At 43.3% G+C, this 61,404-nt stretch overlaps 1 protein-coding gene across 3 annotated transcripts; it reads right to left on the bottom strand.

Annotated features, from left to right (window-relative positions):
- Positions 1-2,192: 2,192 nt before the first annotated feature.
- Positions 2,193-29,258, bottom strand: LOC122939806. 3 transcript variants are annotated; one of them, XM_044295969.1, is made up of 15 exons: positions 29,001-29,258; positions 22,892-23,023; positions 22,322-22,507; positions 22,113-22,236; positions 21,639-21,748; positions 18,479-18,581; positions 18,285-18,373; positions 17,827-17,964; positions 17,529-17,717; positions 17,354-17,456; positions 6,400-6,446; positions 5,044-5,106; positions 4,851-4,943; positions 4,555-4,651; positions 2,193-2,450 (listed from the first exon to the last, which is right to left on the bottom strand). In XM_044295969.1, exons 2-15 carry the CDS (start codon positions 22,967-22,969, stop codon positions 2,443-2,445), a joined length of 1,428 nt encoding a protein of 475 aa, XP_044151904.1. In that variant the 5' UTR covers positions 22,970-23,023; positions 29,001-29,258; the 3' UTR covers positions 2,193-2,442. The 3 variants fall into 3 exon arrangements, with proteins under 3 accessions (XP_044151904.1, XP_044151905.1, XP_044151903.1); XM_044295970.1 differs by having other exon boundaries at positions 29,063-29,258; XM_044295968.1 differs by having other exon boundaries at positions 29,105-29,258.
- Positions 29,259-61,404: the final 32,146 nt, after the last annotated feature.

Below are 61,404 nucleotides of genomic sequence, written 5' to 3'. Positions count from 1 at the left end.
GTCAGGCCGGGTGCCTCTCTGAGAGTCCGCAGCGAGACACTCGCTTGTCTTAAAGGGGCCTAAGGCTAACTAAACCAGAACTTTACCCTTTTAGGGGTGGTGCTTGATCTGATCCACAGCAGTTAATATCTTCCTCAAATTCATCACCACAGCCCCCCCCCCCCCCCCCCTGTATAAATCCTACTTAAGATTTACTCACTAAAGCCGGCATATAAGGCCTCTTTCACAGGGGCGTCATATTTTTTTGCCCTGATAAGAAGCAGGTGTGTTGCGGGAAAATGCATGATTTTTCCGCGCAAGTGCAAAACATTGTAATGGTACCCAAACATGGTTATAAGGGAAAATAATAGCATTCAGATTTTTTTTAACTCCCCTTAATTCACTTGCTCAGTGCAGCCCGGCATCTCTTCTGTCTTCTTCTTTGCTGATTGCAGAAAAAAGGACCTGTGGTGAAGTCACTCCGGTCATCACATGATCTTTTACCATGGTGATGGATCATGTGATGACTGGAGTGACATCACCACAGGTCCTTTTCCTGCACACAGCAAAAAAGACGACAGAAGAGAAGCCGGGCTGCACGAGCAAGTGGATTAAGGCGAATTAATTATTTTTTTAACCTCTCCAGCGCTATTATACTATGCATTCTGTATTCAGAATGCTATTATTTTCCCTTATAACCATGTTATAAGGGAAAATAATACTGATCGTGTCTCCATCCCGATCGTCTCCTAGCAACCGTACGTGAAAATCACACCGAATCTGCACTTGCTTGCGATTTTCACGCAGCCCCGTTCACTTCAATGGGGCCTGCGTTACGTGAAAAAAACGAACAATATAGAGCATGCTGCGATTTTCACGCAACGCACAAGTGATGCGTGAAAATCACTGCTCATCTGCACAGCCCCATAGAAATGAATGGGTCTGGATTCAGTGCGGGTGCAATGCGTTCACTTCACGCATTGCGCCCGTGTGAAAGGGGCCTAAGTCGCTAGACAATCTGCCGTTATGTTGTATATCAATTTGACATCCTGACTTATTGAATATCAGGGTACACAAGACCCAGAATTTAATGTGTCCTTTTGAGGTTCCGGTAAAACTTTGATATATGCTAATTTTCCTGTTGGAGGAACTCTGTTCTTAAAGCAGCGTTCAAACATTGTACCAACGTTAGGGATACCTCCTCCACTAAGGCCTTGCAGAGTTCCCGTTTATTAATCCAGTCCTGGTGCCTTATTGTTGTGTAGGTTTTAAATTGCAGTTTGAACCTCATCAATAAAGATATCTCCATTAAAAATGTTTAATTTCTCCTGGGTTAAAGAAGGCAGAGGCAGAAACTGTAAATTCCCCCCCCATTAGAATCATTATACAATTTGCTCTAATAGCATTTTAAAACGTATAGTATCTTCTGCGGATTGGTCTGGATAACACCCTCAGGATCACTGAAAGGATGCGAGACTGTGGGAAACAACCATTGGCTTGCCTCACCAAATGCCTGCTTGGGTTGCCTCAAATTGAGACCGATAAAAGCGGTCCCTCCTGTCTAACCATTGTTCATATGAGGTCTGGGTCCCAATTCAAAACGGGGTCCAATCTATGTTGAAATCGTTCTCCCACTAACTTCTAGCCAAATGTTAGCCAATTTTCCCTCTGTGTTCGAATCCTTGTACAGTAATTGGAAAAAGAGTGTTTTTATGGATGAAAATGCACGCCCCAGCTTTACCTTCTCTAGCTGCTGAGTAATCTGTTTTTACTTAGTCTTAGGGCTCGTTCACACGAACGTTTTTTGCGTTCCGTATACGGAACCATTTTTTTCAATGGTTCAGAAAAAAAAAAAAAAAAAACTACAACTGAATGTACTCTGTATGCATTCCGTATTTCTGTTCTGTTGAAAGATAGAACATGTCCTATTATTGCCCGCAAATTACGTTCTGTGGCTCAATTCAAGTCAAGGATTCGTGTGAACGAGCCCTTAACAACAGAGCAATAATATGGGGGACTTAGCAAGAATTAACTCCCATATAAACAGATGTGATTGTATTCATCCAGAATCTCTTCCTGATCCAACGTTCAAGAAATGGCGCCACTCCTGTCTATGAGCCTGTCCAGTGGGATGAAGTTGATTAGTAATACCAACCCCCCCCCCCCCCCCCCCCCCATAGTATTACTGTAGCATACACACTCAATCAACCATAAACTGTTTTGTTTTTTTAATTTTTTGTTTTCATCATAAAATACAATTTTTACAAATCTTAAAAAAAACAAAAAAAAAAAACGCTGAGCACTTCTTTTATGACAAGTCATAAGCAAAGTAATCATCCTTTCAGTAAAATCCATTGCATTTTCCATGAGAGTTAGGCCGCTTAATTACAGGTACTGTGGTGCATGATTGTGGACACTGTTATTTAGTTCAAATATGTCACGTTATAAAGTAGGCAGCATTCCTCAAAATCCTAAAAGAGAAAAAGAGGGGGGAAAGTTAATATACATATATGCATACTACATTGTGTAGTATAACATTACAGCGCATGCACATGGCTGTATTACATTATGCATGCGCTGTTTATCTAGTAGCAGGGATAGGTTTGGATGCATCCTGGGAGATCAGAAAAGTCAAGATGCAAATGAACTCTGGAAGTGGACCTAGTCTACTGATCCAATTTTATTTCAGATGAACTAATCAACACTGCAATTACCTGTATCACTTCACTTCTACCTGGACTGATGAAACTAAACTTAGGACTCCCCCACAAAATGTATCCTTAAGGCCCCTTTCACACGGGCGAGTATTCCGTGCGGATGAGATGCGCGAGTTGAACGCATTGCACCCGCACTGAATCCGGACCCATTCATTTCTACGGGGCTGTGCACATGAGTGGCGATTTTCACGCATCACTTATGCATTGAGTGAAAATCGCAGCATGCTCTATATTGTCAGATTTTCACGCGACGCAGGCCCCATAGAAGTGAATGGGAAGCGTGAAAATCGCATAGCATCCGCAAGCAAGTGCGGATGCGGTGCGATTTTCACGCACGGTTGCTAGGAGACGATCGGGATGGAGACCCGATCATTATTATTTTCCCTTATAACATGGTTATAAGGGAAAATAATAGCATTCGGAATAGAGAATGCATAGTAAAAGAGCGCTAGAAGGGTTTAAATTTTTTTAAAAAAAATTAACTTACCTTAGTCCACTTGATCGCGAAGCCCGGCATCTCCTTGTGTCTCCTTTGTTGAATAAGACCTGGGGTGAGCATTAAATACAGGTAAAGGACCTTTCATGACGTCACTCCGGTCATCACATGGTACGTCACATGATCTTTTACCATGGTGATTCACCATGGTAAAAGACCATGTGATGACCGGAGTGACGTCATCAAAGGACCTTTACCTGTATTTAATGCTCACCTCAGGTCCTATTCAACAAAGGAGACACAAGGAGATGCCGGGCTTCAGTATTAAAGTCATGGAAAACCCCTTTAACCTCATAAGTCACGTTTACAATTGGAAAAACCCTCCCAAAAATGTCACTCTTTTTAATGTGTGTCTGCAGTAAATTTTGTTGGCGTACAACTCAGAGGACACTTAACCCCTGGGTGATATCATTATAGCCTTTTTTTTTCCTTTCCTTTCAGCTCTGCAGCTGCTCCCTCATTCTCCTCCAGACTGAAGAGGGGGGGCTGCTTTAACTGCTCATATCTCTGGTTTGGTACCTTTTTGGCATTCCAAGCTTTCAGACAATACCAGAATGACAGCAATACATTCAGTACAGGGGAAGATATCACTGATAGAAATCGGCATGCTGTAAAAGTAAAAGCTGATTTTACTGGCAGTTATTCCTGACTCAATATGTAACAGTGATTTCTCCTCTGTTGCTTGGGCTAATGCATTTTGGCCTGGAATGTCAGCTTTCAAACAAGACCAGTTGCATGTTTCTAGCTGCTACCATTCAGAAGATAACAGCATCTAAAGCAGCCCTCCCCCCTCCACTTTCTGCTCAAGGAAAAGCCCCTTTCACACAAGCGTGACGGATTAGGTCTGGATGCGTTCAGTGAAACTCGCACTATTTTGCAAGCAAGTTCAGTCAGTTTTGTCTGCGATTGTGTTCAGTTTTTATCTCGCGGGTGCAATGCGTTTTGATGCATTTTTCACGCGCGTGATAAAAAAACTGAACGTTTACAAACAACATCGCTTAGCAACCATCAGTGAAAAACACATTGTATCCATACTTGCTTCCGGATCCAATGCGGTTTTTATTGAAGCCCCACTCACTTCTATGGGGGCCAGGGCTGCGTGAAAAAACGCTGAATATAGAACATGCTGCATTTTTCCCCAGCGCAGAACTGATGTGTGAAAAAAAACATGTACACAGCCCCATTGAAATTAATGGGTCAGGACTCAGTGCGGGTGCTATGCGTTCACGTCACGCATTGCACCCGAGCAGAAAACCTGCGCGTGTGAAAGGGGCCTTAGGTGGTTAAAAGTGTTAGCCAGAGGGGGTGCAATTATAACATCTACATTTGAAATAATCCATGGTGATCAGCAGATGATCTCACCTGGCCCCCATTCTGGATCATTCTGGAAGCACAGTGGGTTGTAATCTTCAGACTCCTTAACCATTTTCCGTAACCTATTCAAGAGAACTTGCAGGTCCTAGATAAAAAATAAATAAATACATGTTTTATTAATTTCTTTTGTTTAAATAAGCATGCAGCCATGTAGGTGGGCTTACATGTAAATAAAAAAATAATAATAATAATTGAGGCCACGAATGGTGGCTCCTATGGGGTTTAATATTATGCTACCATTTTAGTTCTCCTTTTAATTTCTTTAATAAGACATACTATATTACCGGATCATTTATTTTTGATAAGGGAACTTCATCTTCTGTTTCAGTATCTGACTGGCTTTCGTCGTCTTCATAGTCTTCACTGTCAGACACCGTCTGATTAATAAAAAATAATTATACTGTAACCAACAACAACCTTACATCTGAGCAAAACAGAATTGTACAGAATTGTAAGAGGTAAGTAAAGAATACTTGCCTCTTCAGAGTCAGAATAATCTGTATCTCCCTGAATTGTATTCTGTTGTCCATAGGGTGTTGGCTAGAAAAATCAGACTGAGGGTTAGATAACAGCTTTTCCAAGTTTGGTGACGGTAACCGAGAATTAATTCCTTTTTTTTAATTGATTCATATTCTAATAAATTTTAAACACAAAGCCTAGTTCTGACCAATATGTGTCCTCAAGGGGGTTTATTACAACAACAAATTATCTGACCAATATCTGTCCAATCAGACCAATAGTTGGTGTGTATAATAAAATATCTGTCATTGGTGAGCCATCTCACCAATGATTGGTCAGAAATCAGTCAGATAATCTTTTGGTGTAATACAGCCCTTAGGCATGTTAACATCTATATAGACAAAATATAGGGGCACACTACAGATGGGAGCACTAACTCCAAGTATGGATGTAATTTATTAAAACTCACATTAAAAACTATACACATAAATATATGCAATAGGCAGTATCAATGGAGCCACGTAGTATGATGCAGTACAAAAAAAAAACTCCTCTAAGAACTATATTGTCTCTAATCTAGGCCTAAGGGTGGGCCGCTCTAGGTGAGCACCTCTTCCATATAGGCGAGGGGTTGAGCCGCTGGTGATCGTTTATTCATGTTAACATCTATCTGCCACAGAGTACAAGAAAGGTCACGTGACACATGAATGATAAGTTCTGGTGAGATTGTCTTCTTACAGACTCCAATTCAGTGATCCCCACCCTATGATGTGTTGCTCTACACTACCACAATGATATATGCATGTATTGTATTTAAGCCCTCACTTCCATTTTGTAAGAATTTCCATCATTTTCTTTTATCTTATTGGCATTTTCATAGCACAAATTGTTTAAACAACAGGGCATATTTACAGATAGACGTTTTGTATGACGTGCCAATGTCAAAGGTCTGTAAAAGTAAGATGTGCCAAGTTTATTGAGGAGCAGGCCTCTTAATATAGTTGTCACATTTTGGACTGTCCTTGCGCCATAAACTGAGATCCATGCCCGCAATGGGCTGAGGTAGATCTCGGCTATAATTTATGTCATATTATGATAAAAGTGTTGGGTCAGAAAGGCCCCATCCCCTTCTACTAAGCCCCGGCCACTGTTTGAAAGTGCTGTGTGAACTGCAAAAAAAGTGTAAAAAGTCACAATTTTTGTTGCACAAAATGACACTTGTGCAAAAGATTGCAACTACTGTAAGCCAGAAGACTGGTGTACAGCACTAATAAGTTCCTTCAAATGTGTAAAGAATCTGGACAGCAAACAGGCCATCAATCCTAATCTACACAATTTAGGACTGTATTTCAAGTAATCTGAAGAAGTACTGACATTTCTGCAAGGTGCTGTTTTCATGAAACCTTGACTGGCGCGATGACCTGAGGGTTCAAAAGGAAAGAAATTCATGAGTTAAATAAACTACGGACCATTCCTCTCTGAAGGACCCTCACAGGAGAGCTGCAGAAATCAGAGGCCACCTGAGTATCTACAGTTTTCTAATACTAAGAATTTATTACCACAGAAAGATAATCATTTCCACATAGACAAAACAACAGATTACAACCACAATGGGTTAAAGGGGACCTATCACCACAAAGTGCAGTCTACAGGCAGCAAGATATATATTCTTAGGTCAAAAGATCCAGTAAAACCTGTAATTAATGCATTTATATATTTTCAGCTAGGATGCGGGAGTTACCAGAGACTGGCAGCCATATCTGTATACACACAATTCTATCACTGATAACCCCTCCTCCCTGTACGATAGCTGCGATATAAAATGTAGAAATTACAGGTTTTACTGAATCTTTTCCCATAAAAATATCTTAATCTGCTCTGCTCTATAACATGGTGCTTTCAGATTGCACTGGATTTTGTGGCGACAGGCCAGCAAACACATACGATCTGCCATCTTAACTGACAAGTCCAGCGAGGCACAGGTAAGTCCTTACCTGTGCGCGAGCTGGTCTGAAATGAAATGCGGTCTCCGGGAGCAGGCATTTCCGAGAACATCCTCCGGGGGCCATTCTCAGAACTGCCTGCCTCCGGGAGACCTATTTCATTTCAGACCGGCTTGCGCACAGCTGGACTTGTCAGTTAAGATGGCAGATCGCATGTGTTCGCTGGCCATCTCTAGTAACAGGTCCTCTTTGAACAGCTCGGATTAAAAGGCTGTATAAACAGAAGGACAACTGTGAGTCAATGAGACAAAAAAGCAATTGTCATTTTTTTTTTTTTTTTTAACAGCTCATGTGTGGGATAAATAATAGCCCACATTTACAAACGTGAATCTAGTTTTAGAGAAGTTTTCGGTTTATGGGTCTAAGATGTGGTATTGTGAACTAAAATTGCGCCACCATTCTGGCATAAAATTGTGTCACAAAGTAAGCCAAACAACTTATCTACATAGTCTGAGTTTACACCATCAGCAGGAATGCACAACATTCTCTGGTCTGAGGGCCACATTGTCAGAATGAACCAGTTCAAAGGGCCGCAATAAAACTTAAAGGGGTATCAACAGCCGAGACATTTATGGTGTCTGACAGGTGGGGGTCTCCTTCTTCCCTGTTCCAGAAAGGAACCATGCATGCAGCTCTTTCCATTGTAGCGCATGTCAGCTGCTGAAACAATCAAGTGTTACAATAAAGATAGCAGAATTTATTATGCATGGTCTGTGTCACCACATCTGCTCCTTTCTGGAGACCACCATGATCTAAGGGAGAAAGTTGCAGGGCTGCATTTGTAATCCAACATTACATGACACTACTCTTCTCTGCCATAGAAAATCCATGTGAGTAGCTACCAGTCATAGAAAAGTATGTCTGTGACAAAATGGTTGGGGGGGCCACACAGAATGGTATCGCCAGCCATATGTGGTCCTTAGGCCACAGGTTGTGCGTCTGATCTACAAGATTTGTAAATCTGCCCCAGTGTGTTTAACATATCGGTTGTTACAGATGCAGAAATGATCTAAGTAAGGGCCCATTCACACGACCGTATATTATTGTCCGCATCCATCTCATTTCAATGGGGCCTGCAAAAGATGCAGACAGCATACTGTGTGCTGTCTGCATCCGTATTTGCATTCCTTAGCCCGCAAAAAAAGATAGAACATGTCCTATTAACCATAATTGCAGACAAGAATAGGCATTTCTACACAGGAAAAAGACGATCCAAAATGTGTTTGCAATTCCATACCGCAAAAACGGATACGGTCGTGTATATGATCCTCAATGGCAATTTTTTACTTTTTCCCAAATAAAAACAACTTTGGAAGGAAAACTTTACTTTGCTTCTTTTTGTCCCACTAGTGAACTTGAATGTCCGATCTCCTAATCACTACTGATAAAACCGCATTACTTCTGTAGTGCAGTGTTTAACCCCTTAAGGACCAGGCTCATTTTCACCTTAAGGACCAGGCCATTTTTTTGCAAATCTGACCAGTGTCACTTTAAGTGCTGATAACTTTAAAACACTTTGACTTATCCAGGCCATTCCGAGATTGTTTTTTCGTCACATATTGCACTTCATGACACTGGTAAAAGAAAGTAAAAAAATTTTTTTTTGCATAATAAAATACCTAATTTACCCAAAATTTTGAAAAATTAGCAAATTTCAAAGTTTCAGTTTCTCTACTTCTGTAATACATAGTAATACCCCCAAAAATTGTGATGAGTTAACATTCCCCATATGTCTACTTCATGTTTGAATTATTTTGGGAATGATATTTTATTTTTTGGGGATGTTACAAGGCTTAGAAGTTTAGAAGCAAATCTTGAAATTTTTCAGAAATTTACAAAAACCCAATTTTTAGGGACCACTACAGCTCTGAAGTCACTTTGCGAGGCTTACATAATAGAAACCGCCCAAAAATGACCCCATTCTATATACTACACCCGTCAAGGTATTCAAAACTGATTTTACAAACTTTGTTAACCCTTTAGGTGTTGCACAAGAGTTATTGGTAAATGGGGATGAAATTTGAGAATTTCATTTTTTGCCTAATTTTCCATTTTAACCCATTTTTTCCACTAACAAAGCAAGGGTTAACAGCCAAACAAGACTGTATCTTTATTGCCCCGACTCTGCTGTTTACAGAAACACCCCATATGTGGCCCTAAACTACTGTACGGCCACACAGCGGGCGTAGAGTGAAATGTGCGCCGTATGGTTTTTGGAAGCCAGATTTTGCTGGACAGTTTTTTTTTACACCATGTCCCATTTGAAACCCCCTGATGCACCCCTAGAGTAGAAACTCCATAAACCCCATCTAAGAAACTACACCCCTCAAGGTATTCAAAACTGATTTTACAAACTTTGTTAACCCTTTAGGTGTTGCACAAGATTTAATGGAAAATTGTATCTCTATTTCAAAATTTCACTTTTTTGGCAGATTTTCCATTTTAATATTTTTTTTCCAGTTACAAAGCAAGGGTTAACAGCCAAACAAAACTCATTATTTATGGCCCTGATTCTGTAGTTTACAGAAACACCCCAATGTGGTCGTAAACTGCTGTACGGGCACACGGCAGGATGCAGAAGGAAAGGAATGCCATACGGTTTTTGGAAGGCAGATTTTGCTGGACAGTTTTTTTGACACCATGTCCCATTTGAAGCCCCCCTGATGCACCCCTAGAGTAGAAACTCCAAAAAAGTGACCCCATTTTAGAAAGTACGGAATAGGGTGGCAGTATTGTTGGTACTAGTTTAGGGTCCATATGATTTTTGGTTGCTCTATATTACACTATTTGTGCGGCAAGGTAACAAGAAATAGCTTTTTTGGCATTTTTTTTTGTTATTTACAACATTCATCTGACAGGTTAGATCGTATGGTAATTTTATAGAGCAGGTTGTCACGGACGCGGCGATACCCAATATGTATACAATTTTTTTTTATTTATGTAAGTTTTATACAATAACTTCATTTTTAAAACCAAAAAATTGTTTAGTGTCTCCATAGTCTAAGAGCCATAGTTTTTTCAGTTTTTGGGCGATTATCTTGAGTAGGGTCTAATTTTTTGCGGGATGAGATGACGGTTTGATTAGCACTATTTTGGGGTGCATATGACTTTTTGATCACCTGCTATTACACTTTTTGTGACGTAAGATGGCAAAAAAGCTTTTTTTACACTTTTTTTTTTTTTTTTTACGGTGGTCATCTGAGGGGTTAGGTCATGTGATATTTCTATAGAGCCGGTCAATACGGACGCGGCGATACCCAATATGTATACTTTATTTTTATTTATGTAAGTTTTACACAATGATTTTATTTTTTGAAACAAAAAAAAATCATGTTTTAGTGTTTCCATAATCTAAGAGCCATAGTTTTTTCAGTTTTTGGGCGATTATCTTGAGTAGGGTCTCATTTTTTGCGGGATGAGATGACGGTTTGATTGGTACTATTTTGGCGTACATGCAACTTTTTTGATCACTTTTATTACCTTTTTTGGGAAGTAAGGTGGGCAAAATTTCAATTTTCTCATAGTTTTTATTTTTTTATTTTTATGGCGTTATGGCGTTCACCGTGCGGGGAAAGTAACATGACAGTTTTATAGATCAGGTCGTTACGGACGCAGCGATACCTAATATGTGTAGTGTATTTTTTTTTTTTTTTTTTTTTTTTTATTCAGTGGGGAAAAAAATTATCCTAACTTTTTTCACTTTTTTTTACATTTTTTTGACCCAGACCCACTTGGTTCTTGAAGATCCAGTGGGTCTGATGTCTGTAAAATACAGTACAGAACCCTATAGGGTTCTGTACTGTATTTTACTTACACTGAACAGATCTATGCTTTTAGCATAGATCTGTTCAGCACCATGGACAGCAGGATGCCTGAGCAGGCGTCCTGTTGCCATGGGAACCTTCCCCGTCTGCCACAACTTCGCAGACGGGGAAGGGTGAGGACGGGGCTTCGGGGGGCTCTCTCCCTCTCCATCGGGGGGGCTGCAAAGGCATAGCAGCCCCCCGATAGGAGAGGGAGGGAGCTCCCTGCGCTGTTAACCTTTTCCATACAGCGGTCCGTACGGTCACATGACCCCCCCCCCCCCCCCCCCCCGGCGTTGTGACAGGATGCCGGCTGAATGATTTCAGCCGGCATCCTGTTCAGATTAACCCCTGGGGCGCCGGAATCCCGATTTAAAGTTAGGACGTACCGGTACGTCCTGGGTCCTTAAGGACTCGGGAAATAGGACGTACCGGTACGCCCTATGTCCTTAAGGGGTTAAGGCCTGTCAGTGTTTGGGCCTAATAGGTACATGCAGACTTAGGAGCCATTGCCAACCCCTAGAAGCCATAGCAATCTGTCACTGGATGACGACGTCTGTCCGCCTAACCACTACAACATTATAAGGGTTGTCTCACTTCAGTAAGTTGCATTTATCATGCAGAGGAAGTTAATATAAGTCACTTACTAATGTATTATTATCCATATTGCTTCCTTTGCTGGCTGGATTCATTTTTCCATCACATTATACACTGCTCGTTTTCATGGTTACAGACCACCTGCAATCCATCAGTGGTGGTCATGCTTGCACACTATAGGAAAAAGTGTCAGCCTCTCTGGTGGCTGGGACTATGGGAGCGCACATAGGCTAGTGCTTTTTCCTATAGTGTGCAAGCACGACCACCACTCATGGATTGCAGGGTGGTCTGTAACCATGGAAATGAGCAGTGTATAATGTGATAGAAAAATGAATCCAGCCAGCAAAAGAAGCAATATGGATAATAACAATACATTAGTAAGTGCCTTGTATTAACTTTCTCTACATGATAAATGCCACTTACTGAAGTGAAACAACCCCTTTAATCAGGGCATCTAAAAGATTTAAAGGGGGTCTCCACTTTTCCTATAACGATTACCTGTCCTAAGGATAGGTCATCAATATCAGACTGGCGGAGGCCTGAATGCCGGCACCCTCGACGATCAGCTGAACGAGAGTTACATTCTTTTCATTGTTTATCTGCTCGCTGTCATCATTACAATGGTGAGCAGTGTAATTACATCTCCTTTGTCCCATTCACTTCAATGGGTGCCCCCTTTAAAATGCCAGAATCTGGGTTACCACCTGCGATTGTGATTAGGGAACTGCAAATGGTAATAGATTGGCTTTTTTTCCAGATTTCTCAAAAGACATACAAGAAAAGAGACGCTTATTTATGACTGTCAAAAAGAGAAAGGGATATTAAATATTCTCTTATGTTCCCAGCAAAATTGCGGATTATTTTCAATGACAAAATCTTATTTTTTGACACCTCGGAAGAAACCGCGGACTGGCTTGAACGAAATAATCTATGATTTAATTGTTTTAGGATGTGGTGGGAACAATAATGGTTATAAGGGGCTTATACCCCTAAATTTCTTTCTCTTCGCTTCCTAATAGGGGTGGCTGAGCGGGGTGGAGTGTGGGAGGGATGGTCATAGGAGAGAAATCTACCACAATGTGGTGGATTATCTGTATGGGGGGCTGGGGGGTGGGGATTGGGGTTGGGCTGTGGTGCGTAAAAAAAAAATAAAAAAAAAAATATATATATATATATATATATATATATATATATATATATATATATATATATTTATTTATTTTTTTCTTCTTCTTCTCTTTTTCCCACTTAACCGCTGTTAATAATGTTGACTAGAATTGTTGCCTGGAATATACGCGGTTTGGGGGATAGAGGCAAAAGACAAGCGGTTTTTGACTTGACTCAGGTCCACTTACCAGCAATAGTATGCTTGTTAGAGACCCATCTCACTGAAGAGACCTCTAGGGTGGTCGACAGGGGATGGGCTGCGCACACGTATCATTCTACTTTCTCCAACTACTCAAGAGGTGTTACTGTTTTGATACATAGACTTATTGATTTAGTTTGCGAGGCATCCTCTGTCGACCATCAGGGGAGATTTATTTTTCTATATTGTAGGTTAAGGGGGAAGATATGCATTTTGGCCTTTGTCTATATTCCACCGCCATTTTCCTTTTCGGTTCTTAATTCTTTGGTACTATTTATGGATAAATGGCCAGAGTGTCCAACACTGATTATTGGTGATTTCAACTGTGTCATTGATCCTCTACGTGATAGGGTCTCTACGAGTGTCAGGAGTGATAGTCTGGTTCAGGGGTCTCCCCTGGCACGGTTTTGTCTGGAGGCTGGTTTTGAAGATGTTTGGGAATATCTGGGACAGGGGAAAAGGGCTTTTTCATGTTTTAGTAAAGCAGGTAAATCGATGTCCAGAATAGATCTTGCACTGATAAGTAGTAAACATGTGAAATTGGTAAAGCGAATGAAATATGAAACGAGGTCAATATCGGATCACTCTCCGTTACTACTTGAACTCTGCTTATCTCAGGAAAGATACATACAAAAACCTCCCTTTAGACTAAATCCTTATTGGCTATCAGTTATAAAGACACATGAAATAATCCAAAATGAAATTGGTCGATTTTGGGATAATAACTATGGCTCAGCAAAAATTCAAGTGGTGTGGGACACTTTTAAGGCGTATATGAGGGGATTGATGGTTAGTAACATCGCGAACCTCAGAAAGGAGTATGGGAAAAAACAGAAAAATCTAGAAGAACGTGCATCACTGGCGACAGAATCCTTTTATATGAATAGGACAGAGGAGAATAGGGAAAATATGCAAAGAGCAACACAAATATACTCTAATTTTTTATTGGACAAGGCCCAACAGAGCCTCTTTTTTAAAGGGCAAAAATACTTCACGGAGGCAGGTCGACCCGGTAGGTTTCTGTCCAGAGTAATCTCAAACCAACATTCCAAAAAATATATAGATAAGGTTCGACTGACTGATGGCAGGACGGTCACTAGACAGGGTCCGGTAGAGAAGGCCTTTGTTGACTATTTCCTTGATTTATATAAAGCCGAATCTAAGATTACAGATGATAAGATAGATTTCTATCTTGATGGGATCGTCTTTCCAACTATTACTGAGGCGCAAAAGAAAACACTTGAACTGGAGGTCTCAATTCAGGAGCTTGAGGGAGCTATTAAATTATGCTCAGCCAACTCCACTCCTGGTTCAGATGGACTCCCATATGAATTCTATAGGAAATATGGGGACTATATTCTCCCTAGATTGTTGGAAGTCTTTTCTGAATCAATGGAGGAAGGGAAGCTGCCAGATTCAATGATGGAAGCTGTAATAACATTAATTCCAAAAAAAGGCAAGGACCCCTTAGACCTAGAATCCTATAGACCAATCTCACTGCTTAATGCAGATGTAAAGCTTCTTGCGAGGGTCCTGGCTACAAGGCTTTCTAGGGTTATTTCCTCTATTGTCCATCCGGATCAGAGTGGCTTTATTCAAAACAAGGGTACACATCATAATCTACATCGACTTTTTTCTAATATTCAGGCCCCTGGGGGGACCGCTCGCTCCATCCTGTCATTGGATGCCTCCAAGGCCTTTGACAGGGTGGAGTGGCGCTTCTGGCAAAGATGGGCTTTGGGGAAAGGTTTATAGGTACTCTCAAGCTGTTGTATAGATCTCCAAGGGCAAAATTGAGTCTTAATGGAATCCTGAGTAGTAGTATTGATTTATATAGAGGCACGCGGCAGGGCTGTCCATTATCTCCCTTGTTATTCGATATTTATATCGAACCCCTTGCGATGGCTATCAGGCAGGATGATCAGGTTAAAGGATTTGGTACGCTAGGATCACAAGACCGTATCTCCTTATATGCGGATGATGTTCTTTTTTTTTATAGACCATACGGAAATTACTCTTCCTAGGATTATTCAAATGGTTAAAGCATTTGGTGAGGTGTCCGGTCTTCTTATAAATTGGGCCAAGACCAGTTTGATGCCAATAGACCCCCTGCCACAGAAAGAGGTTCTTGTGACACAGTTGGACATTGTTGACACCTTTCAATACTTGGGTTTGACTATATCACCTCGGGTTGAAAATTTTGTACAACTTAACCTGATTCCCATAATGGTAAGGAGTAGAGCTAAAATAGGGATTTGGCTGAGACTTCCCCTATCCAGAGCCGACCGAGTTTCACTGGTTAAAATGGTGATACTACCACAATTTCTCTATGTGCTCAGGAATACACCTATTTGGATACACGATAAGTATTTTAAACTCATGGAAAGAATAATTAATGATTTGATATGGGGAAGAAAGCGAGTTCGAATAAAGTTGGAATATTTGTACAAATCAGTGGAGTGTGGGGGCCTAAATCTCCCTTACTTCAAAGGGTATTTTATTGCAGCCCAGTTATTGAGGTGTTATGAATCAGAGAACAGTGCACTCCTGGGGAAGTTGGTATCTAGTCACGCCCATAATAATATTTTTACCCTGTTGGAATCCGGGCTATTGAAGAGCTATGAGCGAGGCTATAGAGAGACTATAAAATTACTCCTGAAAGCGTGGGCCACAACTAAGACATGGGTGAAGGTGAAGGGCTCACTTACATTTACGCCTCTTTGGCATAATATGCATTTACAAAGGCTAGATGATATTGCAGCCGATACATTTTGGCAGAAGAATAAAATTTTGTATATTTCACAGGTAGTTAAGGATAGAGATATTAAACCATTTATAGAGATGACACATAATATAGAAAACCTTTCATGGTTTAGGTATTTTCAATTGCGCTCAGTACTATCCAGTCTGGACGATAAACTGGTGTTGGATATAGATAATTTATCCTTTTTGAATGATTGGGTAGGGGGTACACTGTCTAGAATAAAGATTTCAAATATATATAAGTTATTACTTAAGGCACGGTTTAGTGATACACAGTCACCAGGAAAAAGAACGTGGGAGGCGGATTGTCCAAATTTACAATTAGAAGGGTGGGAGAATATTTTTGGGAACTTAGGCTCACTGTCCCAGAACTTTAACCATGTTTTAGTACAATTCTATATTTGCCATAGATTATATATCACTCCTTTATGGATGAATAAGTGTGGATTAAGAGACACGTCTAACTGCCCTAAATGCGACACTGCAGGAGCGGATTTTCTTCATATGATATGGACTTGTCCAGAACTCCTAAAATATTGGAATGCTATAAATAATTGTATTATGTATAAACTAAAAATTCGAATCCCCTTTGAATTACAAGTACTTGTGCTTAATGATCTTTCCAAACTAAATAATCATAACTATCAAAAGATCCTCCTGAGTAGGATACTGATGTTGGCCAGAGTGCTGATCAGTCGGACCTGGTTTGCTCGATATACTCCAGATATAATTACATGGATAAATTTAATTAATAAGGTAAAAAATTATGAGAAAATCATGTATAGACAGAGGGAAGCTGAGGAGAAGTGGATTAAGATATGGGCTGGTTGGAGGACCTGATTAGTTGTGATATTATTCTTTTTTTTTTTTTTTTGACGCACCACAGGTAGGAGGGGAGGGGTTAGGGAATCGGGGCTGGGGGGGAATTGTATCCTTCTTTCTATTTGTAATTGTAGTGCTTTTGATATATTAACTAATAAAGATAATCAATCTAAAAAAAAAGGGAACTGCAAAGCTCCCGTGAAGTAGGTTTTACAGCAGGAAAGTGTTAAGGCCCTGCTGTTGTTCAGACAGGGAATGCCCCCCTTCTTGTGGTCCAGTTCTGTCATGCAGAAAACAGGACTGTTGCCATCTGTGTGTCACGATCAGGGTGGGGGGAAAAACTCCACACTGAACACAGGAGGGAAGGGAAACAATAACTGGGCCTGGAAACTAGGGAAGAAACAGGTCACCCCCTAAACCACCCTAATCTGGGCCCTAACTTCCTATCAATATGAATAGACCTTGAAGGTAGGAATTTTCATATGCTGGATACCTAGGCCCTTATATCCCTATAAGGCCCTGGAATGAGGTTAGGACCAGAGACAACCCATTACTCCCCAGATGGACGAATGGAAGTCTCTGTCCCAGGCCCAGATACAAACAACAGGGAATATAACAAACACAAAACAATAAGAAAAGACAAGACTTATGTGAAAGTAGAAAACTGGCAACTCCAGAAGCACCACAGGGTACAACCGACCAGCTAGTTAGAAGGCAGGAATCTATAAACCGCACCTCCAAGAGTGAGAAGCGGCTACTTATGGGAAAGGTAATTTACCAACAAGCAACACTTGAAGCAAGGGGTGTGGCATTCACCAAAACACAGACACAGTAAGATCAACAGTGAACTTGTCAATTTAACCCACGAGTTGCCAGTCGCGCCGATCTCCTGGTACCTGCCATGGGAATGTCCATGACACTATGCAAGCAACCACTGATCTATATGACATTCAGCATTTTGGTTCTCCTCCTACCTGGCGATGTAAGGCGCTTCATGTAGAGTTCCTTGTGTTGTTCAAAATACTCCCACTCCTCCAAGGAGAAATAGACCGTGACATCCTGGCACCTCATAGAAACCTAACATACACAATCATACAGTCATCATCCTGACACTGTCGGTGTAACTGTATAATGTTCTAGCATTCTTACCTCTCCAGTCAGCAGCTCAATAAGCTTGTTTGTGACTTCTAGGATCTTCTGGTCATTGTGTAGCTCATGGGTCAAGGAATTAGGGGTAGGGAGCATGAGGGAGCTCTGGGTACTGCTCTGATTTGTCAAACCATGGATGGAACCACTGGGTATCACATGCTCACCAGATGACTTTAGGATTACATATTCCTATGGGTAGACAGAAGTAATAAAGTTGTGTTTTAATTACTACTAGCATTGTACACTCCACAGAGTGCATCTCAGCCATAAATGTTATACAATTCCCACAATCCCTTACCCCTCTAGAAAGCAAGTAGATGATCTCCATTGTAAGCTCCAATATCCTCTTATTCATGGGATTCCTTTCTGTATACATCATCAGGTCTCTGAAAATAGACTCTGACCTAGGTGGGAGGTGATGACTTTGAGGGGACCTCTAAAACAAGACAAGTATTAAACCAACCACTGAATAGCTTTAAAAAGTTTCTTGTCCTATTCCACTACTTCCAAAGATGACCAAGTCTAACCCAATTGTAAACAGGGCCTAAAAAAAAAAACTGTAAAAAATACAAAATTTATGATATTCTTACATGTTTTATATTAACTTTATATTATTTTGTTTTATTTTTGTGCTGTCTAATAAATTGCTTGTCTCAGAACATTAGGAGATAGGCAATACTGTCATAGCAATAGAGCTTTCTACAACCCATAGATGATTGTTAACAAGGTTGCTAAGTCCTGGAAATACTGGAATACCTGGAAAAAGTCGGTATCCTCCTCAGTCTTACATGTTAAATATGGATTACTGGGCCATCCCTCCAATGTATTTCTGATGCTGGACGCTTCTGCAAGATACACACAATGTAACCAGGTGCAATGACTACAAGTCCAACAGAGCCAAAATGACCTACATACAGTTAATCGGTCTGTACCGAGTGGCTCTTACTCACCTGGGCAAATAGCTGTAGGAACGTCTTCCTCCTTACACGGAGGAGGGAAACTGGTCTGATATGTGTCTTCTACTTCAACTTTAATACGTTTTAAGACTCCATCCTAAATGTAAAAAGGTGGTTAGAACCAATGGCACCCACATCAACCCCCAACAGGCCCCCATGAGGTCACTTCCTGAGGAACAGTCATAGTCTACAGTAACATATCTCATGAGCAGAGTATCTTCTGTCACGTTCAGATTTGTACCCTTAAAACAAATGTTGCAAGTGTTGACTATTGGATGCCTTTCCTAAGTGTCTTTACAACTCAGTTGGTTTAACAGGACCTAACAGAAAAGCATATTTTTGGTGCCTTAAGAGTGAGTCAATATTTGGCTAGATTTAAAATGAATGTCCACATTTTAACATCATGTAGCTTTGACGACCAAAATGTTGTGCTGATTAAAGGGGTTATGAATATCATAAACTGACCCCCATGTGCCAGGCCCCTCACAGGGAATAAACTTACCCCACTCCTGGTCCCCTCACCACCGCTGCTGCTTCTTCTCGAGCACCGATAAAAAACATCTGGTGTCGGAGAGGAAGGGGGGGGGGGGTCGAGCAGCCAGGGGCGAGCCTCCCTAGCACCGCGGGTGTAATATATCTTTATTATGATCACGTCTGCAGCCGCTGGCACGCCGCTTTTTCTACTTTATAACTTTCTATCTAGCCATGCTGCTCTATTTTTTCTTATCTTCTCTTCATAGGAAGATCAATAGTGTCAGTTTCCCTTTAAGAATTTTGGTATTTACTCACAGCCTTCCAAGACCTTTAACTTAAAAAAAAAAAAAAAAAAAAAAGTGTGAGCTGTAGTTTTTATTGATATTAAACACAATAAAAAAAAAACTATATAAAATGTGGCATCATTGCAATTGTACTGAACCAGGATACTTGCAGAGGGAAAGCTGTAAAAACAAAATCCATAAAAATTATGGCAGAATTGTTTTCTTTTCCCAATGTCACCCCATTTTCAGCTTCCCACTACATTGTATGCAATATTAAATAGTGCCATTAGAATTTGTCCCACAAACAATGCCACTATACAGCTATGTGAACGGAGAAATAAATGGCTCTGGGAAGACTGGGAATAAAAAAAAAAAAAAAAAAAAAAAAAAAAAATTATTGTTCAAAGGTGGGCATTCACTTTTTAAAACAAGTATGTACAGCCTTTTCTTGTCCAAGAGTGCAATAAAACTTAGAGGTATTACCATCTGAGATACTAATGGCATGTCTCATAGCTGGCAGCTCCAGGACTCCCACCTATGGGCTCCTTTTCTCCCCCGGTTCCCCCTCCGATAAACTACAATAAAGATAGCCACACTGAAGCACGGCCTCCTCTGCACTTCATCCACTCCTTACTGAAAGGCTACAAAGGATAAGAAGACCTCCTTACTGCCCATATATGTGGGTCCCAGAGATGTCCACATATCATTAGGGCTCACCTGTCCCTGTTCCACACTACGTGACGGTCTACTTCTATCTGACATAGAAAATACATGTCACCAGTGCACCTACACAAACAAGCATGTTTGTGACCAGATAGTTGGGGGATGAACAGAATGACATCACGGGCCGCATGTGGCCCCTAAGACGCAGGTTGTGCACCCCTGCTTTGATTTCATTTATGAGCTCCACTGGACACTTTATGCACAAAAAGGTCACTTTTCATGGCCAGAAAACTTCAGTACAGCTTCAGTAAGCTTTTTTGAATTATGGATAAAGTGTAGACAAAAGCATAACGTAGATATCCAGTCTATTGTACTTCAACATAGTGGTCTTTATTGTGGTAGTTGTATTACCAGCAGAGTCACTAACGGGGCAAAAATTATCTGCGGGGATCCAACTCACCCCGGCCACAGCCTTTTCACTACCCTACCCTCTGGTAGGCGTCTTAGAGCCCTACATGCCCGCACCACTAGGCTGAAGAACAGCTTTTACCCCAAAGCAGTCTCCTAAATGCTCGGAGATTATTGCCCCTTCCTAGGATAGAAACTACCACAGACTGAAAGTGACTGCTGCATTCATGAACCCATGATGACCTCTTGTCTGCAGTGGTGTCTGAATCAGTGTGTGTATATACCAGGGCTGGCCAACCTGTGGCTCTCCAGGTGTTGTAAAACTACAACTCCCACCATGCTTTGCTGTAGGCTGATACCTGTAGGCAGTCTGGGCATGCTGGGAGTTGTAGTTTTGCAACAGCTGGAGAGCCACAGGTTGGCCATCCCTGATATATACTCACAAGCACTTCCTACTTTGCTCTTGCTATATATATATGCTGTAAACTGTGAATAGTAATGCCTTCTAGTGCAATTTTTTGTTTTTTTTCTAGTGTAATGCTTTAGTTTAAATGTCAGTTCTTGTTCCTCTGTCCATGGCATCTAGGATTGCTCCAAACAACATTTCATTGTATTGTACAGTGACAATAAAGGCATCTTATCTCACTAGTCTGATGCATATGCTTGGGGGGAGTCTGCTTTAGCTGTAGTTTTTCTTTAAAGAGGTTGTTTTCTTTCAGGAGGAAACTGGACAACACAGGGAATTGGCCTGCAATAAAGAAGTGATCATTACCTCCATCCCAGATGCAGCCGGGTAAACAAAGCAGGGAGACCTGGAGCAGGATCTGCTTCTTTATTGCAGGTGGATTCCCTGGGTTGTTATTATCTTCATTAAAGGGAACGTTCAAGAACGAGGTCATCAATATCACATCAATGTGAGTCCGACTCAAGACACCCTGGCAATCAACTGCTTTTACTAGCTATGGTGCCAGACTCAGGCACCTGAACTACAGCTTCGTGACTGTGCCTACCTAGCGCAGCGCTGCTCCCATTCAAGTGAATGGGAGCAGTGTTTCAGAAATCAGTCACCCCCACAGGTATTATATTTATGACCTATCCTAAAGATAGGCCATCAGACGCAAGTCCTGGAAACCCCTTTAGTTTAGAACATCAAAATGACTTTATACGGCAGGGGTAGGTAACCTTCGGCACTCCAGCTGTTGTGAAACGACAACTCCCAGCATGCAAACATGCTCGGCTGTTCTCACAGCTCCCATAGAAGTGCCAAAAGTTGCTGATCCCTGCTATACGGCATACAATAAAGACTGGTCTTGTGAAATACTCACCACTAATACCAGCTGTGGATCACGTGAGCCATTGTAATCTTTTTTTACTTCCTGATAATGAGGAACCCTACAATTTGTCTCGGGTTCTGTGTTTCTTCTGCTGGAACCCCCTATAGGTGACAGTGACAAGATGATCAGATGATGGCTTAGTTGCCCATAGCAACCAATCATATTCCACCTTTAATTTTCTCAAGGCATTCTGATTTTGTTGCCCATAGCAACCAGTCGGTTTTCCTTTTCACCAGTTTAGATAAATCTTCTCCATAATGTTCAAAGCAGAAAGCCCACTACACTGAAAATGTAGAGACCCCCTTCAGGGTACTGTGGTCATTATGCTGGGGGAGGAAAATTTAAATTTCTCAATCATGCAACCTGCATGAACATCAATCTACCCGATTCTGCACAGCTCTCCCTGGGCCACTTTGAGTGCTCAAAACTGCTGCAAGACTTTCATTAAAAAAAAGCTCCTCTTACCCACACATGTGAGGGTCTGGTGAGTTTCCATCATAATGTCCTTGTAGAGATCCTTGTGTCCTTCTAAATATTCCCACTCCTCCATGGAGAAATAGACGGTGACATCCTGACTCCTCATAGGAACCTGACATATACAAGGATACAGTCATCATCCAGACACCTCCCTTGGAGCTACAATTTAATGTCCGAGTATTCCCAGCAGCACTCACCTCTCTAGTTAGCAGTGCAATTATTTTTTTGGTGAGCTCTAGGACCTTCTCATCAGTGTTCTTCTCATGCATTACTGAATGAAGTGAAGGCACCATAAGTGTGTTCTCGGCCAAGCTCCATCCTTCTGACACATGGGGAAAACCGCCTGCCGCACCTTCCCCAAGCTTTCTAATGATGACATAAACCTATGTAGTAAAAGAACGCAACCTATGTATTATATTTATATAGCATAAAACTGCTATATGCTATTCAGATGTGCCTTCTATTGAAGCCTTAAAAGGTTGAGATCTTATTCCTAGCTCCCACAAGGAATGATGTGCAAGTACTAGGGGCCACAGTGCCCTGACTACATGAAGTGATATACACAAGAATGACACACCTGAAATGAGGTAAGAGAGGAGAGAGAAAGGCAGGAAACTGTAATTATATATTACTATACAGGTGAAAGTTCTCTATGATCTCCAAAATGTCTAAATAGATATCCCAGTTATGGTAAGAAGAGCAGCTCTGAAGTACAAATGAGGCTGTAAACCAGTGCCCGAAGATGCCATGTTTCTTGATTTCCTCACCTCTCCCGTCAGCAGGTACATAATCTCCAGGGCAAGCTTTAATGCGCTTTCATTCAAAGGCCTGCTGTCCACATCCATCCTGCAGACCCTGAGTGTGGACTATGGTCCTGGTGGTCAGGGGTGAAGTCGCCTCTGTATGAACAAATATAAATCAAACCAATCATAAGACTTCTAAATATACAGTAAAGACCTTGTAGCTGTAGGAAAGGTAGTGATACATCTTGTATGACCAGATGCCTTACCTTCATATCAATAAAGTCCACTTTTCCCTACTAGATTACCCTAAAATACACCTCTTGAATCAAGAATCCCTTCTAACTCCCCCCTTCAGGTTCTTCATACTGGAATTTTACTGTGAAGCTTTAATTAAAGCACCTAACAGCCCCATCTTCCCTGACACCATAGAGAGCCATGCCGTCAAGCTGCAGCCAGTCTGCAGGGAGTTGAACACCGAGAGAAAAGAAAGACCTCTGTATGAGAAATTCACACAGGCGAGTATTCCGCGCGGGTGCGATGCGCGAGTTGAACGCATTGCACCCGCACTGAATCCGGACCCATTCATTTCTATGGGGCTGTGCACATGAGCTGTGATTTTCACGCATCACTTATGCGTTGCGTGAGAAATCGCAGCATGTTCTATATTCTGCGTTTTTCACGTAACGCAGGCCCCATAGAAATGAATGGGTCTGCGTGAAAATTGCATAGCATCCGCAAGCAAGTGCGGATGCGGTGTGATTTTCACGCATGGTTTCTAGGTGACAGTCTATTCACTGTATTATTTTCCCTTATAACATGGTTAGTGGGCTAAAGGACCTGTGGTGACGTCAGATCACATGCTCCATCACCACGGTGATGGAGCATGTGATCTGACGTCACCACAGGTCATTTAGCCCACAGCTAGTAAAGAAGAGAACGGGAACTACGCGATCAAGAGGAGAAGGCGAGTTCATTTTTTATTTTTTTCTAACCCCTCCAGCAAGCACTATTATACTATGCATTCTGTATCAGAATGCTATTAATTTCCCTTATAACCATGTTATAAGGGAAAATAATACAATCTTCAGAACATCAATCCCAAGCCCGAACTTCTGTAAAGAAGTTCGGGTTTGGGTACCAAACATGCGCGATTTTTCTCACGCAAGTGCAAAACGCATTACAATGTTTTGCAATCGCGCGTGTTCCCGCAACGCACCCGCCTCTTATCCAGGCCAAAAATATGACGCCCATGTGAAAGAGGCCTAAGAGTATCTGCACAGGAGGCAGGCTACGTGTGGTTTTTCCACATGGTTGTCTGTGAGGAAGAAACACAGCATAATGAAGTACCAGCAAAGTGAACGAGATCTGACTAATCTCATGGACACACTGCATATTTATTTTCTGTGCAGAAACCGATCTGCTGTGCGGATTTTGGAATCTGCAGCATGTCAATTCTTTCAGCAGATTTTCAGGGTACCTGTACACGTTGCAGATTACTTGAGGGTTTTCCTTGTGGATTCTCTTGGAGAAAAAAAACGCAGCGCAATACCGTACCAACAAAGTGTATACTTTGCTTTTTTGTTCCATGGGGAAATTGTCTTGCAGTGTGGATTTAGAAATCCGCATGTCAATTATATTTACAATTTTTCATTGGAAGGATGAGATCTGCAGTGAAACCACAAGTAACACAACGCTTTTGGTGCAGAAACGCACCTCTATGCAGGTACTCCGAGGGTCGGCTCACACGGCGGGTTTTACCACGGGATTTTGGGCCGGACAGCCGTACCAAAATTCTGCCTAAAAGCCTGCCTGCGGGAGCATCCTTTCCACCTCAATTATACATAAAAAAAAAAAAAGAAATAGAAATCATATTTTCAATTGGCCTTTATTAAAAATATTGTGCCAGCCATCTAATAACCGTTATCGCTAAGCTACTAAGAGGTCATAAATACTTATTTAAGACACATTGTTATCAGTAAGATAAGGACTGTTTATAATGTCAGAGAGCAGAGATAAGGAGTCTGTTAGCTCCCTGTATGACGGAAAAGACAAAAAATCCACAGGCAGCTAGTAGAGTATGTCAGCTCTGTACAGAAAAAAGGATTCCATATTGTTAATAAAGATCAATTGAAAATATGATTTTAGCTCACATAAGTACAATGCAATAATAAAATTAAAAAAAATTGCCACCAAAAGGTGTACATAGCCTTTGACCTATGTGACCAACGTCACATCATAGGTCTATGACCTATGATGTGACGTTTAGTGCCAAGGGTTAGCACTCTTACTCACTCGTTATATACATCCAGCTTGACCTAATATACTCTGCCCTAACCATCTAGGGTGGTGGGTGTCGAGAGTACTCTGTATTCTTAAACAGGCCTGTTATTTGGGTGTCACCGCTTTTAAAGGGATTCTGTCACCTGGATTTTGCCTATAGAGCTGCGGCCATGTGCTGCTAGATCGCCGCTAGCACGTCCGCAATATACATTCCCCATAACTCTGAGTGATTTTATTTAGGGGAAAAAAAAAAACACACACACACACACACACACACACACACACTTGTTCCAAAAAACGAGGCAGCACTTCCAGATTTCGGTGAAAGGGTGAAGACCCCAAACTTTATTCCCCAGCAACGTTTCAGCCTGCTCAATGAGGCCTTTGTCAAGCTTGACAAAGGCCTCATTGAGCAGGCCGAAACGTTGCTGGGGAATAAAGTTTGGGGTCTTCACCCTTTCACCGAAATCTGGAAGTGCTGCCTCGTTTTTTGGAACAAATATATCGTGGAGGAGAAGCCAGCCTCCAGGAGAAATTGCACTCAGTGCACACTGTGACTGTGCTGCTGTGGTGTTTGCTAATATATATTATATACACATACACACACTTAAAGAATTATTAGAAACACCATACTAATACGGTGTTGGACCCCCTCTTGCCTTCAGAACTGCCTTAATTCTCCGTGGCATTGATTCAACAAGGTGCTGATAGCATTCTTTTGAAATGTTGGCCCATATTGATAGGATAGCATCTTGCAGTTGATGGAGATTTGAGGGATGCACATCCAGAGCACGAAGCTCCCGTTCCACCACATCCCAAAGATGCTCTATTGGGTTGAGATCTGGTGACTGTGGGGGCCATTTTAGTACAGTGAACTCATTGTCATGTTCAAGAAACCAATTTGAAATGATTTGAGCTTTGTGACATGGTGCATTATCCTGCTGGAAGTAGCCATCAGAGGATGGGTACATGGTGGTCATGAAGGGATGGACATGGTCAGAAATAATGCTCAGGTAGCCCGTGGCATTTAAACGATGGCCAATTGGCACTAAGGGGCCTACAGTGTGCCCAGAAAACATCCCCCACACCATTACACCACCACTGCCAGCGTGCACAGTGGTAACAAGGCATGATGGATACATGTTCTCATTCTGTTTACGCCAAATTCAGACTCTACCATTTGAATGTCTCAACAGAAATCGAGACTCATCAGACCAGGCAACATTTTTCCAGTCTTCAACAGTCCAATTTTGGTGAGCTTGTGCACATTGTAGCCTCTTTTTCCTATTTGTGGAGATGAGTGATACCCGGTGGGGTCTTCTGCTGTTGTAGCCCATCCGCTTCAAGGTTGTGCGTGTTGTGGCTTCACAAATGCTTTGCTGCATACCTCGGTTGTAACGAGTGGTTATTTCAGTCAACGTTGCTCTTCTATCAGCTTGAATCAGTCGGACCATTCTCCTCTGACCTCTAGCATCAACAAGGCATTTTCGCCCACAGGACTGCCGCATACTGGATGTTTTTCCCTTTTCACACCATTCTTTGTAAACCCTAGAAATGGTTGTGCGTGAAAATCCCAGTAACTGAGCAGATTGTGAAATACTCAGACCGGCCCGTCTGGCACCAACAACCATGCCACGCTCAAAATTGCTTAAATCACCTTTCTTTCCCATTCTGACATTCAGTTTGAACTTCAGGAGATTGTCTTGACCAGGACCACAACCCTACATGCATTGAAGCAACTGCCATGTGATTGGTTGACTAGATAATCGCATTAATGAGAAATAGAACAGGTGATCCCACTTATTAAACCTGACAGGGCACACCTGTGAAGTGAAAACCATTTCAGGTGACGACCTCTTGAAGCTCATCAAGAGAATGCAAAGAGTGTGCAAAGCAGTAATCAAAGCAAAAAGGTGGCTACTTTGAAGAACCTAGAATATGACATATTTTCAGTTGTTTCACACTTTTTTTGTTATGTATATAATTCCACATGTGTTAATTCATAGTTTTGATGCCTTTAGTGTGAATCTACAATTTTCATAGTCATGAAAATAAAGAAAACTCTTTGAATGAGAAGGTGTGTCCAAACTTTTTGTCATTACTGTATATCTCAAGTAAGGAGCCCAAGGGGCTGTTACCAATGGTTCAGGAGCCCAGCACCGCCCCGCATCCTCCGAATCTCCTCCTTGCTCCCAGAGGTCACCAAGTTGGAGAGTCGTAATCTCGCGCATGCGCAAGTAGGCGGGATGTCAGTGCCGGCATGGTGTTCCTTCCCTGTGCTGGCATCAGCCTCAGGGAACGAACTGCGCATGCGCTAGCTGCGAGATTACGGCGCTTTAACTTTGTGGCGTCCGTGAGCAAGGAGGAGATTCGGAGGAAGCGGGACAGTGCTGGGCTCCTTCACAGGGGGTGTGGCTGGGCTCCTGAACCGTTAGTAACAGCCCTTTTTTGCCTAAATAAAAGCACTCAGAGCTATGGGGAATGTATATTGCGGACGTGCTAGCGGCAATCTAGCAGCGCATGTCCGCAGCTCTATAGGCAAAATCCAGGTGACAGAATCCCTTTAACCTTACTTAAACAAAGATTCATTTTGTTTTCTTTTTAGCGTCTAGTACAGGCAGTGATTAGTTTTTACAATAGATGCACACCCTTTTACATAATTTCTGTGAATTGCTTCCCTTGCAACACAAGTTACGACTGTGCAAGCATCAAGACACAGAGCCACAGTGCAATCCCCACTGAATTAAGATGTCTAGCCCTGTCAATCCAGGGGAAGAGGGCATTGCCATAACAGAAGGGTGTTACAAGACTGATGCTCCAAGGGCTCTGGCCAGCTCCTAGTTGTATAATCTAATTTGCAAAATTAAAAAAAAATATTTCTATACAACAGGACAATGTAGAAACATAATGAAGGCAGCATTTGAATTAGCATGATCAACCCTACCAGCCAATATGCCTGGTCTAACAGGGTTGATCATGCTGACAGAGTAGTAACATCCGCAAGCTAATGAGGTCCATATACAGGCTTGAAGGAGGATGGCAAGTGATACACATTAGTGGGGTTGTCCACATAGAACATGTGATGGCTTCTCATCATTTCTACACAATTCTCATCTACATGGTTTAACGTAAGAGGACATTGGCTTCACTGCCGTGACCTTTATTAATTGCTTGTGTCCTCGGGCTCTATCTGACAAGCAGAGCTAGCAGTCCCTCCCAGGCCTAAAGACCCTTGAGCCATATAAGACACCAGTATTACAGAATGCACGTGCCGGCCGGGGGCCCATCACAGAATTTGCTGTGGATTTTCAGGCTGCACCTCTGCTGACAGCCTGATAAAAGGTTGCACAAGTAGGAAAACATGTAGCAGAGCTGAGTTAGTCTTGGGACATAACATAAGGGGGTGGAGAGGGCATACTACCATAAGCTATTGTTTTCTGTAGGAATCCAAGAACATGCACAGTGTTTATGGAGAATCCTTAGCCTCTCAGCCAATCAGAAGTGTAGAAAGGACTCCCCCAGGGGAATTTCTAATTAAAGGGGTTGCAGAAAGGAGTGGACATTTCACCTTTGTGGGGGCTTCATCATAATGGATGGAAAAATGTTTCCGAGAAGTCATTACAAGATGCACCCACTGGCACCTGTCTTCAAGGGGGTGTTCAGTCTATGCCCGTCCCTTTCAGTGCCCCGCCCCCAAATTAACTCTGAAAGTTCCTGTAAAATCAGACTAGCAGGGGGCCATCCAGGCACAAGAGCCAGCAAAGCTATTGAACTCTACCTATATAGCGATTCGTTTAATGCCGCTCTACTGCCCCCTGCTGAGAGAGCTAAACCTGTAAATACATATACACACCAGCAGGTAAGACCCATTCAATCAGAACCTCTGAAGACCGGCCAGGCTCTGCTATCTCTCACCCCCCTCCCGCAGACAAACGTGCAGAAAATCACTACACGAACCGCCGCGATTACTTCCGGGCGCTGCGTTCCAGGTCGTTCGCTGTTTTGTGTTCCATTCCGCTTCCTTTGTCTAGGCGGCGGCGGCAGACTCCGGGTCACGTGTCCAGCTGCACCGGTCTGCTATCCGTTTCACAAAGCACTTCCGGTTTCTGGAGTACCAATGTCACGTGGTCGTGTCATGTGATTAAAAGTATCTTCCCTCACTCGTTTTACGGAAGTGTGCTGTAAGGACCTTGGGAGATCACATGATAAAGTCACGTGGGTTTGCAGCAGCCGGTGATTGTACCAGTAGGATGGTATCTACATCCCATGCGCTGTGTAGTAAAGATTAGTAATATCAAATATTCAAACCTAATCATGGCGGGGATTTATCAAAACTGGTGTGGAGAAAAACTGGCTTAGCTGCCCATAGTAACCAATTAAATTCCACCTTTCATTTTTCAGAGCTCCTTTAGAAAATATATGTCGGGATCTGATTGGCTGGTATGGGCAAATAAACCTGTTTGCCTTTACACTAGTTTTGGTAACTCAGGGCTATGGTGAGTTTGGTGGAGAGTTCAAACATCATGTGCCCCTGTGACTTCACAAGGCGCATAAGATTGATCCTAATTATTATATCCCTGCTGCTATAGGAGATATGGTTTCATAATAACATTCAAGATGAAACCAAACTGTACTCCTCTGCTCCTGCTGAAGGGGCGGGGTGCTTGTGCCAGCGCTGCGGCCTCTCATTGTTTATACTCCGTATTGCACACCTCCATACTCTACATAGTGGCTGTGCTTCGTAGAGCTGCAATTACGGATGCCAACTTTTCCAACAAAAAATAAACACTGATTTACCTGAGTAAAAAGGGCTGTGGTTTGGGGTGTGGCTTAGTGGTTTTAATTGACACAAATTTTGAGTTATGCACTTTTTTTGTAAACCCTTTACTGACATGGCAATTTAGCATTTTTGTTTTTTACCCCCTGCTTTCCTGGAGCATCTACTTTTTCAGTTCACATAGCGGCATTAGAGCTTGTGTTTTAGGGACAAGTTCTACTTTCTAATTACAGCATTTAATATTGCATATTAGTAGTGGGATGCTGGAATTGAAAAAAAAAAAAACATTTGCAATTACGCCACAGTTTTATGGGTTTTGTTCTTATGGCATCCCCTATGTGTTAAACTTGACTTGTTCTTTTTATTCTTTGGGTCAGTATGATTACAATGATACCAAATTTATATAGTTTTTCTTGTGTTCTAATATAAAAAAAAAAAAAGACTTTGGCCAAATTGTAATGCCATATTCTAATCCCCATAACTTGTTTATAGTTACATCTACAGAGCTATGTAAGGGGAAAATATGTCGTTTTTATTGGTACAATTTTGGGGTGAGTATGACTGTTTGATAATTTTTTTAATTTTTTTGGGATGAGGTGAAGCAACGAAAAAAAGAGAAAAGTCATTTAGATTTTTTTCAATTACACCATTCACTGTATGAGATAAATATTTTTATATTTTAATAAGGCATTTTCAGAGGCAGCAATGCATACAATGTTTATTTTTGTGCTTATTCTTTTGGAAAGAGGGATAATTTGAATTTTTTAATAAAAAAATATGTTTTTATTTTTAACTTTTTTGGACATTTCTATTCAGTAATGGGATTTTATTATGCAGGCCTGCATTAGAATATATCTGTAATAGCCCTTATAGACTATTAATAATAAGGAACGCCTTTATCAACTGGAAGGCGTTCTGGCCCCGGGAGTGCACTGCTCCCAGGTTTTTCACTCTCAGATTCCATGGTCAAATTTGACCACGGCATCTGAGGAATTAAATGTCTGTGATTGTCATTATCGGCAAACGCAGACATTAGCTTCGGGTGTCTGCTGTGTGAAACAGCAGGCATCTGGTGGCTATGGCACTTTCTCTGCTCTGGAGCAGGCGACATGTTTGAAGACCCGCATCTACTGTACATCTACAGCAGATGTTGGGAAGAAGTTAAATTAAACTAATTTTTTTTTTCAATTGTTTAAATGCGGTAAAAAATGCTGTGTCAGCCTAATTTGTAAACAGGTGTAATGATGTACAGTCAGGTCCATTAATATTGGGACATCTACACAATTCTAACATTTTTGGCTCTATACACCACCACAATGGATTTGAGATGAAACGAACAAGATTTGCTTTAACTGCAGACTGTCAGCTTTAATTTGAGGGTATTTACATCCAAATCAGGTGAACGGTGTAGGAATTACAACAGTTTGCATATGTGCCTCCCACTTGTTAAAGGGAGTCTGTCACCTCCATATGGCCATATACAGTGCTTACATGGCTCTGTTATTATATTTACATTTAGTCATAGACTACTAACTATACAATAAATAATCAACAACAGCCCCAGCTAAAAAATTAATAATAAACTAAAGGTATATCATGTAAAGACTAACCCAATTCATCAGTCTGGTAGACAGATGTAGAATCCCTAATCATGTCAAACCAATTTATACATGTATAGAATTTATAATCATGTTTCATAAATACACATACCGGCAAAAAATAGTCACAATTAAATTGGATTATGTAATCAGTAATGAACCCCCTATTTAGTTAATACACTATTTATAAAATCACAGTCCAATGCATATCCACAGTGTAATTGTAAGTCCTTCAGAATGGCAATAAGTAAAGTCACAGACAAAGAGCAGGATCACGGATCCAAGTCCTAAGACATGCGCGTGACTAGAAGCAACATCGCGAGAAGACACACGTCAGGACAAGCCGGACTAACCAGCCAATCAGAGCTAAGGTGACAAGGATCCACTATACTACGAGGTCAGCGATTGGTTAGCACACCAATACGTCATGAAATAGGAGGCTATAAATAACCTAGCCACGTCCGAACGCCGCGCAGACTGCCCGATCCCCTGAAGACACCATGTATATGGCGAAACATGTCGGGGGGCAGCATCTAGGGTTTTAGACTCCAGCGCATCTAAGTGAGCAATTCCATCTGGCTATTCAAAAGGCAGTTAGGGTGCCATAACAATGAATAATATTGGCTCATAGCAAGCGCAGTGCTGACCGAACAAGGCAGACAGCACAGCAGATGAATTGCTACCAGTTATAGCCAGAAGAAATGGCAACAGTGTTACAGCAATAGTGACAGCTAATGCACTACAAACAGGAAGCAGACAAAAGTAGTGCAGAGCTACAAAGTAGCAGCATATACACAAATACATGTAACCATATAACTACTGGTAATTAAGTGTTGCAAATATATGGCCATAGCCAAAGAAGCCTGATAAGCTGTAACAAGCAGGCAGCTGAATGAGGAATTGAAATTGCCTCAGATCTGTAACATCTGTTCTACAATAAATAAAAGCTTACAGCAATAAGGTCACCTATGCAGCACTTATATAACCATTAAAAATAGTTATTTATGGTCAGTTATAAGAGAATATCCGCAAGCAATACACGGCTACTGTCATAGAATTGTGAACAGCTTTACAATGATTAAAAGAATTGCACACACTGGAGCACTGGAGATAGTTTTAATCAAGTAGGTTAGATAGTAGGGATGAGCGAACTCGAACTGTATAGTTCGGGTTCGTACCGAATTTTGGGGTGTCCGTGACACGGACCCGAACCCGGACATTTTCGTAAAAGTCCGGGTTCGGGTTCGGTGTTCGTCGCTTTCTTGGCGCTTTTGTGACGCTTTCTTGGCGCTTTTTGAAAGGCTGCAAAGCAGCCAATCAACAAGCGTCATACTACTTGCCCCAAGAGGCCATCACAGCCATGCCTACTATTGGCATGGCTGTGATTGGCCAGAGCACCATGTGACCCAGCCTCTATTTAAGCTGGAGTCACATAGCGCCGCCCGTCACTCTGCTCTGATTAGCGTAGGGAGAGGTTGCGGCTGCGACAGTAGGGCGAGATTAGGCAGATTAACTCCTCCAAAGGACTTGATTAACTGATCGATCTGCAGCTGTGGATCATTGAGCTGCTGATCCTCAATTGCTCACTGTTTTTAGGCTGCCCAGACCGTTTGTCAGTCACATTTTTCTGGGGTGATCGGCGGCCATTTTGTGTCTTGTGGTGCGCCAGCACAAGCTGCGACCAAGTGCATTTAACCCTCAATGGTGTGGTTGTTTTTTGGCTAAAGCCTACATCAGGGTGAAGCTGTCACACCAAGTGCATTTAACCAGCAATAGTCTGTTCATTTTTTGGCCATATACAAAATCAGGGGCAAGCTGCGCCTGTCACCAAGTGCATTTAACCCTCAATGGTGTGGTTGTTTTTTGGCTAAAGCCTACATCAGGGTGAAGCTGTCACACCAAGTGCATTTAACCAGCAATAGTCTGTTCATTTTTTGGCCATATACAAAATCAGGGGCAAGCTGCGCCTGTCACCAAGTGCATTTAACCCTCAATGGTGTGGTTGTTTTTTGGCTAAAGCCTACATCAGGGTGAAGCTGTCACACCAAGTGCATTTAACCAGCAATAGTCTGTTCATTTTTTGGCCATATACAAAATCAGGGGCAAGCTGCGCCTGTCACCAAGTGCATTTAACCCTCAATGGTGTGGTTGTTTTTTGGCTAAAGCCTACATCAGGGTGAAGCTGTCACACCAAGTGCATTTAACCAGCAATAGTCTGTTCATTTTTTGGCCATATACAAAATCAGGGGCAAGCTGCGCCTGTCACCAAGTGCATTTAACCCTCAATGGTGTGGTTGTTTTCTGGCTAAAGCCTACATCAGGGTGAAGCTGTCACACCAAGTGCATTTAACCAGCAATAGTCTGTTTATTTTTTGGCCATATACTACATCAGGGGCAAGCTGCGCCCGTCACCAAGTGCATTTAACCCTCAGTAGTGTGGTTGGTCAAGCTGTGACACCAAGTGCATTTAACCAGCAATAGTCTGTTCATTTTTTGGCCATATACTACATCAGGGGCAAGCTGCGCCCGTCACCAAGTGCATTTAACCAGCAATAGTGTGGTTATTTTTTGGCCATATCCCAGTCTAATTCTGTCACTAAATCCATACCGGTCACCCAGCGCCTAAATACTAGGCCTCAAATTTATATCCCGCTAAATCTCTCGTTACCGCTGTCCTGTTGTAGCTGGGAAAGTTATTTAGTGTCCGTCAAAGCACATTTTTTGTTCTGGGTTGAAGTACAATTCCCAATTTAGCAATTTCATAATTTAGTGGTTTCTGCTATATCAGAGCTATTTGAAATCTATCCCTAAAAGGGTATATAATATTCAAGGTGCACATTGGGTCATTCAGAATAACTTCACACACACCCGCTACTGTGTATTTTCAAGTCTAATTCTGTCACTAAACCCATACCTGTCACCCAGCGCCTAAATACTAGGCCTCAAATTTATATCCTGCTAAATCTCTCGTTACCGCTGTCCTGTTGTAGCTGGGAAAGTTATTTAGTGTCCTGTCAAAGCACATTTTTTGTTCTGGGTTGAAGTACAATTCCCAATTTAGCAATTTCATAATTTAGTGGTTTCTGCTATATCAGAGCTATTTGAAATCTATCCCTAAAAGGGTATATAATATTCAAGGTGCACATTGGGTCATTCAGAATAACTTCACACACACCCGCTACTGTGTATTTTCAAGTCTAATTCTGTCACTAAACCCATACCTGTCACCCAGCGCCTAAATACTAGGCCTCAAATTTATATCCTGCTAAATCTCTCGTTACCGCTGTCCTGTTGTAGCTGGGAAAGTTATTTAGTGTCCGTCAAAGCACATTTTTTCTTCTGGGTTGAAATACAATTCCCAATTTAGCAATTTCATAATTTAGTGGTTTCTGCTATATCAGAGCTATTTGAAATCTATCCCTAAAAGGGTAGATCATATTGAAGGTGCACATAGGGTCATTCAGAATAACTTCACACACACCCGCTACTGTGTATTTCCAAGTCTAATTCTGTCACTAAACCCATACCTGTCACCCAGCGCCTAAATACTAGGCCTCAAATTTATATCCCGCTAAATCTCTCGTTACCGCTGTCCTGTTGTAGCTGGGAAAGTTATTTAGTGTCCGTCAAAGCACATTTTTTGTTCTGGGTTGAAGTACAATTCCCAATTTAGCAATTTCATAATTTAGTGGTTTCTGCTATATCAGAGCTATTTGAAATCTATCCCTAAAAGGGTATATAATATTCAAGGTGCACATTGGGTCATTCAGAATAACTTCACACACACCCGCTACTGTGTATTTCCAAGTCTAATTCTGTCACTAAACCCATACCTGTCACCCAGCGCCTAAATACTAGGCCTCAAATTTATATCCTGCTAAATCTCTCGTTACCGCTGTACTGTTGTTGCTTGGAAAGATATTTAGTGTCCGTCAAAGCACATTTTTTGTTCTGGGTTGAAGTACAATTCCCAATTTAGCAATTTCATAATTTAGTGGTTTCTGCTATATCAGAGCTATTTGAAATCTATCCCAAAAAGGGTATATAATATTCAAGGTGCACATAGGGTCATTCAGAATAACTTCACACACACGCTTCTGTGCATTTCCAAGTCTAATTCTGTCACTAAATCCATACCGGTCACCCAGCGCCTAAATACTAGGCCTCAAATTTATATCCCGCTGAATTTGAATACAATACATTGGGCCAAATAATATATTTGTTGTTGTGGTGAACCATAACAATGAGAAAAACATCTAGTAAGGGACGCGGACGTGGACATGGTCGTGGTGGTGTTAGTGGACCCTCTGGTGCTGGGAGAGGACGTGGCCGTTCTGCCACATCCACACGTCCTAGTGTACCAACTACCTCAGGTCCCAGTAGCCGCCAGAATTTACAGCGATATATGGTGGGGCCCAATGCCGTTCTAAGGATGGTAAGGCCTGAGCAGGTACAGGCATTAGTCAATTGGGTGGCCGACAGTGGATCCAGCACGTTCACATTATCTCCCACCCAGTCTTCTGCAGAAAGCGCACAGATGGCGCCTGAAAACCAACCCCATCAGTCTGTCACATCACCCCCATGCATACCAGGGAAACTGTCTCAGCCTCAAGTTATGCAGCAGTCTCTTATGCTGTTTGAAGACTCCGCTGGCAGGGTTTCCCAAGGGCATCCACCTAGCCCTTCCCCAGCGGTGAAAGACATAGAATGCACTGACGCACAACCACTTATGTTTCCTGATGATGAGGACATGGGAATACCACCTCAGCATGTCTCTGATGATGACGAAACACAGGTGCCAACTGCTGCGTCTTTCTGCAGTGTGCAGACTGAACAGGAGGTCAGGGATCAAGACTGGGTGGAAGACGATGCAGGGGACGATGAGGTCCTAGACCCCACATGGAATGAAGGTCGTGCCACTGACTTTCACAGTTCGGAGGAAGAGGCAGTGGTGAGACCGAGCCAACAGCGTAGCAAAAGAGGGAGCAGTGGGCAAAAGCAGAACACCCGCCGCCAAGAGACTCCGCCTGCTACTGACCGCCGCCATCTGGGACCGAGCACCCCAAAGGCAGCTTCAAGGAGTTCCCTGGCATGGCACTTCTTCAAACAATGTGCTGACGACAAGACCCGAGTGGTTTGCACGCTGTGCCATCAGAGCCTGAAGCGAGGCATTAACGTTCTGAACCTGAGCACAACCTGCATGACCAGGCACCTGCATGCAAAGCATGAACTGCAGTGGAGTAAACACCTTAAAACCAAGGAAGTCACTCAGGCTCCCCCTGCTACCTCTTCTGCTGCTGCCGCCTCGGCCTATTCTGCTGCTGCCGCCTCGGCCTCTTCCTCCGCCTCTGGAGGAACGTTGGCACCTGCCGCCCAGCAAACAGGGGATGTACCACCAACACCACCACCACCACCTCCGTCACCAAGCGTCTCAACCATGTCACACGCCAGCGTTCAGCTCTCCATCTCACAAACATTTGATAGAAAGCGTAGATTCCCACCTAGCCACCCTCGATCCCTGGCCCTGAATGCCAGCATTTCTAAACTACTGGCCTATGAAATGCTGTCATTTAGGCTGGTGGACACAGACAGCTTCAAACAGCTCATGTCGCTTGCTGTCCCACAGTATGTTGTTCCCAGCCGGCACTACTTCTCCAAGAGAGCCGTGCCTTCCCTGCACAACCAAGTATCCGATAAAATCAAGTGTGCACTGCGCAACGCCATCTGTAGCAAGGTCCACCTAACCACAGATACGTGGACCAGTAAGCACGGCCAGGGACGCTATATCTCCCTAACTGCACACTGGGTAAATGTAGTGGCAGCTGGGCCCCAGGCGGAGAGCTGTTTGGCGCACGTCCTTCCGCCGCCAAGGATCGCAGGGCAACATTCTTTGCCTCCTGTTGCCACCTCCTCCTTCTCGGCTTCCTCCTCCTCTTCTTCCACCTGCTCATCCAGTCAGCCACACACCTTCACCACCAACTTCAGCACAGCCCGGGGTAAACGTCAGCAGGCCATTCTGAAACTCATATGTTTGGGGGACAGGCCCCACACCGCACAGGAGTTGTGGCGGGGTATTGAACAACAGACCGACGAGTGGTTGCTGCCGGTGAGCCTCAAGCCCGGCCTGGTGGTGTGTGATAATGGGCGAAATCTCGTTGCAGCTCTGGGACTAGCCAATTTGACGCACATCCCTTGCTTGGCGCATGTGCTGAATTTGGTGGTGCAGAAGTTCATTCACAACTACCCCGACATGTCAGAGCTGCTGCATAAAGTGCGGGCCGTCTGTTCGCGCTTCCGGCGTTCACATCCTGCAGCTGCTCGCCTGTCTGCGCTACAGCGTAACTTCGGCCTTCCCGCTCACCGCCTCATATGCGACGTGCCCACCAGGTGGAACTCCACCTTGCACATGCTGGACAGACTGTGCGAGCAGCAGCAGGCCATAGTGGAGTTTCAGCTGCAGCACGCACGGGTCAGTCGCACTACAGAACAGCACCACTTCACCACCAATGACTGGGCCTCCATGCGAGACCTGTGTGCCCTGTTGCGCTGTTTCGAGTACTCCACCAACATGGCCAGTGGCGATGACACCGTTATCAGCGTTACAATACCACTTCTATGTCTCCTTGAGAAAACACTTAGGGCGATGATGGAAGAGGAGGTGGCCCAGGAGGAGGAGGAGGAGGAGGAGGAAGAGGGGTCATTTTTAGCACTTTCAGGCCAGTCTCTTCGAAGTGACTCAGAGGGAGGTTTTTGGCAACAGCAGAGGCCAGGTACAAATGTGGCCAGCCAGGGCCCACTACTGGAGGACGAGGAGGACGAGGATGAGGAGGAGGTGGAGGAGGATGAGGATGAAGCATGGTCACAGCGGGGTGGCACCCAACGCAGCTCGGGTCCATCACTGGTGCGTGGCTGGGGGGAAAGGCAGGACGATGACGATACGCCTCCCACAGAGGACAGCTTGTCCTTACCCCTGGGCAGCCTGGCACACATGAGCGACTACATGCTGCAGTGCCTGCGCAACGACAGCAGAGTTGCCCACATTTTAACCTGTGCGGACTACTGGGTTGCCACCCTGCTGGATCCACGCTACAAAGACAATGTGCCCACCTTACTTCCTGCACTGGAGCGTGATAGGAAGATGCGCGAGTACAAGCGCACGTTGGTAGACGCGCTACTGAGAGCATTCCCAAATGTCACAGGGGAACAAGTGGAAGCCCAAGGCCAAGGCAGAGGAGGAGCAAGAGGTCGCCAAGGCAGCTGTGTCACGGCCAGCTCCTCTGAGGGCAGGGTTAGCATGGCAGAGATGTGGAAAACTTTTGTCAACACGCCACAGCTAACTGCACCACCACCTGATACGCAACGTGTTAGCAGGAGGCAACATTTCACTAACATGGTGGAACAGTACGTGTGCACACCCCTCCACGTACTGACTGATGGTTCGGCCCCATTCAACTTCTGGGTCTCTAAATTGTCCACGTGGCCAGAGCTAGCCTTTTATGCCTTGGAGGTGCTGGCCTGCCCGGCAGCCAGCGTTTTGTCTGAACGTGTATTCAGCACGGCAGGGGGCGTCATTACAGACAAACGCAGCCGCCTGTCTACAGCCAATGTGGACAAGCTGACGTTCATAAAAATGAACCAGGCATGGATCCCACAGGACCTGTCCGTCCCTTGTCCAGATTAGACATTAACTACCTCCCCATAACCATATATTATTGGACTCCAGGGCACTTCCTCATTCAATCCTATTTTTATTTTCATTTTACCATTATATTGCAAGGCTACCCAAAGTTGAATGAACCTCTCCTCTGCCTGTGTGCTAGGCCTAAATATATGCCAATGGATTGTTGCAGTGGTGGCTGACGTGAAGCCTCATTCTCTGCTATGACATGCAGACTGATTCTCTGGTGACATGAAGCCAGATTGTCTGTTACGGGACCTCTCTCCTCTGCCTGGGTGCTGGGCCTGAATTTATGACAATGGACTGTTGCAGTGGTGGCTGACGTGAAGCCTGATTCTCTGCTATGACATGCAGACTGATTCTCTGCTGACATGAAGCCAGATCCTCTGTTGCGGGACCTCTCTCCTCTGCCTGGGTGCTGGGCCTAAATTTATGAAAATGGACTGTTGCAGTGGTGGGTGACGTGAAGCCTCATTCTCTGCTATGACATGCAGACTGATTCTCTGCTGACATGAAGCCAGATCGTCTGTTACGGGACCTCTCTCCTCTGCCTGGGTGCTGGGCCTAAATTTATGAAAATGGACTCTTACAGTGGTGGGTGACGTGAAGCCTGATTCTCTGCTATGACATGAAGACTGATTCTCTGCTGACATGAAGCCAGATCCTCTGTTACGGGACCTCTCTCCTCTGCCTGGGTGCTGGGCCTAAATATCTGACAATGGACTGTTGCATTGGTGGCTGACGTGAAGCCTGATTCTCTGCTATGATATGAAGACTGATTCTCTGCTGACATGAAGCCAGATTGTCTGTTACGGGACCTCTCTCCTCTGCCTGTGTGCTAGGCCTAAATATATGCCAATGGATTGTTGCAGTGGTGGCTGACGTGAAGCCTGATTCTCTGCTATGACATGCAGACTGATTCTCTGGTGACATGAAGCCAGATCCTCTGTTACGGGACCTCTCTCCTCTGCCTGGGTGCTGGGCCTAAATTTATGAAAATGGACTGTTGCAGTGGTGGGTGACGTGAAGCCTGATTCTCTGCTATGACATGCAGACTGATTCTCTGGTGACATGAAGCCAGATCCTCTGTTACGGGACCTCTCTCCTCTGCCTGGGTGCTGGGCCTAAATTTATGAAAATGGACTGTTGCAGTGGTGGGTGACGTGAAGCCTCATTCTCTGCTATGACATGCAGACTGATTCTCTGCTGACATGAAGCCAGATTGTCTGTTACGGGACCTCTCTCCTCTGCCTGGGTGCTGGGCCTGAATTTATGACAATGGACTGTTGCAGTGGTGGCTGACGTGAAGCCTGATTCTCTGCTATGATATGAAGACTGATTCTCTGCTGACATGAAGCCAGATTGTCTGTTACGGGACCTCTCTCCTCTGCCTGGGTGCCGGGGCCTAAATATCTGAGAATGGACTGTTCCAGTGGTGGGTAACGGGAAGCCAGATTCTCTGCTATGATATGAAGACTGATTCTCTGCTGACATGAAGCCAGATTGTCTGTTACGGGACCTCTCTCCTCTGCCTGGGTGCTGGGCCTAAATTTATGAAAATGGACTCTTACAGTGGTGGGTGACGTGAAGCCTGATTCTCTGCTATGACATGAAGACTGATTCTCTGCTGACATGAAGCCAGATTGTCTGTTACGGGACCTCTCTCCTCTGCCTGGGTGCCGGGGCCTAAATATCTGAGAATGGACTGTTCCAGTGGTGGGTGACGGGAAGCCAGATTCTCTGCTATGGAACCTCTCTCCAATTGATTTTGGTTAATTTTTATTTATTTAATTTTTATTTTAATTAATTTCCCTATCCACATTTGTTTGCAGGGGATTTACCTACATGTTGCTGCCTTTTGCAGCCCTCTAGCCCTTTCCTGGGCTGTTTTACAGCCGTTTTAGTGCCGAAAAGTTCGGGTCCCCATTGACTTCAATGGGGTTCGGGTTCGGGACGAAGTTCGGATCGGGTTCGGATCCCGAACCCGAACATTTCCGGGATGTTCGGCCGAACTTCTCGAACCCGAACATCCAGGTGTTCGCTCAACTCTATTAGATAGAAGTAAAACGTCCACTATTTATTATATAAAAAGCAATAAAAGTTAAATTTTACATAAATAAAAACACACCAAATGCACTTGTCAAGAGTAGGCAATTAGTAGTCTATGACTAAATGTAAATATAATAAAAGTGCCTCTACATGTGCAGGGTATATATGAATGTAATATATACATGGCTCTGTAGCACACCTATACAGGATTGTAATGGTACCTTTGTTCTTTTCTTTAGACTTGCACCAGCAGGAAAAACAAAGTTTAATTCATATGCAAATGAGCACTCACAAGTGCCCAGGGGCGGCGTTCAGTGTAGATGCCCAGGCTGCCCTGCCTTCTTTTCACTTTACTCCTCCCCAGTCTCTGCCTTTCCCGCCCTCCAAGTCTCTTGATTCATCGATAGGTCCGGACTTGGAGGGCAGGCAACGGCAGACACTGGGGAGGAGTAAAGTGAAAAGAAGGCAGAGCAGCCTGGGCACTTACACACTGCGGGTGCTCATTTGCACATGAATTAAACTTAGTTTTTTCCTGCTGGTGCAAGTCTAAAGACAAAGGTACCGTTACAATCCTGTATAGGTGCGCTACAGAGCCACGTAAGCACTGTATATGGCCATATGGAGGTGACAGACTCCCTTTAAGGGACCAAAAGTAATGGGACAATTGGCTTCTCAGCTGTTCCATGGCCAGGTGTGTGTTATTCTCTCATTATCCCAATTACAATGAGCAGATAAAAGGTCCATGTGACGGACTGAACCGTCACTGTGCCTGCTGGAGAAGCCCGAGGACCAGCCTCCTTCCTACAGACTATGGGCCGAGAACTATGGAGACCACCTCAGACCTTTTGGGGTTACAAGGAACTATGAACCCTGATTTATGTGTGTAATTTATATGCCACATATTTCCTATTGCCCATTAAAAAGGCATGGTGTGGATTCAGCAACACAAAAAGGGTTAACTCTGCACTGAGACTCCCACTGATTGTGTTAGTGATGGGATTAAGATAGTTGATTATAATAGCAGCCGACTCCTATGATACACTCAGGAGGTAATCCCATCACACACGTCTCCTCTTCCCATTCATTCATTATGGAGGGGGTGAAGATATCTGTTTGCATGTTCATTGTTGATTGCATCAAAGACAATGCTCATTGTATTTTTCAAGAACTTGGTGGCTCACTTCCTGTTCTACTATTAGTTAGGTGCACTGCCCAGCAGCACTCCCTGTTGCTGGTAGAATAAAAAGTAATCAATTGAATTGGGCGTCACTCTATATATCAGGCAACACAGACAAGTTTGAATGTATATCAGAAATAGTTATATTTCTATATATCACTTTAAATTTACAACATGCTGCATAAATTTGTACGCTAAAACAATATTATACTAGTAATATCAATGTTAAAACTCTATGCACTGGAAAATCTTAGGGGGGGGGGGGGGGGGGGGGCTGTTGAGCCGAAATAGTCCAAACGACACTTGTGGCTATAAGTTATACTTGTAACTTTGAACTTGCGTCAGTTGTAGCAAAAATAATGTTCATGAAAAAATCAATGGCATCCACAGCTATGGTAATAATCAATTTCTGTGCTTTATATAGAGTACATTACCGCTCCTGTATCCGGCCCGTTTGTGCACTCACTTATCAGGCGCAATGCTTTATTTGTAGGCTTCCAGGACCTGTCGGTGAAGTCTCTGTGGTTCCCCCTCTTGCCTGGATATCGATGCAGTTTCTTTCTACTGCTTTGACCTTCCAGGACCTGTGTGGTGTCCCATGTGGTTAGCTGGCCGTCAGGTGACTCAAATTGCAGGCGGGGTTTTCGAAGTAGATGGTAATAGCGGTAGTCTGTAGAAAATCGTACTTCATTAAAGGCAAGCGATTTCCAAATATTGCTTCTTGATGTTCCCTCACTGTCTTTACCATACGCGTTTCGGGGTAACAAAGCCCCTTCCTCAGTGGTGTAGACAGTGACGGCTGGTACTCTTTTTATAGGGTCAATAATTGACGCATTGCATATTGGGACAGTGAGGGAATCAGAACTTCTGGATGTAGATTCCAGTTTTCTCTTTCATAGATCATCATGCTTTAATGTTTTATATAGTTTGTGCAAGCATATACACTCACCTAAAGAATTATTAGGAACACCATACTAATACGGTGTTGGACCCCCTTTTGCCTTCAGAACTGCTCAGGTAGCCTGTGGCATTTAAACGATGGCCAATTGGCACTAAGGGGCCTAAAGTGTGCCCAGAAAATATCCCCCACACCATTACACCACCTCCACCAGCCTGCACAATGGTAACAAGGCATGATGGATACATGTTATCATTCTGTTTACGCCAAATTTGGACTCTACCATTTGAATGTCTCAACAGAAATCGAGACTCATCAGACCAGGCAACAATTTCCCAGTCTTCAACAGTCCAATTTTGGTGAGCTTGTGCATTGTAGCCTCCTTTTCCTATTTGTAGTGGAGATGAGTGGTACCCGGTGGGGTCTTCTGTTGTTGTAGCCCAACCGCCTTAAGGTTGTGCGTGTTGTGGCTTCACAAATGCTTTGCTGCATACCTCGGTTGTAACGAGTGGTTATTTCAGTCAACGTTGCTCTTCTATCAGCTTGAATCAGTCGGCCCATTCTCCTCTGACCTCTAGCATCAACAAGGCATTTCTGCCCACAGGACTGCCGCATACTGGATGTAGACTCCAGTTTTCTCTTTCATGGATCATCATGCTTTAATGTTTTATATAGTTTGTGCAAGCATATACAAATCGCATATGCGTTTTATTGTTGCCATCAGTGGTGCCGTATATATAAATAGCCTAAAATAAATCAATAAAACATTACATGTGCATATATATATATCCCTAAGACTATATATTTCAAACATCATATAAATATACATATTAAACTATTAATATAAAATCTATAAACTTTAATAAAAACGCTTCTGAAGAAAAAACGCATCTGGAGATGCATTGCATTGCGCTTTTGATGCGTTTTTTGTAAATGTGTTAAAAATGATAAAATTGGAGACTGTACATGTCATTCTATCTAGGGTATCTTTTGAGTTTTCATTCTCATATGGTAATAAACAGAACTGGTTATTACCATAGGCAGTAAGGGCTGTCATTGTATCCTGCCAAATGAACACAAAATCATCTATATAGCGCCGCCATAGCACCAGACCCGCCCCCAACATGGGTTGGATGACTGTAGACTCCCATTGTGCCATAAATAAATTGGCATAGCTAGGGGCGAATCTGGTGCCCATGGCGGTGCCCTTACATTGTATGTACAGTCATGGCCAAAAGTTTTGAGTATTACATAAATATTGGAAATTGGAAAAGTTGCTGCTTAAGTTTTTATAATAGCAATTTGCATATACTCCAGAATGTTATGAAGAGTGATCAGCTGAATTGCATAGTCCTTCTTTGCCATGAAAATTAACTTAATCCCCCCAAAAAAAATTCCACTGCATTTCATTGCTGTCATTAAAGGACCTGCTGAGATCATTTCAGTAATCGTCTTGTTAACTCAGGTGAGAATGTTGATGACCATAAGGCTGGAGATCATTATGTCAGGCAGATTGGGTTAAAATGGCAGACTTGACCTATTAAAAGGAGGGTGATGCTTGAAATCATTGTTCTTCCATTATTAACCATGGTGACCTGCAAAGAAACGCGTGCAGCCATCATTGCGTTGCATAAAAATGGCTTCACAGGCAAGGATATCGTGGCTACTAAGATTGCACCTCAATCAACAATTTATAGGATCATCAAAAACGTCAAGGAAAGAGGTTCAATTCTTGTTTAGAAGGCTTCAGGGTGTCCAAGAAAGTCCAGCAAGCACCAGGATTGTCTCCTAAAGAGGATTCAGCTGCGGGATCGGAGTGCCACCAGTGCAGAGCTTGCTCAGGAATAGCTGCAGGCAGGTGTGAGCGCATCTGCACGCACAGTGAGGCGAAGACTTTTGGAAGATGGCCTGGTGTCAAGAAGGGCAGCAAATAAGCCACTTCTCTCCCGAAAAAAACATCAGGGACAGATTGATCTTCTGCAGAAAATATGGTGAATGGACTGCCGAGGACTGGGGCAAAGTCATATTCTCCGATGAAGCCTCTTTCCGATTGTTTGGGGCATCAGGAAAAAGGCTTGTCCGGAGAAGAAAAGGTGAGCGCTACCATCAGTCCTGTGTCATGCCAACAGTAAAGGATCCTGAGACCATTCATGTGTGGGGTTGCTTCTCATCCAAGGGAGTGGGCTCAATCACAATTTTGCCCAAAAACACAGCCATGAATAAAGAATGGTACCAAAACACCCTCCAACAGCAACTTCTTCCAGCAATCAACCAACAGTTTGGTGAAGAACAATGCATTTTCCAGCACGATGGAGCACCGTGCCATAAGGCAAAAGTGATAACTAAGTGGCTCAGGGACCAAAACGTTGACATTTTGGGTCCATGGCCTGGAAACTCCCCAGATCCTAATCCCATTGAGAACTTGTGGTCAATCCTCAAGAGGTGGGTGGACAAACAAAAACCCACTAATTCTGACAAACTCCAAGAAGTGATTATGAAAGAATGGGTTGCTATCAGTCAGGAATTGGCCCAGAAGTTGATTGAGAGCATGCCCAGTCGAATTGCAGAGGTCCTGAAAAAGAAGGGCCAACACTGCAAATACTGACTCTTTGCATAAATGTCATGTAATTGTTGATAAAAGCCTTTGAAACGTATGAAGTACATGTAATTATATTTCACTACATCACAGAAACAACTGAAACAAACATCTAAAAGCAGTTTAGCAGCAAACTTTGTGAAAACTAATATTTGTGTCATTCTCAAAACATTTGGCCATGACTGTAGAAGTCTCCATTAAAAGTAAAATAATTATGTGTCAGTATATATTTGACACCTTCTATTACGTTCAATATTTGTTCCTCCTTCATAGTGTTACTGAGGGTAAGTTGATGGTAGAGTGCTTCTAATCCCTGCTCATGGTCGATTATTGTGTACAATGAATTCACATCCAGTGTACCCAATATCCAACCATTTTTCCATTCGATCTCCTCCAATATACCAATTATCTCAGTTGTGTCCTTGATGTATGAAGGTATGTTTTTCACAACTGGCTGTAACAATTGGTCAATATATCTTGATAAATTGGAGGAGATAGAATAAATTCCTGATATTATCGGTCTACCTGGCGGTTTTTTTCAAATCCTTATGTATTTTTGGGATACAATACATTACTGGTAATCTTTTCTCAGTGTTTATAATATATTTCGATTCTTGTTCCAGCAAAATTCCTAAGGTAGTACCCTTTTTGCAATACTGTACCAATGTCACCAGCAGACATCTGAGAAGCTCTGACAGACATTCTTTAGAACCTCCTGCTTGAGGTTCCTTTTGTTTTGCTTTCGTTTTCTCATCTCGTTAGCCTCTCTCAGCTGTCATGTAGTTGCACTGATTGCATCCCTTTAAATCCCTTCCCATACTGCATCACTTTGCGGTTTATACTACTTCCTGGAGTGTGTGCATGCTGGATGCTACTACTGAGTCTTCTACAGATAAGTTTGTTCATTCATTTGGGTTTTCCTGTTTGCTGGATCCTAGGTGACCCTGACTCCCTCCGTATTAAGTGTAGGGAGCCGGTGGTTGTGTCCCCTCACTATTATAGGGTGTTCAGGTTTCATACAGTCGAGGAACGAGGATATGCAATCATCTACCATAGAGATTTTTGCATAGGCTGAGCAGTAAGGGAGAGAGCCAGGTCTGTTACAGGGCTTACCCTCTGGTTCCTTAGTTTTGGATCCAGTCAGTCGGATCTTCATTTTGTGTCTTCTAGTTTCTGTACACCTTCCGTGACAACCAATTGTCTGAAAAAATCTTCTGTAGGATCCCGTCTTAGTTTCGTATAAGTGTTCTCATCTCGAAGTTGTCTTAGACATTTGTTTATATAGTCTTCAGTATCGAGGGCTACGATTGCTCCACCCTTGTCTGCTGGTCTTATCGTTACCTTGTGTATTGACTGCAATTGTTTTATTGCTTCTATTTCCTTCCTAGATAAGTTGTACCTTATATTGTTCCCTTTTAATTTCCTCAAATCATTTTCCACACATTTCTTAAAGGTCGCTATCTGATGACATCTCTTGTTTTGGGTATTTTTTGAAGCGATCCTTAACTCCGTATGGGAATATTTGTTACTACTAGATTCTCCATTCGTCTCCATTATGGGATTTTTTTCTCTAGATGCGTTTTTTTCTTCAGAAGGGTTTTTATTAAAGTTTATGGATTTTATATTAATGGTTTAATATATATGTATATTTATATGATGTTTGAAATATATAGTCTTAGGGATATATATATATGCACATGTAATGTTTTATCGTTTTATTGATTTATTTTAAGCTATTTATATATAAGGCAGTACTGATGATAACAATGAAACGCATATGCGATTAGTACACTCACCTAAAGAATTATTAGGAACACCTGTTCTATTTCTCATTAATGCTATTATCTAGTCAACCAATCACATGGCAGTTGCTTCAATGTATGTAGGGTTGTGGTCCTGGTCAAGACAATCTCCTGAACTCCAAACTGAATGTCAGAATGGGAAAGAAAGGCGATTTAAGCAATTTTGAGCGTGGCATGGTTGTTGGTGCCAGACGGGCCGGTCTGAGTATCTCACAATCTGCTCAGTTACTGGGATTTTCATGCACAACCATTTCTAGGGTTGTCAAAGAATGGTGTGAAAAGGGAAAAACATCCAGTATGCGGCAGTCCTGTGGGCAGAAATGCCTTGTTGATGCTAGAGGTCAGAGGAGAATGGGCCGACTGATTCAAGCTGATAGAAGAGCAACGTTGACTGAAATAACCACTCGTTACAACCGAGGTATGCAGCAAAGCATTTGTGAAGCCACAACACGCACAACCTTAAGGCGGTTGGGCTACAACAACAGAAGACCCCACCGGGTACCACTCATCTCCACTACAAATAGGAAAAAGAGGCTACAATGCACAAGCTCACCAAAATTGGACTGTTGAAGACTGGAAAATTGTTGCCTGGTCTGATGAGTCTCGATTTCTGTTGAGACATTCAAATGGTAGAGTCCAAATTTGGCGTAAACAGAATGATAACATGTATCCATCATGCCTTGTTACCATTGTGCAGGCTGGTGGAGGTGGTGTAATGGTGTGGGGGATGTTTTCTGGGCACACTTTAGGCCCCTTAGTGCCAATTGGCCATCGTTTAAATGCCACAGGCTACCTGAGCAGTTCTGAAGGCAAAAGGGGGTCCAACACCGTATTAGTATGGTGTTCCTAATAATTCTTTAGGTGAGTGTATATGCTTGCACAAACTATATAAAACATTAAAGCATGATGATCTATGAAAGAGAAAACTGGAATCTACATCCAGAAGTTCTGATTCCCTCACTGTCCCAATATGCAATGCGTCAATTATGGACCCTATAAAAAGAGTACCAGCCGTCACTGTCTACACCACTGAGGAAGGGGCTTTGTTACCCCGAAACGCGTATGGTAAAGACAGTGAGGGAACATCAAGAAGCAATATTTGGAAATCGCTTGCCTTCAATGAAGTACGATTTTCTACAGACTACCGCTATTACCATCTACTTCGAAAACCCTGCCTGCAATTTGAGTCACCTGACCGCCAGCTAACCACATGGGACGCCACACAGGTCCTGGAAGGTCAAAGCAGTAGAAAGAAACTGCATCGATATCCAGGCAAGAAGGGAAACCACAGAGAGTTCACCGACAGGTCCTGGAAGCCTACAACTAAAGCATTGCGCCTGATAAGTGAGTGCACAAACGGGCCGGATACAGGAGCGGTAATGTACTCTATATAAAGCACAGAAATTGATTATTACCATAGCAATGATTTTTTCATGAACATTATTTTTGCTACAACTGACGCAAGTTCAAAGTTACAAGTATAACTTATAGCCACAAGTGTCGTTTGGACTATTTCGGCTCAACAGCCCCCCCCCCCCCTAAGATTTTCCAGTGCATAGTTTTAACATTGATATTATTAGTATAATATTGTTTTAGTGTGGAAATTTATGCAGCATGTTGTAAATTTAAAGCGATATATACAAATATAAAAATTTCTGATATACAATCAAACTTGTCTGTGTTGCCTGATATAGAGTGACGTCCAATTCAATTGATTACTTATTGCATTTTGTTGATTGCGTTACAGACAGAAGGAAGGGGGTTTTGTGTACAATTGCTGGGAAGGTTTCACTACTGTAAATGCATGTGATTGGCTAAAATATCAACTGTCACAGTCTTCCACAAGGACCCCAGGGTGAGTGTCCCTTGCTAGGAGACCTGCATAAAAGGCTGAAAAATAACCCATTGAAGAGTTCCTATTTTACATTCAACATAGAGCCTTGTCTCATGTGTATGGGGATTGCTATACGCTGTATACTCCCCTGGCTATAACTCCTAGCTCTTGTAAGAGCTGTTCCTGCTCTCTGGATTTAGGAGAGGTTCACCCACTGGAGCCTGGAGCCTTGTCGTAGGTCCAGGGTGGGTAGGAGACGGTGAGACCTCAACCAAGCATCGGCGGTTCGTGGGGTCTTCAGCGCTTACGGATTTCCTGACCCCATCCCAGCGGAAGAGCTGGCATCTGGTCAGAGCACAGTTGGCCTCTGCCCTCCCCTATCCTCTTGTCCAGAGCCTGACTCCCCACTGGCTACCCCAGCGGAAGAGCTGGCATCTGGGCAGAGCGCAGTCGGCCTCGGCCCACCAAGTACCTACAGATCCAAGCTAGAGAACAACAATGAAGCAAGGAGTAGCAGATGTCCACTCAACAGCTGGGAACATACAGAACAGAGCCAGGCCCCAGAGTTCAACAGGACCAGTGTTTGTTTATGGGTGGGCTACTCGACTAACCCAGGTACCGACAGGAGGTCAGGTACCTGGTTAATCTACTGTTGGGAGGGGAGAAATGTGATGGACTGAACCGTCACTGGGGCTGCTGGAGAAGCCTGAGGGCCAGCCTCCTTCCTACAGACTATGGACCGAGAACTATGGAGACCCCCTCAGACCTTTTGGGGTTACAAGGAACTATGAACCCTGATTTGTGTGTGTAATTTATATGCTACATATTTCTTATTGCCCATTAAAAAGGCATGGTGTGGATTCAGCAACACAAAAAGGGGTTAACTCTGCACTGAGACTCCAAATGATTGTGTTAGTGATGGGATTAAGATAGTTGATTATAATAGCAGCCGACTCCTATGATACACTCAGGAGGTAATCCCATCACACACGTCTCCTCTTCCCATTCATTCATTATGGAGGGGGTGAAGATATCTGTTTGCATGTTCATTGTTGATTGCGTCAAAGACAATGCCAGTGTGTTTGTTAATTGTATTGAATTTGTTGAATAGGATTAGTTTTGTGTTTAAACTGTACAGGATTGGCTGCTATGTCATGTCCTCAGTATGTCATGTGTATATAAGTCAATGCTGTGTGTTCAATAAAGAGTTCCTGTTTTACATTCAACATAGAGCCTCGTCTCATGTGTGTGGGGATTGCTATATGTGTATATTCCCCTGGCTATTACTTCTAGCTCTTGTAAGAGCTGTTCGTAGTTCCTGTGGTAGTATCGGTGTCGGGTGAAGTGCTTGGCGTCCTCGGAAGGCACTGGGAGCATCCATCAACGGAGGTACCCGGTCGGGTGTCAGGAGATCCATTACAGTCCAGAGTTCATTTCAAGAGTGTTATTCGCATTTGGTATCTGTTGCTGTCAACTCAAAATGAGATCCAAAGAGCTGTCACTATCAGTAAAGCAAGCCATCATTAGGCTGAAAAAACACAACAAACCCATCAGAGAGCTAGCAAAAACATTAGGCGTGGCCAAAACAACTGTTTGGAACATTCTTAAAAAGAAGGAATGCATCAGTGAGCTCAGCAACACCAAAAGACCCAGAAGACCACGGAAAACAACTGTGGTGAATGACAGAAGAATTCTTTCCCTGGTGAAGAAAACACCCTTCACAACAGTTGGCCAGATCAAGAACACTCTCCAGGAGGTAGGTATATGTGTGTGAAAGTCAACAATCAAGAGAAGACTTCATCAGAGTGAATACAGAGGGTTCACCACAAGATGCAAACCATTGGTGAGCCTCAAAAACAGGAAGGCTAGATTAGAGTTTACCAAACTACATCTAAAAAAGCCTTCACAGTTCTGGAACAACATTCTATGGACAGATGAGACCAAGATCAACTTGTACCAGAGTGATGAGAAGAGAAGAGTATGGAGAAGGAAAGGAACTGCTCATGATCCTAAGCATACCACCTCATCAGTGAAGCATGGTGGTCGTAGTGTTATGGCGTGGGCATGTATGGCTGCCAATGGAACTGGTTCTCTTGTATTTATTGATGATGTGACTGCTGACAAAAGCAGGAGGATGAATTCTGAAGTGTTTCAGGCAATATTATCTGCTCATATTCAGCCAAATGCTTCAGAACTCATAGGACGGCGCTTCACAGTGCAGATGGACAATGACCCAAAGCATACTGCAAAAGCAACCAGGGAAGAAGTGGAATGTTATGCAATGGCCAAGTCAATCACCTGATCTGAATCCGATTGAGCATGCATTTCACGCTATGAAGACAAAACTGAAGGGAAAATGCCCCAAGAACAAGCAGGAACTGAAGACAGTTGCAGTAGAGGCCTGGCAGAGCATCAACAGGGATGAAACCCAGCGTCTGGTGATGTCTATGCGTTCCAGACTTCAGATTGTAATTGACTGCAAAGGATTTGCAGCAAAGTATTAAAAAGTGAAAGTTTGATTTATGATTATTATTCTGTCCCATTACTTTTGGTCCCTTAACCTGAGGGACCAAGTTGAGGACCAAGGGACGTATTTGTCCTATGTTTTTAATTGCCTGTATCGTCTGATTAAGAACTTAAAATACTTATTTTTTTGTTTGAGTCAAAATATTAGTTCTTATTTCATGAAATGGCTTAGTTACAGCAACTGAAGTATACGAACTTCAGTTGCTGTAACAAAAAATGTAGCTTCTTTTGGCCTTCCATTGAAAGTAATGTAAAAAGTCACATTTGTCCTGTGTCATAACTCCTACCCCAAAAATGACACAAGTGTGGAAATGGTTTTATTTATTGTTCAAATAAAATTTTTTTTTTTTTTTTTATATTTCATAATTTTTATTTTCAAAAAGTAAGAATTTACAATCTTCCCATTCAATATAAATAACAATGTGGTACAACATAATCTCATCTTATATCAAGTCTCCCTTTTCACCCTCCCATCCCCCCCTCCAACCCCCCTTTTCCGTGGAGCTACCATCATTACCTAGTGTTGTCTTTTCCAATCGCCCCAGATCCGCAGCCAAGCTGCTTTCTTTCCCACCGTTTGGGTAAGATTATATTCGTACTGCTTTACCTTATTCATATACTCCATCCACTCCCGGATATTTGGATACTTCGTAGAGCCCCAATACTTAACTATTATTATTTTGGCCAAGGCTATGCCCCGTAACCAAAGTAATTGCTTGGTTTTATTTTTTTCTATCTCTGGGAGCATACCTAGGATCACGTACTCAACACGTGCTTCGTATTTCATAGGAGAGCTGTTCTGCAGTTTCCGAAATATTTTGATCCAATAATCTTTTATCTCCGGGCATTCCCACAACAGGTGTTTGTAATCTCCTCTATCTTTATTACATTTATAGCAATTCTGTTCTCTGTCTTTGTAGATAGTGTGCAATAATGCTGGTGTATAGTAGAGACGGTGTATAATTTTCAAAAGAATCCATGTATGGGCCAGGGAGACTGAGGACCTTTTAATATTTTGTAAACCGTGTTCCACGGGATCGATTCTGCATTCTGCAAATCTTTTTCCCATTTAACCTCACCTCTAAATATGATCGATTTTGTGTATTCATATTTTAACTTTATATAGAAGTGCGATATAGCAGGAATATTTAATGTTATATCGTAACAAAAATCTAAAAAAGTGTTCTGTGCAATATTTAAGTAATTCCTATTTTCCGTGTAATGTATAGCGTGTCGTAACTGTTCATATCGGAATTTATCAATAAATCCTAGTGTGGTATCCGGTAGAATTTCATTTAAGGGCTTAATCTGTCCTTTGTGAAAAACCTGTGCGATTTAGTGTACCCCCTGTCTTTCCCAATATTCAACATCAGCTAATTGTATAACTTGTGGTAAGTGAGCATTTCTCCATAAGGGAGTATACTGAACCGCCTGGGATACTCCAACCATAAGCCTTACTTGTTGCCAAATATACCCGAGCATTCTACTGAACAGGTTTGTTATTGTTTTCTTCTTAATAGTGCCCGTTTCAAGAATATAAAATAGATCCTCCCAAGGTCCACAGTACTCCCCAAAGATCAGCCATATACATTTATTCCTTCGGTTTCTGACACACCATCTCAATTGTGCAGCTACATAATATCCTTTTAAAAAGGGAACAGAGACTCCACCCTCTTCTTTGTACAGATATTGTATTTTAATTCTAACTCGTTTGCGCCCCCATATTAATTCATTTAAAAGGGTCTCTACTTTATTAAAAAACATATCTTCTATCATTATTAAGCTTGCATTTAGCACCTATAATAACATTGGTAATGATGTCATTTTTATAAGGGCTATACGATTGATTTGAGACAGGGGAAGTTTTAACCATGTTCTAATTTTTTCCTTTACTTGAACTATTATTGGGGGTATATTTAATTTCATATAGTGTTCCAGTTTAGTCCCTATATGGATGCCTAAGTATAATAAGGAGTCTGATGGATTCAGTATACTAACCCGAGAGTTATAACCCGATGGCACAGGGCATCTTAATGGAAGAAATTTAGATTTTTCCCAGTTTATTTCATATCCAGATAAACATCCAAATTCATCCACGCTTTCCATAACCCTGGGCAGGTTCATATACCCCCTCCCTATAAAAAGCAGAATATCGTCCGCATATAGACTTTTGTCAGCTTCTCCCTCACACCCGAAGTCCTGTATTTCCTCATCTGCTCTGGTTTTTACATGCCAATGACTCCAGAAACAACGAAAAGAGCAAGGGGGAGAGGGGGCATCCCTGATGCATTCCTCGAGTCAGGGGGAAAAGGGTAGAATACTCCCCGTTGATTCGGACCCTGGACACCGGATTTTTATACAGAATGCGAACCCATCTGGAGAAATATTCACCCACTTTTACCCTTGACAACACTCTCCAGAGAAAGGACCACTCCACCCTGTCAAAGGCTTTAGCCACGTCCAGAGACAGGATGGAGCAGTCCCCTCTATCTCCCGTCTGAATGTTCAAAAAAGCACTCCTTACATTATTCTGTATATTCCTTTTCGGAATAAACCCGGTTTGGTCCGCGTGGACAACTTTATGAATAACAGTTTTTAATCGGTTGGCTAGCAATTTAGCAAGTATTTTATAATCTGTGTTCAACAGAGAAATAGGATGGTAAGATGTAACTAATGGATTTTTCCCCTTTTTGGGAATTAATGTGATGGTAGCTTCCATCCATGAGGGGGGTAAAGAGCCCAATATCCATGATTGATTTAGTACTTCCAACATTTGGGGAAGAATAATTCCTTCATGTTTTCGGTATAGTTCGAATGGGAAACCGCCCAGCCCTGGGGACGTATTGCCCTTAATAGACATCAGCGTAGTTTGTAACTCGCTCAGTTGGATCGGTCTATTCAGCCAATCAATATCTTGTTTGTCAAACTCTGGGATATTAATATTGTCTACGTATTGATCTATTTTTTCTCCCTGTTCTATAGGCCCGGCCTGGTATAACATGGAAAAATATTGAGTAAATTCCCCTAAAATATCATCAGGGTCTCGTAAAATATTTCCTGCCTCTGTCCTAATTCCCATGATATTATTGCTCCCCCTTTGATTTTTTACTATTGTGGATAACAATCTACTTGGTTTACCGGATTCATTTAAAAGTCCTCTGCCCCTAAAAAAACATTTTATTCTGTGCTTTTCTATATAGATATTGTTTATATTCGTCTCGCACTTTTTTTAATTGATTTTGTTTTTCTGGGGTGTTTACCCGAGTGATCTCATTCGTTATCTGGTTAAGCGTCCCTTCTATTTCTTTTTGAGTTTGGGCAAAAAGATTCTTCTGTTTCCTAATTTGATGTAAATATATACCTCGGAGATATGCCTTGAGTGAATCCCAAACCATATGTATAGGAGTTGAATTAATGCTGTCGCTCCAGAAGAGCTTTATTTCTTAATTTATATTATCAATGTCCCTTATCAATGTCATCCAGTGGAGGGTAAGTTTAAAATTCCTATTTTTGTTAAATTTTTTATGGCTGTCAAATATTACCGTAACCAGAGCATGATCAGAGATACCATAACTTTCATAGTTCATTTTTTTAACCCTATTGATAAGCCCGGGACTTGCGAGGGCCAGATCAACTCGCCACATGGACCTATATGTATTACTAAAACAAGAGAATATTTATTTCCATAGAGAGATCGCCATATATCGACCAATGCCATTTCTTTACACATTCTAAAATAGTAGTGTACTTGAACTGGCGTTTTGTTAATGGTCAGTTATGGTGGATATCCTGTCTATTTTTATGTCCATGACCGAGTTGAAATCGCCCACCACCAGCACCGGGCACTCCTTCATGTTGAAATATAATCCATTAATTTACATAAAACAGTTACTGTGAAAGGGGGTGGAATGTATATAAAGGTGATCAAATACATTCTTAAATGGAAAAAAAATATTTGTTCATGCATAGAAAAAGATTAGAATGTTTTCTTTCTGATGGATTAAAAATGTAACTTTTATCTATTGATGATGTAATTTGAGATGATGGAAATAAAAAAAATAAAAAAAATAAAAAAGAACAGTATCACAACTTGTGCTGGAGACAAGCATATTAGAATACAAAAACACAAAAAGCATTTGGTTGGAGCCAACTATATATTTAAAGGGAACCTGTTACCTAGAAAATGAATATTAAACCGCCAGCAGTACGTTATTGCAGCCTGTAGCATAACTATAAAGGTGTCTGTGTATTTCTCGCTCATATCATTAGGGGACACAGGACCGTGGGTATAGCTTGCTGCTGCCACTAGGAGGCGACACTAGGCTGAAAACTGTTAGCTCCTCCCCTGCAAGCTATACCCCTCTCCAGCCTGGAGAGAGCATTTCAGTTTTTAGCTTCGTGTCGTAGGAGGCAGACCTCCCTGGCTCTTTTGGAAATTTTATTTTTTACTTTTTTAGGTTCATGGGGCACAGATTCGCATGGCGTCTCTGTCTCCCTGGGAGGCTAGCCGGTGTCGGTTGTCCCACCGCCTTGTCTTCTTGGGGAGGGGCAAGTGGACCAGGGCACCCTGCTTCCCACCAGCTATAGGGCCACCTACTATCCAGCCCTATCCTGCCCGGACCCCTGATGCCTTCTGCCAGCGGTTGTTGGGTGGCCCTGCTGGGTCGACATCTAAGGGCGAAGTCCACAGAAGACAGGTGAGTATTACTCCCCCCTCTCTTCCCCACAGAGCCATCCATCCATATTGTCACAACCCACAGGAGTTCAAGACCCCTCTGGCTGTGGAGAACCTGACTGGGCAAGGTCCCTGTCTTGGGCCGTAGAAGACCTCTCCAAAGTCTCCCATTCCACCCTTTCATTACTGGGTCGTTTGGTAGAGAAATCACCCACAGTGCAGCCCTTCGCAAGGCGCACAAACTAGGAGCAGGCTTACTAGCAAGCGTCCCAGATCAGGTCGTCATTCCTCTTCTGATGCCTCTGCATCCCCTCCCGGTTCCCGATCTCAGACGTCCTCCATTTTAGGTGATGCACTATCAGATGGTGAGATTGTGGATTCAGATACGGAGATGGACCTGGAGCAGTCTTCCCAGATTGCGTCTATGGTAGATAGTCTGATTTCAGCTATCCGGGACACTTTCTAAGTTCAGGAGGAACTCCCCTCCACCAGCCACCAGGGAGTGTCGTTTTTTGCGTACAAAGCAGTGTCCTAGGTCCTTCCCTGTACACAATGACTTCTCCGTTGTTGTCTCAAAGGCTTGGGACCAGCCAGGGTTGCGCTTCATTGTCCCAAAGTGGTTAGACTTGCTCTACACTTTTCCAACTGATTGTGTGGAAAAATGGGCCTCACCTCCGAAGGTAGACCCACCGGTCGCTCACCTCGCAAAGAACACGACTATTCCAGTGGCGGATGGTTCCTCTCTCCAGGACCTAGTAGATCGGCGCATTGACTCGCTATCGAAGTCAGTCTTTGCAGCCAGTGGTTCAGCCTTACGCCCGATCTTCGCATCGGCATGGGTAGCCAAGGCGGTTTCGGAGTGGGCCATCCGTTTGAACCAAGACCTTGCGACCATTCTTCCTCCGGCGGAACTCCAGTCCTTAGCGGTACAAATTTCCCAGGCAGGAAAGTACCTCTGGGAAGTGGCTCTGGACGCGGGGACGATGGTCGCCTGTTCCTCGGCTCTCGCGGTATCTATCTGCCGAGAACTGTGGCTTAAAGAGGACCTTTCACTAGAATAAAAAATCTAAACTAACTATACAGACATGGTATCTTCATATGTTAGGCTTCACCCAGTGGAACCTGCCGGCGTCTCCTTCTCCCATGCTGTAGCGCTTGCCAATCGCAGCGCTCAGCTCATAGCCTGAGAGAAAAAAAAAACTCTTGGCCAGCGCTACAGCATGGGAGAATGAGACGCCGGCAGGTTCAACTGGGTGGAGCCTAACATATGAAGATACCGGAGGCTATACCGGGAGAACGGAGCGGCGCCCAGGTATAACAGTAAGTGCAGGGAGATCCCCGGGTGCCGCTCTCCATGTCTGTATAGTTATTATAGTTTTTATTTTTTTATTTTAGTGAAAGGTCCTCTTTAAAGTCTGGTCGGTGGATTCATCCTCCAAACATTCTCTTTCAAGGCTTCCCTTTGCCGGGTCTCGACTCTTTGGTACCCGGCTAGATGATATTATTTCGGAAGCAACAGGGGGAAAAAGCACCCATTTACCGCAACCCAAGGCGAAACGTTCCTTTCGTCCTAGGGTCACATCTTTCCGTTATCAGTCCTTTCGTAGGTTTGCGGGCACTCGCCCAGCGGCCCCACCTGCATCTAGGCCACCCAATTTGGACCAGCGAAAAGGCCCATCCTTCAAACCCCAGCCAGCATGGCGTCCTCGATCGCAACAGCCTCGTTCCACTCCTGGGAAACAGCCCTCAGCATGAAGGTTCTTTTTCAGGAAATGTGGCGAACTCATATATCGGACGCTTGGACATGAGAGGTGGTGACATCAGGATACCAGATAGAATTAAAATCTATCCCACCCAACCATTTTTTCCTCTCCCAGCTGCCCAAGGATCCAGGTCGGGTGGCTGCTTTCTACCAAACAGTCCAGTCCCTTCTCATACGGGGCGTAATAATTCCGGTCCCCTTACATGAAAGATTTACGGCTTTCTATTCAAACCTTTTCGTAGTACCCAAAAAGAAAGGCGATGTTCGCCCAGTGCTGGACCTCAAGATAGTGAATCGCTTCCTCCGCATTCAACGGTTCAAGATGGAGTCACTCCGCTCTGTGATTGCCTCTTTGGTACAGGGGAAACTCATGGCATCGATAGATATCCAAGACGCCTACTTACACGTTCCTATCGCACCCGCTCATAAACGTTTTCTTCATTTTGCCATTCATTCATGTCACTACCAGTTCGTCGCCCTGCCATTCGGCCTAGTGACAGCTCCGAGAGTGTTCACAAAGGTGCTTGCTTCCCTCCTGAGTCTCCTGCACTCCAGGGGCATCACTCTCCTCCCGTATCTAGACGATATCTTGATCAAAACATCTACGGTCTCCAAATGCGAGGAGAGTCTTCAGATCACCTTGAGCACCCTGTCCCGCTTCGGGTGGATAGTCAATTGGCGAAAATCCTGCTTATCTCCCACCACACAAATCAGGTTTCTGGGCATGATACTAGACTCAGGTGCAGCCGTGGTACGCCTGCCATTGGACAAGAGCATGGACATTCAGAGATCTATACGCATATTACTCCAACGCCGCAATATGTCTATCCGCAATTGCATGCGGGTGCTGGGCATGATGGTGGCCTTCGAGGCCATTCCCTTCGTTCAATTTCACACAAGGTGTTTTCAACTAGCCATTTTGTCATCTTGGGACAAATCCCCGGATTCTCAGGATCGCCGGATCCGGCTGTTCCTCCATACACGTACAGCCCTCGGTTGGTGGACAGAGTCTGCGCATCTGTTGGCGGGGAAATCCTTCCTTCCAGTGATATGGATGATCATTACAACAGACGCCAGCCTTCGCGGTTGGTTCGGAGTTCTCGCCACACGGACTGTCCAGGGTGTTTGGTCTCCATCGGAGTCCAAACTTGCCATCAACATACTGGAACTCTGGGCCATTTATCTCTCCCTTGTTCATTGGACTGCACTTCTGCAGGGTCGTCCGATCAGGGTGCAGTCGGACAATGCCACAGCTGTGGCCTACATCAACCACCAAGGAGGGACTCACAGCCTTCCGGTGATGCAGGAGTCTGCGAAGATTTTGCAGTGGGCGGAGTCCCATGTTCCGATGATTTTGGAAGTCTTTATCCCAGGAGTGGACAACTGGACTGCAGACTTTCTCAGCCGGACAACAGTGGACCCGGGAGAGTGGACCCTCCATCCGGAAGTGTTTAAGGCCATCTGTCTCAGATGGGGACGTCCGGAAGTGGACTTGATGCCGTCCAGGTTCAATCACCAGCTCCCGTGCTTCCTCTCTTGCGCAAGGGATCCAACAGCACACGGCGTGGACCGTCTTGTGGCGCCTTGGGACAGCTTTGCGTTTCTTTACGTGTTCCAACTGTTACCACTTCTACCTCGGATCCTACGCAGAATCAGGAAGGAAGGCATCAAGATGATCCTCATCGCCCCAGACTGGCCTCGACGAGCTTGGTACTCAGAACTCATTCTTCTGCTAGGAGATGCTCCGTGGCCTCTGCTAATCAGAACCAATCTACTCTTCCAAGGCCCAGTCTTCCATCAGAGTTTAGATATGCTACATTTAACAGCGTGGCTGTTGAAACCTTTCTGTTGAAACGCAAAGGTTTTTCTGATGCGGTCATTCGAACCATGATTAGGGCCAGGAAACCTTCCTCTTCTAGGATTTACTACCGGACCTGGAAATCCTTCTTACGTTTCTGCGAGGAACGAGCTCTTCCTCCCAGGCGTTTTTCCCTTCCGACGGTTCTAGCGTTTCTTCAGTCAGGATTGGACCTGAGCATGGCTCTCAGTTCCCTCAAAGGGCAGGTCTCGGCCCTGTCCAATTTTTTTCTAACGTACTCTAGCCATTCTAGGTCCGGTCAAGACTTTCTTGTAAGTAGTATCTCACACCATTCCCTCATATCGGCCCCCATTACATTCTTGGGACCAGAACCTGGTTCTCGGTGCACTCTAGACAGCGCCGTTCAAACCTCTGAGTGAAGTTTCTGTCCGTCTACTTTCCTGGAAAGTGGCTTTTTAGTGGCCATTACCTCTATTTGACAGGTTTCGGAACTGGCAGCTCTCTCCTACAAGGAACCCTTTTTGGTGTTTCACCAAGATAAGGTGGTTCTTCATCCAGTGCCATCTTTTTTACCAAAGGTTGTTTCTGCCTTTCACGTGAATGAGGACATTGTTTTGCCCTCAGCCTTCTCATCCATGGGAGGTCTCCCTTCATCGTCTGGATGTAGTACAGGCCTTGAAGATCTGTCGGTGGTGGCCCCTTTTAGACGCACTGATGCTCTGTTCGTTATCTCGGAAGGCCCTCGTAAAGGTTTGGCGGCTTCAAAGGTGACTATTGCTCGGTGGATTCACTTGGCCATTGCCGAGGCCTATCGTTCCATGGACAAGGTTCCTCCACCCGGGGTCATGGTTCACTCTGCCAGAGCGGTCAGGGCTTCTTAGGCACACCTCCACCACGCTTCTGCGTCTCAGTTGTGTAAAGCAGCGACTTGGTCCTCTCTACACACCTTTACAAAATTTTACAGGGTGCATTCATTGGCCTCGGCGGATGCTTCTCTCGGACACAGGGTTCTGCAGGCTGCAGTTCAGTGACTTCCATAGAGAGGTTGGTTTGGTTTGGGAGAATT

This window comes from Bufo gargarizans, chromosome 6, assembly GCF_014858855.1.
Source record: "Bufo gargarizans isolate SCDJY-AF-19 chromosome 6, ASM1485885v1, whole genome shotgun sequence".
Taxonomy (NCBI): Eukaryota; Metazoa; Chordata; class Amphibia; order Anura; family Bufonidae; genus Bufo; species Bufo gargarizans.
Note: the sequence above shows the minus strand (reverse complement) of the source record. Positions and strands in the feature narration are given on the sequence as shown.

What these genes read in the sequence shown, in the direction of transcription:
- LOC122939806 (XM_044295969.1), bottom strand. Translation starts at nt 22,969, where the DNA reads ATGGATGTGGACAGCAGGCCTTTGAATGAAAGCGCATTAAAGCTTGCC. An exon ending in CCAGACCCTCACATGTGTGG is followed by an intron (nt 21,749 to 22,112) that starts GTAAGAGGAGCT and finishes TGTCACCTATAG; the next exon opens with GGGGTTCCAGCAGAAGAAAC. An exon ending in TATCAAAAATAAATGATCCG is followed by an intron (nt 4,652 to 4,850) that starts GTAATATAGTAT and finishes TTTTTTATCTAG; the next exon opens with GACCTGCAAGTTCTCTTGAA.